Source organism: Gobio gobio (genome assembly GCF_949357685.1).
Source record: "Gobio gobio genome assembly, chromosome: 3".
Lineage (NCBI taxonomy): Eukaryota > Metazoa > Chordata > Actinopteri > Cypriniformes > Gobionidae > Gobio > Gobio gobio.
This window is the reverse complement of record NC_137099.1, coordinates 44,967,834-45,039,156: the sequence shown is the minus strand read 5'-3', so window position 1 is coordinate 45,039,156 and position 71,323 is coordinate 44,967,834. Positions and strand designations below refer to the sequence as shown.

Genomic DNA, 71,323 nt, shown 5'->3' with positions numbered 1-71,323 from the left:
CACTGGGCACTCTGGGAGGTTTAGGCTGAAACTGCTGTGGCACATGTTGGGCTTGTACCAGTACCTCAGACCCAGACGAGGAGGACTGGATCACCGAGGTTCCTTGTGCTGGCATATCTCCCATTGGGACTGATTCAATCAAATCAGTATTTGGGGAGATCTGTGAAAAGGTTAATTCATGAGAAACAATTAGAAATGAACAATATAATCAAGTAAACAAACAACAATACATTATGCTATAACAGTGAGCAGGGCATAACTTAACATAGGGCTAGTTGTAACACACTTGTTTTAAATACTTCCATACTTGAAACTTAGTTTATTTACTAGTTGTCATATGAACACTAGAGAAAAAAAGTGAATGCAAAGTAAAGCTGCAAGTTAATTTTTCATCTCTGTTTTTGTGTTTATTTAAAATCTGATGTTATTTTAATCTTATATCTGTTATTTAGCAGTTTAAATAGTTATTTAATGCTTATCTAGCACTAACCAGGTTTAAATCACAGTTGCGCAGATGGGGGACGTTCTAACACTGCATTAAAACGTGCCCCGCTATTAGAACTATTCTATTCCAGACAGTTACCGATGCAATTGGCATAATTAACTTCTATAAATTTTATTCAGAAATTATTATTTTAAGAAATGTACAGCATTCGTACTGGCTCGTCTATTTGTCTCCTGTTCTGGGATGCTTTGTGTTGAGGGAGGGGAGTGTTGTGTTTTTCTTAATGTCTGAATGCGTTTATTCATCTATTTGCCTGCATTGTTTTGTTATATATAATTGTCTTTTATTGACAAAATATTTAAGTTTGTCTTGGATAATTTTTTGATTAGATCAGATAACATTTTAAGCTCTCATGTTGGCTCCAACACACTCAACATGTCACACCTATGATGATAGTATACACTGTATTAATGAACCAAGACAACATATTTGAACCAGACATGTGTGAAATTAATTTGGAAAAAAATAAATACTCTAAACCCTAAGTAGGTTTACACAAACTGAGAAAATAGCTCTCCCCAGTCACCATTAACTGCACCTCAGATTATTAATGCAGTAGTGAAGTAAAGAACATTCATGAGCATTCTTGTGATGTTTGATTTCTATAACCATAAAATCTCTAAAGAAAGTAAGTGTTCCCCTTTCTTGCATTCTGGTAACAATAAGTAACATTGCACCTATGTCAATAACTCACAGTATTAGTAGACTGTCTGCTTAATATCTGCTAACTCTTTATTGTGATGATCCTTCAACAGACATTCTACTGACTATAAGTAACTTTGCAAGTATATATGTCAACTTATTCTATACTTACTTAAACCCTAACCTAATAGTCTACTAATACTAGTACTCTAATGAGAGTAAATTGACATGTATGTAAAACATTAGTTGAAGGAATGTGTAAATGGGACCATCAAAATAAAGTGTAACCAAAGTGGTATGAACAGAGATGACTGTAATGACTCACCGGAACTCCAGACGTTCCAGCTAGAAAACACGTGAGCAACGCTATAAGCCTCATTTGTGTCATACCTAAAGATACACACACAGTAAATACATGTGCACTATACAACTTGAAAACCGTGAACTTAATAGCTAATATTGCATGACAGAAAAAAAGCCAAATACTCACTTTAAAATCCTTTGATCACAACGAAAAAATGTAAGTGGAGTAGGGTGTACTTAAACAGTGTCCATTCCTCAAGCAACCAATCAGCTCTGGAGAAAACATGAGAAATGGGCTCTGACCTCAGACAATATCAAACCTCAGACCATAATGTAATTGTACAATCTAGAGAATGCTCAGTGTCTGAATGAATCATCAAATCAGCCCATTTAAAACGTTAGACGAATCCAGACGAGTATTGGTTCAGTTTTACAGTACTAAAAGTCAAGGAATAATGGATAATAAATATGATCATAAAAACTAGGTGTGTTTGTGGTAGTCTGTAAGTGAATGCCATCATGTATTCTCACAGCAAGCACATTTTAGAGTAGAAACAGGATACCGTGTCAGAATAATGAAGAAATCTGGTTTATTTCAATAAATCAAGAGGTTGTGTTCCCCCACACCAGAACCGTTTGTCTCATCTGAGGTTGCTTCTAACTGATTTCGTCTTTCCAATGTTGATTAAAGCTAAACCACAGCTAGCTCCTGAAAAGCCACTTTGGTTCAGTTAATAACAGTATAATTCTGTCATTCCCACAGTAAGAACTATACTAATTTCACATTGTGGTGAGATAACTGTTATTATTAAGTTGGGTTCAGACCAAATAGAAATGCAGACACAGACAGCAGTTTTAACGATACAATCAGGAATTCCCTAAACGTGACTGGATATGCAAACAACAAGACTTTTAAAAAATTAAACTGAGCTAATTTTTGAGTAAAATTTTTCAGCAAGGCAGTGCATAGACCATACATGCTGTGACTGTCTCACAGATAAGATGCATTTGAAGAATTTTCCTCTTAAGATAGACTGTGTTTAATAAGTGTGTAGTGTCTCAGGAGTCATACTGTCCCACCCAAAACAATCTCAAAATCTCAAAATTACATATCCACGTCTTGCTCTGTTGACACTTGCACCACACCTACTGTAGTGCATAATGCCTCAGAGTTGCATGCATTGACCATTACATTAAACAAAACTAAGTTATAATCTGAAATGACATTCAGAAATTATTTTCACTTCACAATTTTGAGTGCCTACGCATGCTTAATATTGGCATTTGGTCACAGCTTGGGCAGCAAGTTGTTGGATATTTAAAATTTGGTTGACTACAATGATCTTAACTATGAGTAGACCATGTCATAAGTGTATTCTTTATAGTAGTACTTCATGAGTTTAATATTAATAGAGTACATTGTATTTGCTGTCTGCCATGGATGGGAGGATTTTCTACTCAAGCTCTGTTTGATAATAAATTCACATAGAACAAATAAGCAGAACCAACCAAGGATACACGTATAATTAACATAGGCCGTAAAAAAATATGGACGACGCGACTTCATTGACTTCCGCTGACCATAGTTGAAGCTTTCGGCCCACTCACGGCGCTGACATCTTGAGTCTGCGCAGTAGCGATCTCGGGACCGGAGTTGCGCAGTAGAGAACAGGAAGTAGAGGCGCGATTATCAAAAGCCCGCCCACACTCTCGCAGATGCAGAATAATTCATTGTGTTGGTGTGAAATAAACAGTTATGGAAATGTAGAAATTAAAGCTAAAGCTCCAATCTCCTCCCAAAAATCCCGAAAAAAGTCCATTAGTGCCTCAGTGACAACTTCACTCAGAGAAGCCGTCAATCTCAGCTGTCAATCATGACGTCACACACCCCGTTTTTATAGCATCAAATAACTCACTAAAATTAAACTTATTTAAAAAACGAACACTTGAAATGAAATTATTGTAATAAAAACTGCCTAAAATAACAGAAACCATCTTTAGGAAACAATAGTCCTGTCAATCAATTAAAAAAGAAAAAGTAACTACTTTTCTCTAATTAATCACGATTAATCAACGTTAATAACATTGTAATAATTTCACAGTTACTCTACAAATTAGAAACAACTTAAAGATCGTATTTTAAATATCTGTTGTACTGCTATAATACTGCTACTGATGTCTCTATGAAATTGATTTTTTTTAAACATTAATGATAGACATTCAACATTACAGTATATTTGAAAGCTATCAATTTCAACATTTATTAGGCTTATAAAAAATTACTTTTAATTTAGGTGAACTTAAAACAATCTTTACATAAACCCATTAGAATAATTGTCATATTTACATGTGGACTCCTTTAGACATATACAGAAATTGAATAAAGTTATCAAACACCTTTCTTAACTGCATAAAATATAAATTAAATATAGATGAATCCTTATTAAAGCTTCAATTTTCTTTGTTGTTCTTTGATTAACATTAATGACAGAATCACAGCAACTGGTTTATTAGGCTGCTGTCACTTTAAGATCTGCCACTGCCGCACATGACACGCGCGTCTCATTTTATCACAACTCTTCACGTTCATTTAAGATGTTATTTAACTCATTACAATAATACTCGACAAGTTGGGCATTGTGGCATAATTCTGTGTGTTATTGTTTGTTCAACAGTGAAAGAGGTTGTGTGTGTGTCACACAGACAGGACATTCACAGACAGCACATTGTCTTTTTTCTTGTCACGCTTGAATGGTTTAAAAGCATTTGCATGAACAAGAGCGTGATCATATAATGTAACACTAGCCAAAGAATGATAGAAAAACGTATATTTTTAACACGTTAAACTGAAACGTATGCATGCATCATGCATGCATTAATATAGTTCAGACAGAACTAATAATTAAATAAATGTGGAAAAAATGCAAAAAGTTGTTTTATTTTATAGTTGTATTATTTCTACATAACAACCAAATAACATGTTAAACAGATTCACTATATTTATTGAAAACATTACTGAAATGTCAAGGTTACTTTAAGTAAATCATTTTGGTCATTGTGGTGCAAAACAACCCCTGCTCTACTTTCCACCATCTCCACGGACGGTGGTGGTGGTGACTGGGGGACTGGGTGTGGGTGCTGGTGCTGGTGCTGGTGCTGGTGCAGGGGCTGGAGCCGGAGCAGGGCCAGGCGCTGGGGAAGGGACTGGACAAGGCAGCAGCAGGGGCCACTGAAATGGCCACAGTGGGAACAGAGGTCCAGCTGGAACCGGCCTCCCATGATAATAATGACCTCCAGGATAACGGGTCCAATAGATCCTCTAGATCAAAGACATTATAAGCAGTCACAGAACATATGCATATTATGCATTTTGTGCAGCTTCAGGAGAAAATTACATGTTTGTTATAACTGGGAGCATTGGGAGTTTACCTCATCACTGCTAGAGGAGCTCCAAGGCTTATAACGTTGGCAAAGCTAGGAGGAATTTTTAAATGACATGAGTTCATGCTATTATAATAATTATTATTTCATAAAGTATCATGAATGTTGTTTGATTCGGGCTGCTCAGTTACATCACACCAGTACAATAAGATGATGTAAACTAATATTAGAGTAAAAGTATCATTCAAAAACAAAGTTTACTCACAGCTCCAGAGGAAATGAGCCACAGCATGGTCAATATTATGAGACTCTTCATTTTGGGATGGCACGTTTTTTAACCTTATTTAGAAAAGAAAATCCTAACAGATCTGAAATCGTAGTGATCTCAGTAATAATGGCAATTCAGTACAAATGATATATTAAATAGAGAAAGCATTTTAACTAGGACTTCTACAAGTACCATAGTTAACCACATAGAGTCACTCATGAGCAGAAGAGAGGACTTGAGGAGGTTTAAAGGGATAGTTCACCCTAAAATGAAAAGTCTGTCATCATATTCTCTCCCTCAACTTGTTCAAAACCTGTATAAGTTTCTTTCTTCTGCTGAACACAGAAGATGATATGGTAACACTTTACATTAAGGTTGTATTAGTTAACATTAGTTAACATTAACTAACCAACAACACCTCTGTTGAGCATTAGTTAACCTTTGTCAACGTTAGTTCATAAAAATACAGCTGTTCGTGGTTTGTTCATGTTAGTTCACAGTGCATTAACTAATGTTAACAAGATTTTAATAATGCATTAGTAAATGTTGAAATTAACATTAACAAACATAAAGAAATGCTTTAAAAGTGCAGTTCATTATTAGTTCATGTTAACTAATGTAGTTAACTAATGTTAACTAATGAACCTAATTGTAAAGTGTTACCGAAAATATTTTAAAAAATTTCTATGGAAGTCAATGGGAACCATCAACTGTCTTTTTAGGGTGAACTATTCCTTTAAAGGTTCAGAGTTCTTCTTTTCTTTTCTTTTTTCACAAAAAACTTTGATGTTTAAAATGTATTATACATTGAGATGTTTTTTTTTATTTTAAAATATTTCAATCTCCAAATTCCAACATCATATTTTCCTAAAAGCTGTAGTGTAAACAACACTTTAAAATCACACTAGTATTAGTACATTCGAACAAAAGAAAACTATATAATGAAAACAAGTATTATTCAAGGTCAGGGTAAGTTGTCACATGCCTTATTATAAGACTTGTAAAAATACAAACAATTTTGTATTTTTTGTTTTAATTGTTTAATTTAGCCCCAAAAAAGCCTGGTTAATGATGGGATCCATTGTTGTCATTGAAAATAGCTGTCCAATAGCTGTAGAAAATGTTTTGTACAGATTTTCTCAAATAAACCAACCCTAAAAATATTCAGTGGAGTAAAAAGTGTGACAACTTCCCCCGGTCTTCCCTACTGCAGTAAAGTGTTCCATAACTCAATTAAATAAAAATAAATAAAAAAAAACAGTCTAGACTATGTTCAAATGTATCTGCTGTACTTACTGTCATGCAATTTATTGTCTTCTTGATGTCCTGAAAAAAGAAATTGAATACACAGAGATATATCCCAGTCTAGCTAATGCACTCATATGGAATTTTAGCACACATGCATTTACTTTTTTTTACTCATTGTGGACACAAACCTTAATCTATAAGGGCATTACCATATTTAGTCATGTCGTAATCCTTAAAATCCCACAAATTCCCAAAAGCTCACTGTCAGATTATACAATTGTGACATTTTAGGAACATCTTAAAAACTTCCTTACATTGCTTCAGAGGATTTGCTAATCTCTTTTAATAGTGGTTATACTGCCAGACAAGAAATTATATCTCTCTGTAAGACATTTTCTTTTAGCATGAAGAAAATATGTCACTGCTAAATAGTCAAGTGTTTAAGATTTGATTATTGGTACTAAGTAAAAAATTATACTGAATGATAGCTATATAATATTGATTTAGTTTGATTTAGTAACGTTGAGCTCCAATACAGCGTCGCCTAACCCCAGGTAGCTATTTACTGTAATAACTTTAACTGAAGTGAATAACTGAAGTTTAATAAATAAATATGTCAAATGTAAGTTTGAAGCCAAATGTAAAGATTAATTTGGATAAAAGCATCCGCAAAATAACTACTTATTACTTATAAAACAGCTTTTTGCTTTAAAAGAGCTCATTCAAAGTTGAACTGTTGGATTCATACATGTGCAACGAATTAATAAATCATAAAATGATTTCATTTCAGAGATGAGAAACATCACAATTTGCTGTTGTTGTGCGGAACCTACAATCATATAATCATCAAAATTGAAATCGTATCATATGTAAAATGTAGCACAAACTATGTTGTAAGTTGAACTGCTTTTATAATGGTGTCTGTTCTTATGTCTCTTAATTTTCAGATTGGAAGTTTTTTTTCCCTTCCTGCCTCAACTGACCTTAAACCAGCTGTTTGCTGATGGACTCAATGAAAAAGTACTACTAATTCCACTTGCAAAAACCTTGACAGATATAGTAATGACAGTTATTGATTAATAAAGAATTCCAGTCACATCCAGCCCTAGGGTGTGCCTTAATCTTTTGTTTTGTTTATGTGTTGCATAAATTCAGTGTATTTATGTTTACAATTATATACCATAAGAGAAGAGACAACCATGTGAATCATTTTCCGATTTCCCAATTGTTGAGTAAAGTCCAACTTGCAAAATACTGAGTGTTTCATTTTTCAAATATGTCACTATATGTTACTTCTGCTGATTGGCCAGATGCATGTCGATAATGTATATAAATATAGCATTTATAACTGCTGTTTGAATGTCACACCTGAAACAGAGACGTCTCTCGTTCATTTGCCATAAAGGTAAGAAGCAATCTTTTAATCAACAGCATTTACATTAATCTTTGGTCATCTAGAACAGTGGTTCCCAACCACGTTCCTGGAGGACCCCCAACAGTGCACATTTTGCATGTCTCCTCAATCAAACACACCTGATTCAGGTTATCAGCTCATTAGTAGCTACTCCAAGACCTGATGTGGGTGTGTCAGACAAAGGACACATCCAAAATGTGCACTGTTGGGGGTCCTCCAGGAACGTGGTTGGGAACCACTGATCTAGAAGATGTTTTTAATCTCTCTCTCTCTCTATTAGATCTGAGCAACTCTCCTTGAGAACCATGAAATCATTCCTCCTTGTTGCGTGTGTCTTTGGACTCTGCTGTGCCGTCCTAGTGAGTATCATTCTCTTGTTGATCAAATGCATATGTGATGATGTGTATTAAATTTATGTTTCAACCCCCACAAAACTGTTTTATAACTTATTCCATAACACTGGAAATTACCAATTAATTTCTTTTCAGGCAGAGGATGAAGAACATCGAGAGAAACGCTCATCAAGCCACTCCTCAGAGGTCAGTTTGAAATTGAAAACTCAACGAGTTTTAATGTTTGAGATTGAATAAAAACATTTTAATTAATTTATCATATTCATTTCATATTTTCTCAAGTGCAAAAATGATCCTGAGACATGCAAAAACATCTAGAAATCATAGAAATACCCTGTGATTATGTCGATGTCTTTCTTCATTTTGAAAATCTGTTGTATGTAGACTCTTTTTCAATGGAAATCTTACTCTGTTCTTCAACTGATATTCCTACAGAGACGACCTGGAGGCTTCTTTAACCCATACCAATTTCAGCGTCCTTATCCTTACCCATACTTTCCCCCTAACCTGCCTCAGCCTCAGCCTCAGCCTCAGCCTCAGCCTCAGCTTCCCAACAACAATGCCCTCCTCAGCCTCTTGCCATTCATCTTAGCACAGCTGGCATCCGCTGCCCCTGATCCTGCTCCGGCCCCAGCTCCTGCCCCGGCCCCGGCCCCTGCACCAGCCCCTGCCCCAGCTCCAGCTCCAGCTCCAGCTCCTGCTCCAGCTCCTGGTGGGAGATAAATTACCAATTAAATTAAACTAAGAAATGTGTCTGAATGCACATTATAATACCTGCCTTGCTCTTGCTATGTTAAAAAATAAATACATTTTGCATAGAGTCATATATTTGTGTTTGTGTTATTCTTCCTATTTAGTGTGTTCATGAGTGTTATCATGGCAGCAGCCAAACGTATAAAAAAAATTTACAATTATACAACAGTTAATCCTCGAATCTTATTCAAGCAGCGTTCAAAGCACTGACTGAGACATTTCTGGGTCTTTGTTCATTCCTCACAGACAGTCATTAAATTATGAATTCAACTGAATTGTTTACAAAGGCTGATTCATTCAGAAACAAAAGATGTTTTGAGCGAATCATTGAGTCATGCACAAAACGGATTTGTTCAAAGCGCTGAATCATTTAAGAACGAAATGCCGCTGTTGCTGTGTGTGTAACAACGGGTTTGGTGTTGCTTTATTTGAAGATATTTTCGTTGGAGGAGCGAAAAGAGACAATGTGACTGGCAATATTAAAATTGTTTAAAGTTCTCAAATTCTTGTTTATTGAACTGTTGTATAAAAGCAATAGCATGTTGCCTGTCACTCCAGTAACTTCACAGAGATGACCCAAGCCATTGTTGCTTGTTCTAATGTGACGTTTTCAAAGTCTTGGACACATTTCCTCATTTATTTATATACTTGTCAGTTGAAATGTTGTACAAAAGCAATGCAAAGCTGAGCCTAGACCTTTTCTGAGAATTTGACAAGTGACAAGACAGCACAGTTGTATTTATATTAAATAAAGGTAATCCTATGTACTTTTTTGAGATGGAACCACTTTTGCAGGGGGGTATGCAAGTTTTGGGACATAGACAAGATTTGGTACATATTAGGCAACATCACTTCATAAAATTGCTTCTTGAAAACCACAGATCGCATTTTCGTATATTTATGTGTGACCTGTAAATCAGCCCATCAATCTTTTCATTAACATCCTCATATACATCCTCCACATGGCATTTAATGTATTCTATTTAACAATTATTCCGGTTTTTCATGCAGAGAGTTAATAGTTAATGTCCAAATAGCCTGTTTTGCTGTAAAATTACAATATCATTGAAGGTGACATATAACATGGGTAACATTAAATCTTTCTGATCAGGTTAGACTCACACCCTGATGAAGGCTTGACGCCATAACGCATAAGTGTATTTGTCACCAGTTTTTTAAATGAATACTGCCATGATATATTAAAGGATTTTTAATTATTTCTACATTACCGAGTGCCTTGGAGATTCTTTTATTTTTTTAGATTATTAAACCCTTTTCAATTCCTGGTCGTTCATTACCATTAAATTAACATAACTTGTAAGAAAAATATACAGTGCATCCGGAAATTCACAGCGCTTCACTTTTTCCACATTTTGTTATGTTACAGCCCTATTCCAAAATTGATTAAATTCATTATTTTCCTTAAAATTCTACAAACAATACCCCATAATGACCAGTGTTGGGCACGTTACTTTAAAAAAGTAATTAGTTATAGTTACTAGTTACTTCTTACAAATAGTAACTGAGTTAGTAACTGAGTTACATCATTATAAAAGTAACTAATTACCAGGGAAAGTAACTAATGTGTTACTTTTTTTTTCTTCAAATGTTCAAATATATCAAATAACTTGGATTCCCCCAATATTAAATATGTTAAATGAATGAATTGGACACTAAATAGAATAAATTATTATTATAAAACATTGTACATTAATGTACACTATTGTAATGTTGCTGTGGGACAATGTGAGACACCTATCAAATTCAATATATTATTGTAAATATTATCAGTAGACCTACTATAGTGTACATATTGTGTAAATATTATCAGTAGACCTACTATAGTGTAAATATTGTGTAAATGGTATCAGTACTTCTTTACTACTCCTCTAGTAGTGGAGCTCACGTTATCACCTGGGTTTTTAGCCACTAATGTTGTGGCTGTGATGACGTGAGGCTTCATTAGATTAGAAATAGAATTACTTGCCACCGACGTGGATAGACACTTTCTTCCTGGGCATAAGCTGCACGTTACATAAAATTTTTTACCTTTCACCTCAACGAGGGAAAAGTAGTGTTTAAACTTTCAGTTTGCGAAAGCTACCATTGAAGTCGTTGGACTGCCATCGCTGACTGTGCATAGGCGTGTGCGTCATAGGTGTGTGTGTGTGTGTGTGTGTGTGTGTGTGTGTGTGTGTGTGTGTGTGTGTGTGTGTGTGTGTGTGTGTGTGTGTGTGTGTGTGTGTGTGTGTGTGTGTGTGTGTGTGTGTGTGTGTGTGTGTGTGTGTGTGTGTGTGAACTCAACCTATCAACCTCAACGTTGTGTCCCACCCACCAATCATCATCAGTTATGTGTACCACCCAACCCAACCCCCAACACGCATGGCTGGCGCGCGCACACACACACACACACACACACACACGCGTTGCAGGTCCGACTGACAGAGAGCCTAGCCTGTTCGGATGAAAACCGCTTCAATGATCTCAATTATAGTAACGCCGCATTTTTTTTCCTCAGTAACGCTAACGGCGTTGTAACGGAAGAAACAGTAATTCGTTTGATTACTCGTTACTGAAAAAAGTAATTCCGTTAGTAACGCCGTTTATCTATAACGCCGTTATTCCCAACACTGATAATGACAACGTGAAAGAAGTTTGAAATCTTTTCAAATTAAAAATAAAATATGATCACGAATCACATAAGTATTGACAGCCTTTGCTCAATACTTTGTTGAAGCACCTTTGTCACCAATTACAGCCTTACAGTCTTTTTGAGTGATGCTACAAACTTGGCACACCTATTTTTGGACAGTTTCTCCCATTCTTCTTTGCAAAATCTCTCAAGCTCCATCAGGTTGGATGGGGAGCGTTGGTGCACAGCCATTTTCAGATCTCTCCAGAGATGTTCAATCGGGTTCAAGTCCGTGCTCTGGCTGGGCCACTCGAGGACATTCACAGAGTTATCCCGTAGCCACTCCTTTGTTATCTTGGCTGTGTGCTTAGGGTCATTTCCCTGTTGGAAGATGAAAAACATCCCCACAGCATGATGCTGCCACCACCATTCTTCACTGTAGGGATGGTGTTGGCCAGGTGATGAGCGGTGCCTGGATTCCTCCAGGCATGGCGCTTGCCATTCAGGCCAAAGAGTTCAATCTGTGTTTCATCAGACCAGAGATTTTTGTTTCTCATAGTCTGATTGTCCTTCAGGTGCCTGACGCCCACTGTCATGTGCCTTTTACTGAGGAGTGGCTTCCGTCTGGCCACTCTACCATACAGGCCTGATTGGTGGGGTGCTGCAGAGATGGTTGTTCTTCTGGAAGGTTCTCCTCTCTCCAGAAACGTTGGAGCTCTGTCAGAGTGACCATCAGGTTCTTGGTCACCTCCCTGACTAAGGCCCTTCTCCCCCAATCGCTCAGTTTGGACGGGTGGTCAGCTCTGGGAAGAGTCCTGGTGGTTCCAAACTTCTCCCATTTATGGATGATGGAGGACACGGTTGCTCATTGGGACCTTCAATGCTGCAGAATTTTTTCTGTACCCTTCCCCAGATACAATCCTGTTTCGGAGGTCTACAGACAATTTCTTGGACTTCATGGCTTGGTTTGGGCTCTGACATGCACTGTTAACTGTGGGACCTTATATAGACTGGTGTGTGCCTTTCCAAATCATGTCCAATCAACCGAATTTACCACAGGTGGACTCCAATCAAGTTGTAGAAACATCTCAAGGATGATCAGTAGAAACAGGATGCACCTGAGCTCAATTTTGAGTGTCATGGCAAAGGCTGTGAATAGTTATGTACATTTTTAATACATTTCCAAAGATTTCAAACAAACTTCTTTCACATTGTCGTTATGGGGTATTGTTTGTAGAATTTTGAGGGAAATAATGAATTTAATCCATGTTTGATTAAGGCTGAACTTAACATAACGAAATGTGGAAAAAGTAAAACGCTGTGAATACTTTCCGGATGCACTGGATATATTCCTGTATAGTTCACAATATTACAAATCCTCCTCCACAGCGCAAGAGACATAATACATGGCTGCACATGATATTTCATACTTCCCTATTAGGTGAAAAACAATATACAGTATATGTTCGAGTTCACAGTATTCATAAAACAGTAGTTGTAAAGTGATGACCTACTACTTCTGGTTAGATTCTGAAGTGTACATCCAATGGACACTTTACTATCCCATGAGGCCATGGGAGAGGATTTGTGAATGGCTGTGAAGTGACACATCTGATGCTGGTAGGTCACATGACAATGACAGCATGTCTAATGCAGTGTAATGTCCACATTACATTCATACACACATTCATACTGTATAGAACATACCTTTTTAACAAAGTAATTACTTATTTCAAAGATGTACCTACTCAGAGAGTATTCAATTTTAAATGTAGTCAGTGACTTGTTTCATTTGCAAGAGAATCAGTGTTTTTGAACGAATCGGTTCAAAGAATTGTCTCCATCTTCAAAAATAGTTACTGACACCTACTAAATGTTTTATAACCTGAATTAACCATGAATTACAGTAGGAATACATGTTAATAAAGCATTCATTAACACACTGAGTTATTACTATATGTCTAAATAATAAGATGTATAAATGAACATTTAAATAGATTATTAATCATTTACTTACACTTTCTAAATGATATTATGAACCACTGACAACTCCTTAATAACTGGTTTGTAAATAATGTAATACTTCATTTAGAAATTATACATTTGATCATTAATAAAGTATGTAAATACAATTATTAAACACATTGTAGATATGCTTATAAATCAAGATTACAGCATTTACAGTATTTATAAACTGCTTATTAATGTCTATTTACTAATGCTTAACAAATGATTCATAACATGCAGTTATTATAAAGTGTTATGTTTTCTTTTTTATGATATCAAGAGCAAAAATACTCAGCATTAACTTATATCCTAACACAGGCACACTTCTATGTACTTCATATACATTTACCTTTTAAAAAAAAATAGAAAGCATAACACAAACACAAATATATTTAATGATGTAAAGTTTATTTATTTATTTATTTATTTTAACATAGCAAGAGCAAGAGGCAGGTATTATAATGTGCATTCAGACACATTTCTTAGTTTAATTTAATTGGTAATTTATCTCCCACCAGGAGCTGGAGCAGGAGCTGGAGCTGGAGCTGGAGCTGGGGCAGGGGCTGGTGCAGGGGCCGGGGCCGGGGCAGGAGCTGGGGCCGGAGCAGGGGCAGGGGCAGCGGATGCCAGCTGTGCTAAGATGAATGGCAAGAGGCTGAGGAGGGCATTGTTGTTGGGAAGCTGAGGCTGAGGCTGAGGCTGAGGCAGGTTAGGGGGAAAGTATGGGTAAGGATAAGGACGCTGAAATTGGTATGGGTTAAAGAAGCCTCCAGGTCGTCTCTGTAGGAATATCAGTAGAAGAACAGAGTAAGATTTCCATTGAAAAAGAGTCTACATGCAACAGATTTTCAAAATGAAGACAAACATGTACTGACATATTCAGAATGTATTTATATGATTTATGTACATTATATGTTTTTACATAAATTAAGTTAAAATGATCAATTAATTCAAATAATTTTATGCAATGGCAAAAAAAAAAGAAGAAAATTCTAACTGACCTCTGAGGAGTGGCTTGATGAGCGCTTATCTCGATGTTCTTCATCCTGTGCCTGAAAAGAAATGAATTGGTCATTTTGCATCTTCATCACATTTCCAGCATTATAAATGATGTCACAAAACAGTGATGTGGTTAAAAAAGGAATAGAATATCACATGCACATCAGTAAATAGAGTTTATTATAAAGCAAGAGAATGATACTCACTAGCACGGCACAGCAGAGTCCAAAGACACACGCAACGAGGAGGAAAGATTTCATGGTTCTCAAGGAGAGCTGCTTGGATCTAGAGAAAGATTCCTTTTGTGTAAATGACATTGGATAAAAATATCTCCTAAATAACCAAATATAAATGACCAAATGCCGTTGATTCAAAGATTGCTTCTTACCTTTATGGCAAATGAACGAGAGACGTCTCTGTTTCAGGTGTGACATTCAAACAGCAGTTATAAATGCTATATTTATATACATTATCGACATGCATCTGGCCAATCAGCAGAAGTAACATATACTGACATGTTTGAAAAATGAAACACTCAGTATTTTGCAAGTTGGACTTTACTCAACAATTGGGAAATAGGAAAATGATTCACATGGTTGTCTCTTCGCTTATGGTATATAATTGTAAACATACATACACTGAATTTATGCAACACATAAACAAAACAAAAGATTAAGGCACACCCTATAGGGCTGGATGTGACTGGGATTTTTTATTATAAATAATAACATTCATTAAGATTTATGTATCATTCTAAATATCTTCACAAATCTAGAATGTAATTTGGAATCGGTACATTTCTACAGAAATCAAAGGGGGGGATCTTTACTATGATGGAGTTGACATATCATGATTGTGATAAATATAAGGATGATTATGCTATTTTAAAAAAAGAAAATCCTGTGTGTACTTTTTGCAGTCATGTCAGGTGAAATATGGGAAGAATATCTTCAGGATGACGAAAGTCTTAAAAAGAAACCATTGTTGATTTCTGCCAGGGCATATTACAGTAGTAATGTAGCAATATTTTAAAATAGTTTTATGGGTAGTGAGTGATGATGTAGAAAATATGATAATTACGATTTATTTGTGTCAAGACGTGTTAACATCATATGTTCATTCATTTCAGCACATTCCAACATGAGCTTTGTTAATGTCACAATCACCAGTGAGAGTGCCCCTGATTACCACAAGAGGGCACTCCTCCCCGGACTGTCATTCCATCAAAGACAACATTACCCATAATCCTTTGTCCGGACTCATCAGCACTCATTGTTTACACCTGTGTCTCATTTACCTCATTACCTCTGCCTATATCTAGCCTGTCCACCCTGTCATTCACTGCAACGTTTTGTGTGTTACACTATATCTCTGAGCGTTTCCCTGGTTCTTGTCGCTTGGTTTTTGGATTTCTTGCCTGTCTTTAGATAACCCTTTTGCCTCTGTCCCCTGCCTTGTTTGCTTGTTTGGATTGCCTGCCTGAATATTTATTTTGGATTACGTGTCTGGATTGTCCCTCTAATAAAATCTGCATTTGGATCTCCAACCCAAAGTCTTGGAGCAGTCACGTAACAGTTAATCATAATGAACCGCAAATAAAATCTCTGCTGGTTTTGTCATCAATAAACAAATATGACGTTTCCGGTTGTTGCCAGATTATTTCAGTAATTAAAATCAAGTAAATAATAATAAATGGAATGCCAGAATACCTTCAGTTATCTTTGGTAATGTTTTTGAACAAAAATATGGCATGCAAAATTTGCATTTGTCTTACTACTTAATATGAATTATTACTTATGTTTTAGATTAGATTATTGTTGTTCATCTGAATTTTCTATTATATCCTAATAGGAAATCATTCCTATTACAGGCACACACATCTCTTGCAAAAGCAAACACTTCATTCAGAACTATTTGAACTCTTCTAAAAAATTCTGTATTGTATAAAGCGCTATAGAAATAAAGGTGACTGGACTTGCATATATGCATATGTATATATAAATATTCAGTATTGAATGGCAGTGTTTTCCAAAAGAAACATAAGAGCTTTTGAACGACGTATATATTAGTTTAAATATTAAGTGTGTTTAGCATTTTGTAAAAAGTTTGTTTTTTATTTGCAAACTTTGTGTAAAGCAGATAATGTGCTTGCAGCTGCAGCAGAATTAGTCTGAAGAGTGAATAATTTCATTGAGTGGGCCTCAAGTACCACTTTTGTTAACACTTTAGTATGGGGAACACATATTCACTATTAACTATGACGTTTGCCTCAATAAACTCCTAATTTACTGCTTATTAAGTTCTGGGTCCATTTTTGGGATTTCCACCTGGATTTGGCCTACAAATTGAAAAGCTTCCCATACACACACAGCTGGTCTAAATACACAATTTTGGTGTCGTTTTAAAGGAAACCCTTTGAAGTTTCATAAACCACTGCTAAAAGTGATAAACATGTAAGTATATGTTGTCTGGGCTGTAATAAGCACCCCAAAAAAAGAGACACTTTTTGATTTTTTTGGTTATAAATTCAGTTATATAAACTCAGGCCCTGTGTGCTCTAGCACCCTGCAGAGTTTTTGTGCGCAAAAAAACCCTAAATAACGACTAACATGAATCAGCGAGTCGAATCAGCGGTTTGAATCGCCAAATTTCAGCAGTTTGGCGGTTTGACACGCGATCCGAATCATGATTCGGCTCACTGATTCATAACGCTTCGAAGCTTCATGATGCCTTGTTTTGAAATCGTCATCACTATGTAAGTCGTTATTTAGGGTTTTTTTGCGCACAAAAACTATTCTCGCCGATTTATAAAGTTATTTTAGAACCACTGTAGTGAGATGGACTTTGTAACGACGTCTTTAGTACCTTTTAAGGGTCTTGAGAGTGAACCGTGCCATTGTGCCAATGGAGGCCTTTCAGAGCCATCAGATTTCAACTAAAATATCTTCATTTCTGTTCCGAAGATGAACGGAGGTCTTACGGGTGTCGAACGACATGAGGGTAAGTAATTAATGACATAATTTTAATTTTTGGGTGAACTAACCCTTTAAGTTTCGGTGTTGGGTAGGATTGAGGGATGTAGAATATGGTCATGCAGAATAAGGCATTATGTGCTTTTAATGAACAGCCAATATCCTGGTAATATGCATGCTAATAAGCAACTACTTAATAGCAAGAACTGAACCCTAAAATAAAGTATACCCACTTTTAGTATGTAAGCAATTTTTAAAGAAAACTAATACACATTGATATTAATATTCCTTCTTTGCGATGTTAGCACTTTGCATTGTGTTATTTCTACAGGTGCTGTATGAAGTCTGGTATGTGAAATGTATTAGTTATGTTTTTAAAAATGTCTAAATGAAAGTAACATCCTGAATCCTGAATCACACACAGGCAGCAAAAGATATAAAATCAAAACTGGTTTATTGGTAACAAACTGCAGAAATACACTGAGGACAACAACAAATACAGAAGACCCTATATGGACAATTTATTTAACTTGTACTTGTACTTGTCAAGAAATTATTCTAATGTTCAAGAGTGTAAAGAGAGGGTTTTTCTACTATTTTAATTATTTGTTGTTTCTAGGCTAATATCACTATATCTAAAGAGCTTTTCTAATCACTACTTTGACAGTCTCATATAAACTTAAAATTGCAACTGCTCTCAACAAAGGAGATCTTAACGTGCTGAGATAGGTGCAAGGGTTGGCACCGGGGTTGGGGCAGGGTTTGGCGCTGGCCCTGAGGTAGGGGCTTGAGCCGGGACATTTCCAGAGGAAAGGGCCATCAGCAGCTGAAGAAACTGTTCGAAGGTCATTTGAGACAGAAAGGGGCGAAAGGCTTCAATCTGATAAGATAAATGATGAGAGATACAATCATACAAACATGCTGATAGTTTTCATTGAATTTTACTTTTTTTTTTTTTTTTTGACAAACCTCGTCGGAATCCGAGCTGGATAATGAGCGAGCCAAGCGCTGTTGAACTTCAGCCTAATAACGGTAATAATAATCATTATTATAATTGTCACAGTATTTACACATGCAACTGGAAGAGTATAGCTTTTGAAACATACCTGGAAAGCCAAAGTCAGACCAAGAAAGCATGCAAATAGGATTACTGTCTTCATGTTTCTGTCAAAGATGATTCTCCAAAGCAACAGCAATAATATTTTAGGAAGAATAATATTTTGCTCTGAAGCCTGAGGATTTAAATACAGTGATTGAACACACCCCTCTGTTTTGTTGCTTCCTAACAAACACCTCACCCTCACTGCTCTTGCTAAATGCACTAGACAGGTCAATCCTAAAACATTAGGTGGGCTTAAGGCAACAAATTAGTTTAGCAATCAGTAAAATCCCTCCTACAGACTTGTAAGAGACTCGAGAATTGTGCAATGGTTATGAAATCAAATGCTTAGACTAACATAATTATGCCTATACTGTTGTATTTTGACCACCTTAAATGACTTCAGTTTTGCATTAGTATTTTTTTTGTTGTAACTAACAATTTCTCTAACAATTGATAAGTCCTTGGTCAAAACAAATAAGCCACAACAACAGTGACAATTGCTCAACCACTGGCCTTTATAAAGAGAGAAGCAAGACCAATGCGACAGAGCTGGAATCGGGGACAAACATTGAAAAGGAAACCTTTTTAGTGAGACATTAAGATCAGTTACTATTAAAGTACATCAAATTATATTTAATTCAGAAAATAATTATTATTTTACAGAAGCAATGTGGTTTCTGGTGGTATTGTCGTGTGTTGTGGTGGCAGCTCAGGTGAGTAGCAACATTCGTGTTTTTTTTCATTGACATTTATCTTGGGTATTCACCTATTTTTAACGTGAGAGTGGGCATGGCCATTTATAAATTGAATGTGTCTGGCTTCTAGTTATTTTTAACTGTAGCTTACAAAACGGCTCATTATGCTGCTTGATATATCATCTGGGTTTGCTGGTATTTCTCTCACTCATTTCTCACAGCACTCAAAAGGGCGGTATCTAGCATCACTTGCTTGCTTGATCCTATTCTCATAAGCTTATTTAAATATTGCTTCAATGTTTTGTGCCCTACTATAAATGATTCATTGCAGACTGGGGTTGTTGCAACGGTATTAAAGATTGCTGCTGTAACTCCTGTGCCAAAAAGAGAAAAATCTTTCGTCCCATCTCAAATCTTCTGGGGGGAGGGTTTTCCTAAAAAAATACTTGAGCACGTTGTTGCCTCTCATTTGTGTAACCATCTTACAATTAATAACCTTTTTGAATCCCTTCAGTCAGGTTTTCGTAAATGTCACAGTACTGAAACGGCTTTGGTCGAGGTTACCAATAACTTGTTGATGGCTTCTAATTCTGGTGCAATTCTCATCCTTCTTGATCTTACAGCCACTTCCGGAACTGTTGATCATAGCCTTTTACTTACCCACCTTGAAAGATTTTTTGGTGTATCGGGGACAGCTTTAAATTGTTATAAATCCTATTTACTGACCATTCCCATTTCATTTTTATGGGTGGTTACGGCTCTGTACTTATTGGTGTTCCTCAGGGCTCAGTTTTAGGCCCTTTACACTTCAATAATTATTTGTCAGCACTTGGGCATCTGTTGCGATCGCTTGGCCTCTATTATCACTTCAATGCTGAAGATATCCAGGTCTATATACACTGACATACAAAGCATTACCTGACATGGCTCCACATTATTTATCCACATTGTTAATTCCTTATACCACAAATTGCAGATTACGTTCCTCACAATCTAATTTGCTGGATAGAGTGACAGGGCCTTTTTTTTATTTATGCTCCTTCCATTTGGAACTCTCTCCCTCTTAAACTTAGGGAAGCCATTGACATTTTTAAATCTTTTTTTAAACTAGCTTGTTAACATTTACTTGTATCGTTTTATTTATTGTGCTGTGTATTGCTTATCTTGTACAGTGCTTTGAGAAGCTGGGTGCTTTATAAAATAAAGTTTATTATTATTATATTGCAAACTGGTAACACTTTATTTTACAGTCCGGTTCCCCATGTACATACTACTTCTTATAGCAATAACAATAACTGGGTAATAACTGAAACCTAACCTAACCTTAATGGGTTCAGGTTATATCACCAGAAAGTACACGTAAGTGCACATACTGTAAAATAAAGTGCAATCTGCAAACTGGTATTTCTTTCTATATTTTAATGTATTGTCTTAGTTATAAACACGTTTGTAGCTACAAAAAGTTTTACTGTTTACATTTTTAGCTTTATAGCGGCTAATGAAAAGTAGGCTACATAACATTGGATATATTGTTATTATGGTTTAATATTGTCTTGTTTGTAGCCCAGTGACAGAGACCAGTGGGATCAAGTTAACTCAGTGAATGGAGAGAGATATTTCCCAGGGCCAGTAAATGGAGGAGGAAAAGTGCCTCAGCCAGCGGGCAGAACTCCAATCAGACCGAGAGGAGAGCAGAATTTTGGACGTCCAGCTTTTGTAAGTTTTGTAGTATTTTAGATTCAAATTGTGCATGACTCAAGGTTTAACTTCAAAATGTCAACTGACGCTATAATTATAGCCAGATTCGGTGGGCCCATTGTATCCAAATGGACCAGAGCAACAAGCACAAGATCCATCTAATGGATCTCCATTTGGACAAGATCCAGCATTCCCTGGTCAAAATGGAGGAGGCAGGGTGGGCAACATTTTCAATATTGTTTGCATTTTTTGATGTCATTATGCAGTACAATAAACATTAGTTGTATCTTCTGCTGTACCAGGGAACACAGATGAGCGGACAATGGCATAGATGGGAAGGAACTGGAAAACCACAGAGGAATGGAAGAGCTGGTAGACCATCTTACAAAGTAAGTTAGACTGCAGATTTAGTAATTTTGTCATTTTATATTAAAATAATTATATTATTTTTCAGAAAACTGTCTTTAAGACCGGGCAAACAGGATTGAATTCAATATTATTATTAATGTGGAATAATAGAACTTTAAAAGTTAGAAGTTTGCTGAAATATGAAAATGAATTATTGTTAAAACCCTTTAGCCAACTCAAGCTCCAGTAGATGGAGGCAGAGAGACTCACATGAATCCACTCTTTGGAAGACCCCTTAGTCCCAACATGATGGTAGGCTCATACTACTTATATTAATGTACTCTTAACAAATTGTTAATTAAACAGATTCATTATTGGATTGAACCGTTTTATGTTCAATTGTTATTTGGATTTATGAGATCACTTTTATAAATGTTCTAGGACAACAGACAGTTCATTCCAATCTTCAAGGTAAGATGATGATAATTTACCCAAAGACATTGAATGCCATTAACGGAATGCATTTGAAGTCTCTAATCTGTGTTTAATCTTTGTTTGTTGTTTTTTTATCCACTTGGATGAACATATAGGCTGACAATGTCACTGTGCAGGTGAGTGAAACTCTTTGTGTTGCTGTTTTGTACTTAGAAATAGTTGACCAAAATTACAATGTTATGACTAAATAAATAAATATGTTGTCCCCTTCAACAGAATGTTAGCGCTTTCCATCTAAAGGAGGTAATGCCACAAAATTGAGGAAATTGTAGTTTTCAGTTATAACCTTATATATTTTAAGATATGGAAACACAATAAAATAGATAGAATCCGAATAAATTTTTGCTTTTGCTTCCAGGGAGAGAATGTCTTTGTCTTACCAAAAGTGAGTGAACTGTACATGTAAAGATAATACACTTTCCATTCACAACATTTTACAATATGTTTTTATCTCATACATTGTTGAATTTGAGGTATTGAACAGATAATGAGATATATCATTTAAATGGGCAAAAAGTAATGAGAAAGCATAAGTTAAGATTAATGATATTCATTAATACGTTCTTCTTTCCAGGGTAGAGGACAGATGCAGCCACCAAAAAAGGTAATACAGATTAGTTTTATTTTGATAAGTCACTGTTTTAGAAATGTTTCATGTTGAAATAATGCATACCATTTGTGACTAAATTACAGGGTGGAGTGAATAGGCCTCAGGAACTGGGGGTAAAGTTGTTTTGATTAGCCTATAAATCTTTATTATTATTATTTATTATTATTATTATTGCAAAATAAGTTTCATATGATTTCTTTGTTGTGTAACTACTTTATTTCATTTAATTATTTTTTTTCTCACTTTTAGTATGGTCACGGTTTCTCCTCATATGGCCCTCAGGTAACAGGCACTATAATAAACATTCATTATACTTTATGAAAATATATCAAATAAATATAAATATAACATATATAAAAGGATTAAAAGTATCTCTATCTAACAGCCTTATGTGAAGCTCATCTACAACCCAACTGCAACGGTCAGTCAAATACAATAAACTACCTTGTCTGTAGTCTATTAATCACATTCCATATCTGGGACTAAATCTTGTTGCTGTTATTGTTGTTTTTAACTATAACAGTCTATTGCAAATTTGTTCCCCACAGCAAAGAATCTCATTTGAATATGGAATTACACAGCTTGTAAGTAATCCGAAACATATGAATACCTGTCAGAATATTTTATTCAGCTAACAGCATTCTCTTTCTTGATCTTTTGAATGTCCTGGTTGTCTTTGCAGCTCCCTGCATTCATGAAGGTCAGTATTTTGGTCCTCAAGAGAATGATCGCTGATTTTGAATTATTTGAGTAGGCATTTTATATTCACTTGTTTTATTGATTTATCCAACATTGCATTTGACTCTGATTCTCCAGGCGGAGTCTGAAAGTGATCAAGGGACAAACTAGGAATAAACCATATGCAATAATCACACAGGTAGGGCAGATTGCTGCGCCTACAATAAATCAAATATAAATTTTGACTTTAAATAACTTATTTTTTCTTTTTCTACAGGTGGACATCCAACTATTATATAATTCAGCATAGAATTGAAATATAGACTTTTAATTATTATTATTGTATTACTCATTAATGCCTCTTGGTGATTGTTTACTCTTAGTTTGCTGGATTTACTTCTTTATTAATTTTGAGAATCTGCTCATTAAAACACTGTGTGTTCTGTTTTCCCTGTTTGTTTGCCTGTCTGCCTGCCTGTGTTCTCTAATTTGTTTCCCTGGATGTTTTAGTTCTCACACCTGTTCCATTTAACATTGATTATGCTATTAAAGCCCCGTGTTTCCATAGTTCCTTTGTCTGGTGTCATCTTTATTTACCGTAGTTGTATTAATGTGTCCTCCTGTGATCTCCTGAGTTTTTCTGTGTGGATTTAATAAAAACTGCAATAAATTTGTCACCGAAGTGTATCACTTATTTTATTCTTGATTGTTAATACATACAAGCATAGAGTACAAAGAGTGTTTTGAACAGGAATAAATCATTACAGACAAAATTAATTGAACACCATTTATTTGTTTGGTAACATATGATATTTCCAAATTGAACAAAAATGTCTCCTGTGAGGGATCTCCGTGGTGGGATATCTGGAAAACCAACAACAAATTTACATTCTGATAAACTAATGGGTATGATATTCCATTATAATAAACTTTTTAGAAAACTTTCTAATACCTGTTTAATAGTGAAGTCTTCTGAGCCTATGGCTCAAACAATGGGAAGCCAGGATGCCCCTGTCAGAGACAGGATTGGTTAATAAACAAACTAACATGTCTAGAAATTCGACAGCAATTATTCTGTCCAGCCATGTTTTTGTCATGTTTAAACCAAAGAAAACTTGAATAAATTGAATGATGATGCAAGATTACGTTTGCATTACCTCTACAGTTCCAGGACCGGGCCGATCACCTCGATATTCAGGAGCAGACGTTACCTTCGGGTCTACTGCCTTCCCCCTGTTCTGAAACATGTGAAACATTGTCTTTAAGATTGTCTGAGAAGAAAACATAAATGCAAGTCCCTTGATATTACATTAGAGTAATGAAACATTTAACATTAAATGTTAATGCAAAAAATAATAACAAATATTTATTTAAGCAATTATTTATAAATGATTTAATATTTTTGAGATGTGTCAAACAAAAATGCATGTTCTGTGATTTCTTTGCAAAAGAACTTCACTTTTCATTTATTCATTTTTATTTGTGAGATTTATTATTTTCATTTTTTTGCTTAAATTATCAATTAAAAAGGAGGAGAAAATGTTAAGTTTTTACAATACCTGTAGTGGTTGTATTGGTTGCATTGGTTGCATTGGTTGCATTGGTTGCATTGGTTGAATTGGTTGCATGGGTTGCATTGGTTGAATTGGTTGCATGGGTTGCATTGGTTGCATTGTACCCTGGCCTTGAACATTTGGGCCAGCATTCTGGTTGGGGATCAGCCTTACAGGAGTGTTCCTCAGAGGATATAGATTTGTCAGGAAAAATGGAAAACCCTAGAAACAAAATTTGACTTACTCTCCAAAGAATCAGTGATAATAAGTTAAATCAACGTCTATGCCCAATAAAACTTAGTGTGTGTGATGTTCTTCTGAAGTTTGTCTGTACCGGAGGAGGGTTCTGTGCTGGTACGCCGTTATTGGGACCGAAGCCAGGGATAGGCTGTTCCTGCTGCAATGGGGGCAACTGTGCTGGGTTCAGCTGGTTTATTTGAGGGGGAAAGAAGGGTCCCTGCATCGCAGGGTTAAAGTTCAGCACTTGTGGGAGCTGCTGCTGGAACAGGTAGGGGGAAAAAAATGGAGTACCCTAAGGAGAAAGAAAGCAAAGAGCTACAAGATTCAAATAAGCTCATTATAATAAGAGCACCATCATTTAGAATAAATGTACATGTGTTTCCAAAAAGCAAATCTACAGGTTAAAACATTATTATTTTTTTTAATCACCTGTGCTTGACCCAAACCCAAACCTGACAGAGTGAGTCCATTGAAACGCAAAACCTACAAGGAAGGAACAATTAACATTTGTGAGCATTTAACAGAAAACAAAAGATAAAACTTTTTTTTAAGGTATCAGGCATGTTACATGTACTTACTATACCAATAATAACAGTAAATTAAGCATAATTACAAGCAACTAACCCTAATCCAAACCCTACCCAAACCTTAACCCTATAGTAAGTACATGTAGTTAAATAATGTTATGTAGAACTTATTTGTGTAATTACACTGTAACAACGTCACCTTAAAATAAAGTGTAACCACACAAAAGTTTGGGATCAGTCAGATTTATTTTATTTTATTTTAAAATTATAATTTTTTTTGAAATTTTAGTTTTATTCAGCAAGTATTAAATTAAGTTGACAGTAAAAACATTATAGGACATTACAAATAAATGCTGTTCTTTTGAAGTTTCTTATCATTAATAAGTCCTGGGGGGAAAATGATCACAGTTTCCACAAAAATACTAAGCAGCCACAACTGTTTCAACATTGATAATAATGAGAAATGTTTTTTGAGCACAAAATCAGCATATCAGAATGATTTCCAAAGAATCTTAGCTTTGCCATCACAGGAATACATTAAAATATATTCAAATAGAAAACAGTTATCTTAAATTGTAACAATATTTTACAATATTACTGTTTTTATGTGTTTTGATCAAATAAATGCAGCCTTGGCGAGCATAAGAGGCTTTAAAAAAATATTACTGACTCTTGAAAGGTATAGTGTAATTTAATCTTTAACATTTACAGTAATACATCATTTATGATTAATACATACCTCATTACTGTTACTTGCAATAATTCCAATTTGTGGCTGGTAGATCTGCGAAATACAAACTGGTTTGTTATTATAGGTTCAAACTGAAACCATTATTATTAATTTGAATAAATGTACACTTACAGGAACACAAGTGCAAATGCTGAGAAGACCAGCCATGGAAAAGATGGCCTGAAACTTCATCTTGGTAAGCTGTGGATGAAAAATCAAATAAACAAATACCGAAGTCGACTTTTAAAACAGAAATATAACTAGTACTGTCTATATATACTATATATATTAGTACTACTAATAATACAGTCAATAAATGCACAATATTAGAGAGAATAAAAGTACATTCACTGCAGAGCAGAAGTGCAAACTATTATCGTCTTTTCCCCTTTGCTTTTAAACTGGTGCTTGCCCTCTTATAATATCAGGTTGCTTACATTTGTGACACATGCAGTGTGTCATGTTTCTCAATTTGTCCATAACGTGTCATATATGCACATATATCATTATGGTCAAACACCTTAAAACTTGAGTTGCTAATTGTTTTCATCAATTTATTGTCTGGGTTTGAGTATGTCTGTAAGTATAGTGTGCGTTGATGAAATAAGAAGTCTATCATTATGATATTATAGTAAGTCATTAAAAACATTTAATGCTTAACAGATGAAAGAGATGGCTGAGATCAGGACAGAGCGTTATCACAGATTCACAGACTAATAAGCAGGCTGAATGAGGAGCTGTTTGCTCTGTGAGGTAAGGAGACAAATTATTGTCTGGCTGAGAAAGAAAAAAACAAGACGAACAGATTGAATCATTCTCTTCAAAACAAAAATTATAGCAATTAGTGTGGTCATCTCCACTCCATAATTACATGTTTTAGGGGCTGAGTATTCCAGACAGAAGAACCAGACTGAAATGGTTTGTATTTACACCGCTGTAGTGACCGCTTTTCTAAAATGAGCAACCTTAAGAGTCCAGTAGATGGCATTATAATACAATCAGCAAATATCTTAAAACACTATTTAGTATCTATTTTAGACTACATTCTATTTTAGAATCTAGTCAACATTTTTGATTGTGTAATTTTTTTCCCAGTCTTTTTGCTGTAGATGTAATTTTCATCTAGCAGAATATATATTTATTTGAGGTTCTGTCTGTACCTGGCGAGATATGGATGGATGGATGGATGGGTGTATGGATATATGGGGGGCAAGAAAGGTCCTTGCATCTGAAAGTTGAAGCTCACCTCTTGTCTTAGTTACAACCCTAAACATTTTATGTTCTGATCTTGATATGCACAATAGTTTTAAATAAAACATATTGCACTCTACTGAAAATAGTGTTGGTGAAATTTACTTTTAAAAGTAATGTGCTACAATATTGCAATATAATATATATGTAATATTGCAATATAATAGATATAGCCTACTCCCTATAAGTAACTAATTGCATTACTTAGTTACTTTTCATGGAAAGTAATGCATCATGTTACTTTTGTGGTACTTTTTCTCACCTGCTGGAATTGCTTGTTTGTTTGTTTTGAATCAAACAAAAGTTTTATTTTGGCAAATGTAAAGGCCCTTCCACACTAAAAGTGAAATGAAAAAGCTTTGGGCAGAAGGAAATGCAAATTCACGTCTGTACAGTAGAGGGCACAGCTCAAACAAACAAAACACAAATGTGATATTTATCACAAGTCATTTTGCTTAAAGGTGCACTATGTAACTTTTCCGTCTACTAGAGGTCGCCTGTTCAAAACAAAGGCGTAGTTTGATGACGCCACGTTTGAGCGCAGAATCTTGGGACATGTGGTCTTCACCTCACAGCCGGTGGAAAAGAATCAGGGTAGGACTCAGGCAGAAATCATGTTCATGGATGTGATTATTAACATTACTGTAGTATGAAGCTGAGCAAGGCCGCTGGAGCGATTGTTAATAAGAAGATCGGCGGGCCTTTTATTATGACTCTGGCTGCGTCGGAAAACCTAGGGAGCTGACTCGTTGCCTCACTGCCTTATCAGACAATGGCTTGTGAGGCAGCGTTTGTGTATGAAGGCACCTAACAAAACTAATTTCAGACAGACTTCTTAGGCAGTGTAACATTTTAATGATCTACATCAAAATAGAGAGAGCTTTGGTGAGAACTAAACAAATATTGAATTACTACATTAGTAATTTCTCGCTAGAAATGACATCGGAAGTGGAAAATGTTGGTGACCAACAAACGCAACTTTTGGACGCCATCTTTTTTTCCCCAGCTCAACTGTCACAGAATGGAAAGCACAGGATTGTGGGATATCAAAGGCAGCGAAGGATACAAATCCGCTGCCTTCAAAAATCGATCAGATGAAGGTATCTCAGGAGACAGGAAGTGAAACTAACATTAGATTCGGACGTGCCTCCGTGTCTTGAAATGTGTCCTCCGAAGGCAGCGTTTTGCAGGTTTCGAACGCAGCCAGTCTCCGGCGGGACTTTTATTATGACACAGTCCCCGGCGCCACTTCCGGTTTTCCGGTCATGAATATGAGGTAACACAGCTCTGTTTATTATGTTAGATACATCTGAGTGTGTTGAAAATGATGTTATGACGTTACTCTGTGTTCACACTGCAGTGAGAGTAAAGCGTTTCTGCAAAATAAAACCGGAATACGAGGGTAACGCAGATATGACGCAATCGGCAGGCGACTCCCTGACACGTCCGGTTCCTTGGTTAAAAGAGCAATTTCTCACGATGTACAAATAGTTGGAAACATTTGGGATATTGTAAGTAGGCTACTCAACTGAACAAAATATATAACACTGGCCTAGTGGCTTTTGGATATTTTACTCAAAATTTTTTACATAGAGCACCTTTAATGTGTCGACTGTCAGCATCAAATATATTGGTTAATAAAGTGAGATTGAATACATAAAGTATATTTTATTTAACATATTTAATTGTTGCAGGTTTGCGTAATTTCTGAGTTTTCATTCATTTTGAGGAATACTGAATCTGTTTTGTGCAAGTGGATGAGTAAATCATGTTTACACACAGAGCACACAACGCCTCTGCACTTGATTTCTCTCAACATGGGCACTGAGAGTTGTCAGTCAATAAAACACACAAAGAAAAACAAAGAAACTTGCATTACTTATTTGAAAAAGGAACTCAGATATTTTGTCAATTTAAAAGTTTTGTGTTGCTTTAGCCTACTAGTTACTTGAGAAAAAAATTATCTGACTACAACTTGCGTTCCTTGTAATGCGTTATTCCTAACACTGCATACATTCTTATTATTAATGTTGAAAACAGTTGTGTCAATATTTTGTGGAAACCAGATGTGTTTTTTAGGATTCTTTGATGAATAGAAATGTAAGTCTTTTATTTAGATCAGATTTATTTTAAAAGTTTCAATTTCATGCATCCCCAAATCAAAGTATTATCTTTCAAAACAAAATCCTACTGACCCATTTGTGTATTGTTTATGATTTATGTTTTTCTTCTTCTATGTTTTAATCTCTGTCTAAATAAAATAAAATAAAAAGACTGTACATGTGAAGTGTTTTCAGTGGAATGTGGATATGTGATTGTGTACTTGTAAAGTTGTAGAATTGTTGCATAAATAATTCTTACAGACCCAAAAATGTAGTATTATGCTCAAATACCAACAAATCTAAGCAGTTTACTGTCTTTATTTTCTGTCAATGTCTGTATAACATTTGAAGAGTTGCGTCTTTTTCTGTCCTGATGCTATTTTGTGGTAATACAATCTTTTCTGAAACAACCACAGTTTCAACATGCTTTTAGTCTGAACCATAATAATTGTTATGGTTTTCTTTAGTCTATTTGGACCAGTGCCCACATCAGAAATGAGTTTGTCAGAGACTAAAGGTTTTTGCTGTGTGAGTACTGAGACAAATTAGTGACTGAAAATGCAAAAACAAAGACAATTGGATATAATCATTCTTTTTTAAAAACAGTGATGATATGATCATAATCATTGTGATAGTATTTACTGATTTCCCTTTAAAAAATGTTCACAATAGCTTCACTGTTGCCAGTGGATGGCAATATAACACAATAAATAAACTCAGCGTGGTCATTATTTTATCATAATTTATTAGGAGAGAAAAAAATCAAAAGAGAAAATATTCAGTTGCAACAAACTAGTGGTTTTTATTAAGTATTCAATATAAACATTTAGACATGCTGATAATGTGTCAGTATAAAGCAAAGGGTTAGACAATTAGAATGGTTTAGCTGCATAAAGAACACTACTATACATTTTACTTATCAGCAATGATTCTGTAATATTGTAAATAGAAAATGACATGTATTGTAGAAAAGAGGAGATATCTTGAACGGATCTGTGAAAAGAAACAAATTTAATCAGCTTCTCAGCAAAAGTATTGATTATTGTGCATTGAAATCTATGTAACAACACATGTAAAACACACCTCAGCGATTCAAACACGTCTTTCATTCAAATGTCCAGACACAGTAGGGCTGACCTGAGCTGGCATCTGTATGCAGATGATAAAGTCAGAATCATATAATAATGTACCATGCATTAGATTTCAGATACAAAACTTACCTGGGTGATTGAGACAGGTGGTCTTGCAGTGGTCCTTCTGAGGAAGGAGCGCTGAGAAAAAAATGAAAAATTATTTAATAGTTAGAACGGTGGATGACAGGAATTCTGCCTTTTGAATAATGCATAAACACTGCTAACAATGAAGTTTACCAAGAACTTGCAGATCAGAAATTATTTGACTTGAAAATATGATCTGGATAAATCTTTAACTAATCAACTTCTACCCAGTTGATTAATCACAGTACATTATGACAATTGTTTTGAATTTCAATTTTTCTGAAATGTTGTTAAAATATGCAAATGAGGCATCATCTAATTAAATATGCATCCATTTGCATAAATACATGGCACAGAAATCTGAATACTGGATAAAGCCAGGTTGTTTCATTATTCTCACATATTAGAGTTAAAGATTTAGATATTTTGGATATATTCGCTTTTATCGCTCCATAAATCAGAAACTAGCCTACTGCCAACAAATAAAAAATTGCCTACTGCCAACAAATGTTTTTAGGAATAAAATGTCTATATCAGGTAAATTACATATCAACTTTAAAAACCTACACATCCTATCCTATGCAAATAGGAATAAAACTGTAACATTTTATGTAAGTGCTCCTGAGGTGGAAAAAAAAGATCACAGCCTTTAAAGATATGTACTGTAAGTGAAATCTACACATACAAATAGATAAAGTGTAATAAAATAAACAATGAAATAGCATTGTGGGTGTTTTCTTTCCACTAGTCTAAAAGAAAGTCTCAAAATTGACCACCAGTGACTGAAAAAACAAGGGTTATGCCTTAATGAAATTCTCTCATGATATTTTTTTCTCCCATGTTTCATTGATTTTTTTTTATAATTCAACCAATCTGTGTAAAATCTTGATGAAGTACCTGAAATTCATCAAATTTACCTTAAATCTAGTCAGTGAGCCTAGTGGTACAGCTTGATTGTTTCCAGTCGGGCCTTGTCCAGCCTAAAAACATTAGTTTCAGAAACATATTTTGTAGTCCATGCTTTGAATTTTTTATCATTAGCATAGTACAAGAAACTAGAAGATTTGTTTTGTACCGCAACTTGTTGCTGAGGAAGGATTAGGCCTGGTTGATTCTGGGGCCCACCAATGTAATACGGCAGCCCCTGTTTAACAGAACAGTCAAAACCACAAATTAGATTAATAAAATAGATGTATATCGTTACACTCAAACGGTGTGAATGAACATGAACAAATACCCCATTAGAGGGAGCGAAAGGGTAAGCCAACTGAGGTCCGATGTTGGGTGGAGCGTAAGGTATTGCGGCCACAGGTGGCTGCTGAAGCACATATGGATATGGAGGAAGAGCGGCTGCAGGCAGAAACTGTCAAGACACAAGAGGGTTTGTAATCATCTGTGTTGGGCATTATCCCAGTGGGATATACAAAGTGCTAAATCATCAGTTCCTATCCTACCTGTGTTAACGGAGGCTGCCCTATAACACCAGCACCACCAGAAAGCACAGGTGGGTTCAGACCACCCACCAGTAGAGGGTTACCTCCATTTACACCAGTGACCAGACCACCATTCAGAGCGTCTATCAGACGCAACTTCTAAAAATAAGAGCTTAAAGCGTCAATATTAACAAACTTAACACAGATAATCAGGATGATATAATGGCCTTACCTTGGCTGAGGTGATCTATAAGTGAAGAAAGTATCAAAGTGATTAAAGCATGTGTGGATTAATTGAATATAACATGATCAAATGGATTAAGTGAATCAATGTACTCACATCAGCAATTGTGGTCAGAACCATACAGATGATAACAAAGTTCTTCATCTTACAATCTGAAAAGTATCTTCAAACAGCAAATTTTAAAAATTCCACAGTCTGAATTTGACCTATTATCTTTTAGTAGCAAAAATGTTACTGGCACCCACCTGTTTGTCACCCCAGTGATTTGCTCTGTCATGTAGGCCTACCGTACATCTCCAGTCTTTTATTGAGCTGGTTGATTTAGTTCAGCCAATTAGAGTGCAACACTAATCCAGCTGTGTTTATCAGTAGGGTATTAGGAAGAATTAGTTATGGTTTTGTTATTCATATATTTTTTTAAAGTTTACCACAGGGATACATTCTGGCAGAATTTGTGGTCATTTGAGTTTTTAAGGATTTTAGGTTCTTAGAGTGACTAAACATACACAGATGTACATACGTCACATGACATCACATTCACTGTAACCTGCACAGACACATGAAAACAAAAATGTGGTCTCAGCTGTAGTTTTGCTCTTGACCTATATGAAAAGACTGTTTGTGTTAATCACATTGCTCTTGGTCTGAATGCCTTAGGTCTTAGATCATTCGCATTGTCATGTAGTCAACAAATGCAAGCCCTTATAGGCCATTATACCACAAAAGCAGTCCTAACTGAAATCCTGTAATGTGACCTGATGGCTGGACTATGTTTTAAACAATATTGAAAATATATCTAAATATTGAAAGAAGAAAACTTGAGTATTTCTGGGAATCGATAGGTAAGATCCACAGGTTAGATTACATTAGAGTTATCTATATATTTTTGTCTATATCTCTATACTTTGAAGAATCTAAAATCGTTTGATATCCGTAATTTTATTTATTTATATTTTATCATGACGAAACACATGGATTTCACATACATATTTCATAGATTTGAACTTAACTATCATTCTAAAATGTGGGAAACAGTAGTAATAATAAATATAAATGAATAAAAAAAAAGTAGCTGCCTTACATTTTTAAGTACAATCAACTTGGATGTTTAAGTCATTTCAACTTAAATTACATTAAACTGACTTTAAAGTTGATTCTTGTATAACTTATAATAAGTTGAAAATTGCTCAACTTATTTTGATATCATAACTTATTGATCATATAATTTTTAGACTATTCAAGTCCTATACCTTTATTGTGAATTTTATGTCCAAATATGTATGTTTGTGTACATGTGTATGTTTGTTGGGTAATTAAATCACAAGAGATCATAAATTAAAAATATCAGATTGTTCTTTTTATTTTCTTAAATTTTAGAGAAAAAAACCCCATCATTATTAAATGCTGTGCACAACAACATTAATCAAAGTCTGGTAAAATGACTCTAACAGTAAAGACATTTTGTATAAAAAAGTTTAATACTTTTTCATCTTTTGTAAACAGAATACTTTGAAATTGTTTGGTAGATTTGATCTGATTGGTCATTTAATCTGAAATTGGACCACAAAAGTTAATTAAATACAAAGACATTTAACAAAAAAATATTATAGAACCCAAACGATTACATAAATAAAAAAGACTAAAGCTTTTAAATATATTAGAAAAAGTGCAATGTAGCAAAGCGCAACAAGAAAATGTGCAGAGTAATGCCTAAGAAACAGCAGCACAGTATAACAGCTGGGTTTCCAGTGTGCGCACATCTGACATCTGGGAGATCCATTATCGTAAGAATAATAGTTGTGCAGTTCCACCATGTCTGGTTCAAACCTAATGACTTAAGATGTCTGTCAGCCACGTAAACGTATCAAGAAAAGTGATTTGTATGTTATGTTGAGTACATTCTGTGGCTAAAAAAAACGAAAACCGAAACCCACTGTAAAAACATAAAAACTGATGTGCTTTTCTGTTTGCATAGTTTCTTTGCTGTTAATTAGATTTTCCATGGATCTAGTAACATTCACCTTTTAAAAAAATTACACAAATGTGTAGAGAACACTTCAAATTAATCACAGTCGTATTCAGAAGCCTGAGATAAAATTCCGGTTGTTTCAGTGGTCTAACAAATGTCTTGAGGGAGGCAGTTTATGTTTTCATTGAATTAGGCATTCCTGAGCTAAGAAAAAAAAACATACAATTCCCTTCTCTTTCACATATTATTCATTGGCACAGTTATAGTTAACCCAAGAGTACCCTAAAAGTAATGCTATCTTTCTCACAGCACACAGTATAGCAGCAGCAGAAGAAGAAGCAAACTAAAGCAGTTTATCAGTTTCCTCAAAGTATCCTACATAGTTTCTCCCAGTCTTATTCCAGAGATAATATAGATTCCTCCTCCTCATTCTTGTCTGGCTTCTCATTGGTCTCCATCATAGGCGTGGTCTCCTCTACAGGTGTGCGTGCATAAACTTCAGACTCCCCGGAAATATTTGGGCTGGTTTCTTGTTGTGACAATCCGATGAAGGCAGGCTCTCTTGATGGCTCTATATCCACAGTAGCCTCTTCTGCATTATAATAGAATGAGGTTTCTGGTGCTTGTGACTTTCTATGACACCAAATGTACAGACAAATGCAAATGAGAACAAAACCAATCAGCACAAACAGAGGTATGTATAAATATCTCTGAGCCACACCTGTGGACGACACAGAAAAAGAGAATGCAAAAGCTTAGCAAATTTTACATTGAAAAACAGATATTTTTTTAAGGGGACGTATTACCGCACGTTATATTTTGTGAATGTGCTTGTTAGCACACTGGGCCTCATTTATGAAACTTTCGTAAATATATGAGTAATTTGCAAGTAAAATGGACCTTCACGAAAACTCTCCTCCGGATTCACAAACGCTTTTTATACCACAGATTCAGTAGTTAAACGTGTTTATAATAATGAATTCCAAACATTCGTAAATAGGGCATGAATATTGTGTTGCTAGTATCTCATTTTGAATAATATTATTGAATATAAAAATGCAGTAGGGCCTAACCAGCAATATTAACTTCTCCATTGTTGTTCAGTTGTTGTACAAATAGGATGATTGGTCGATGTTGTATTTATCCCGCCCCTCCTCCACTGTGATTGGACGGCTGGGTAAAAAGTGACAGTGTTGAGCACTGCCTGTTACCCAAAGTTGAACAGTTAAAACATTTTTTTAAAAAGACAGGGCAAATCAACTTGTGAAATATTATCACCAAAATGCAATGTCATCAGTTTGCCTAAATTAGAACACAAAACTTTCAAATGTTTTACGCACCATTTTCACGTGGTAGGGAGCAGGTGTAAATTTCCTTTGTACAAACTAACATTTTGAAAATACAAAACATTTTGTGAATCCGAAAATTTACGCCAGAACGGCTTTACAAACGATTTACACAAAAAATCGTTCTGCTCGTGTTTCATGAATGAGGCCCACTGTGTACACGCATTAATGTTCAAACGCTATGTAAAAGTGAATTTTGCATAATAGGTCCCCTTTTAAACAATACAAATCTAAATTAGTTTGAATTTACCCTCCACAGTGACAGTGTTGATACCAATGACTTCACCCATTTTGTCTTTCACAGTGAACGTCCCTCTATCAGACGATGTCAACCCGCCCAGCACAAGGGAGGAATTCATGACAGACACTCTGTTAGTGTATTCAGGTGAACACGCGAGGTCGTTTCCCATCACACTGCAAACCAGGGTCTCAGTTGAACCGGTGAAAGTTACCTTCACAGAATCTGAACCGAACAGGTCAAGGGTGAGATTGTCGCCAAACTTCTTTGCACAGAAGTTTTCTTGAGCTGAAGAAAAAAAAAGGAATTTTGTAGTTAAATAAGCCTTTCTTTTTCTGTAGAAAAAAAAAACTATAAAAAAAAAGATATATTGTTACATTCAACAACCTTTAACATTAAGAGTGACAGCACCAGGATGCCCATGTTCCTCTTCTGTATTGTGATAGCACCGGTATAATCCCTTATCGGATGTGGTGACCCATAATAGGGTAAGGGAAAGATCTCCGTCCTTATAATGATGTAGTGAAACTGATGCCCTGCCCGTGAAACCTAAACCATAATTTGTAACTCCATTTTGAAATTGTAACACTGTTTGGTCATCTTTTTTCCATAAGATGTTCACAGCATCATCAGCAATCTTTTTCTCTGTGCGTGCGTAGCAGGGGAGTGTGACGTTGCCTCTGATTGTGGCGTTCACAGTAGTGGGTACTAAACACAAAACAAAGCATAAGATCACATCGAACAAAGGCAAGCAAACTAGCATGGTAAACTTTACAATTAAATGATCTTATACCATGCATGCTTAATTAATGAAGTCGAAACTTACCAAAAACTTCCAAGTGAAAACGACAAAGAGATGCTGAATCGCACAAAGCATTGTACCAGCCTTCATCATTGTACAGAACAGGATACAGTTTTAGAGACAGGTCTCCAGCCTGGATCTTTGAGAGGCTTGCTCGGATCTTAAAACCGTCTCCTTCTGTGCAAGTCCCTCCTTGAACACATCGCAAGACATCCAGCTCTTCATTTTTAGTTCTTAACTTCCATAAAAGATTCCCATTGCATGTCCCATTGCAAGGGATAATCGCAGTATCCCTCACTTTCACTGCATCAGGGACTAACATTCCATCCAGACAGGCAGCTATAGTTATCAGGGACGAGAGAATTACACATTTTAGATTGACATGTTTAAAATAAAATAGTTGAAATGGTAACTAATTAAAACAGTATAGTGTGAAGGGAAGTGACAGGCTTTTGCAGTGACAAAGTGATTAGCGATGGTAACCATTGATGATGCAATAAGCAGCTAAATCTGTGGACATTCCACATTGCTCATTGAAAGTTATCAGCAAGAAAAGAAACCATATATATATATATACATACATTTTTTTTTTTTTTTCAGAAAAGAATAGAAATTTACATCTTACCAAAGATTAATATAAGGTAACTAATGTGGATCCCTGATGGGTTCCTGGCTGGTTCATGACAAAATGGCATCATAGTTTGTCTCTTGAACTGGAGCATTTATGAGGGAAAACAATAAAAATACTTAATTTTTACAAAAGAATGCAATTTATTTACTTACAAAAAGGGTGATAGACTGAGAGAAGCACTTCCAGTCATTAATTTGTGTCTTACACTGTTAAAACATCATGCTGATTAGTATTAACAGAGAGATTAAGGATTACTTAAAGCAAATATGAATACAATTGAATTACCTTAATAACTAATACATAAATATATTATTAATAAAGTAATAATATAATTTTAAGTAATACATTTTAATACAATAAAAGTTAGAAACCGTTAAACAATAAGTATTCAATAGACATATAGTGATTAAAACAAGTGGTTATGCAGAATATGTTTAGATGAGAAATACAGGCTTAAACATTTTCTAATAATAGCATCTAATAATTTTTTTTATTTTTTATTATGAATCTTAACAATACAAACAATACATACACAAAACTAGAGTCATTAATACAATGTTAACAGTTACAACACAAAAAGAAAAAAATAAATAAACCAGGGGGAGGGGTTCAAACAAAGATATTAAATAAGGAGTCAAGAATGGAATTGATGTACTGTTCCGTCTCCTTACCAAAAGCAATAAAAGAGGGTTTAGAATTACTGAATTTAGCTTTGTGAATGTGATACTTCCCTAAAATGATCAATAGATTGATTAGGAAGCACCCCCATCTTTACACACCTGTCCGGTTATGGGTTCTTGCTCCGAGTTTTACAGGCTCTAGGAATTTCCGGATGGAGTTCTGTTAACAAACTTTCCGTCAAAAATGAGCAACAGTGTGTTAAACTGTAGCTCCCTAGCTAACATATCCGATAGCGTCCTTCGAATGTACAATATAATCTATTACTCGATCAGATTCAGAAGGGGCCATTTAATTTCATAGACTGCGGTCAGGCAAAGCCTCTTGCGCATGTGTAAATAATACTCCTTTCAAAACGAAAGCGATCTTCCGCATTCTTTTTTTCAGCCTGTTTGTCTGTATGTAAACTAAAAAACGTGAATAAATAGAAATTAGTGCAAATATAAAAGAATAATCCCTAATAACGTGAACACCACCCCAGTGTGTAAATCACTCAATGTCAGGAACGGCCAATGTTGCATTACAAAATAAAAGCCCTCCTAAAACTCATATCCTGTTTTTCCTATTCATATAGCTCTAAAAAGAAAACTCCGTTTCCACAGACCACTTTGACTTCAGGGGCCCGTTTCAGAAAGGAGGTTAAGTGAAAACTCTGAGTATGTTAACCCTGAAATAAGGGAAACTCTGGGTTTTCTGTTTCAGAAAGGGAGGTAAGTCAAACCTGAGAAAGCAGGGTAAGTCAAGCCCGTTTCTGAAAGAGAGGTAACTTATACTCAGAGTCAGTTACCAGGGTAACTTACTCTGTGAACCTAACCTGGTCAGTAGCAGGTTTTCTTTGGTAAACCCAGAATTTCTTTCAGTCTCCTCCCCTTTTTTAAAGCGCCAGCTGTGTTTAAATAGTTTATTCATTAATTCAAACTGCACAAATGCTTTTTTTAATGAGTATTTTGGTTGTATTTCAAGTACAAATATCAACAAATTATAAATTTAATCTAAATCTAAAGTAAGCGAAGTTTACTTAAAACAAATTAAATTATCTGCCACTTGACAAAAATACATAGTGAGAAAAGCATTCTTTGCAGTGGAGGTACATTCATTCATTGCTTATATTTTCATCATGGGGACCAGTGTTGCCACAGTTACTTTGAAAAAGTAACTTAGTTACTTTACAGATTACTTGATTTTTAAGTTAGATTACAAGTTACTTTATTAGTTACATTCATCAGTTGCCAACAACACCTCTGCAGCCTCAACATAAAAATGACAACCGTTTTTGCCAACACTTTATTGGAAGTGCATTTTTAACAGTAACGTCAACAATGTATCTCCTGAAATTGTATCTCCAAAAAAAATATTTTGACTAATTTTATAAAATCTAAACATGTTAATGAAAAGGTACAAATTACTTTGTGTTCTTATTAAATAAATTTATGAAAACAATTCATATTTAATTTTTTAATTTATATTTATATATGAATGTAAATAATTTTATGGGCCTACACAAATATAAAATTACAAGATTTATAGTTTATTGTAAACCTGATGTGCAGCTCTGTAAAGGGACAACAATTATATGATCGATACGTGAGAACAATATATTTTTTAATAATCTTTAAGTGCACAAAACTATGAAAATATATGGAACGCTTCAAAACAGAGCGGCAACAAAGCGCTTATGCGCATCCCGGGTGCAGAATGATGCGCTTAAAGCAACATGGAGTCAGAGTGTGCAGTGCAGCGCGAGTGCACATTGAAAAGTTCACGGCATAAAGAGAAGATGAGCGTTGAGCCCACAAATCCTAGTCTACTATGTAGCCTATATCGGTCCAAACATTCACTGATTATTTGTTTCTTCACGGTTTTAAATTCCGGTTATTGTGCGTGTGATGCTAATTAATAGTCCTTGTGTTGTCACCTGGGTAGCTCGAGCACAACATCTTTCAGAAACCGCTAGATAAACTCCAGCAAGATAAATTATTTTATCAACATATCAAGTATTATAACGGGAATATATCATATGGAGTGAGCTTTAGGCTAACGTTACCGTGCTGCTGACTGTAACCGAACGTGACGTGGATGTTAATATTCTTCCTCCATCTCCTTTTCATCTGTCAGTGGTGCTGGTGTTCAATAATTACCCTAATTAATAAATGTAACAGGTGGGATTAGAGAACATTTCATTATGTGAAAAGAACGTAGACCCTTTCACATTTCTGGGTTTCTCAAAGCGGAAGTCGTCATAGGCTTAACTTTTATAGCGGTGAATGAAAGAATAAATTAAATATATATTTTTTGTGTCCCCATTTGCTCAAATAGCAAAAGAAAAACTCCACAATAGTGATTTAACAACTTTCAAAAAGAGGGGAAAAAATAGAGTGAGTTTGATAACGGAAGTGGAAAGAGAGAAAGATGTTAATTTTCACCATCACTCCCATAGACACTGTATTAGAAACACTCTCACAGCAGCGGTAACTTGTTTTTTGTAATATGATGCAAAAGTAATATAATACAAAGTATTTAGTGTTATAAATGTACATACATTTAAAAAATACAAAAAACGTTGCAGGATTTACGATATTGATGACCATTAAAACACGTCATCACTGTGAAAAGGGTCTATGTGGGAAAAGCTGCTGCACTTTGGACACTGAATGATATTTATTTAATATGTCAAATGTTTGTAAAGTCATTAAACCAACACCCATGAACATTTTATGCTTAAAGCTTTTCCTGATTTAATTATGTTTTTATTTTTCATTTTCAGCTGCTGCCGCAATCTTTTTTTGCCTTTTGGATACCATGAAAATTAAACTTAATTAAAATAATTAAGAATTAAACTTACATATTGACCCGGAAGTATGCAAACATCTTTTTGTTGGGTGCTGTTGCCATGGTGAATCGTAATTTCGTAGCTCCATTGATCGTGGCTTTTCATAGTTGGAGTGCATGTCCTTAACTCAGAGTCAGTCTACTCAGAGTAGATTGAACCAACTCAATTCAGCTGTTCTGAAACCCAAAACTCAAGAGTTTCCCATCTCAGAGTAAGTCAACTCAGAGTTCAGTTTTAAACTCAGAGTTGGTTGAACCTCCTTACTGGAACGGGCCCCAGATTGACCTTCTCAGTAGACCTTCTCAGAGAGTCACTCATTCAATGCCAAGGCTGTCTGATGTTGAATTACAAAATAAAAATAACATGAATAAAAATAAATCAATACAAATATAAAAATAAGGCCTGATGGCGTGAAAATTACTTTAAATGTTGAATAGTATTAAATGTAGAATTTCAAAATATCAAAACCGATGTCCGAAGTGAAATACCAAAATAAAGTTCATATAACCTGTTATATCTGCAAATTCATATAGTTATAAAAATGAAACTTACATTAAACTATCATTTAATTAAAATTACTTAAAACACCACATGCAATATATTGTTATAAAGAAGACATGAAGACAAAAATGCATCAAACTTTTTTGCTTTATTAAGAATAGAGGCCATCCTGGACCCGATGGGTTCAGTCTTAATTTCTATCATTTTACACGGACTCGGGCCGGGCTCGGGTTTGCGCGGTAAAATGAGCAGTCAGGTGATGCGTTTTTTTTAATCGCGAAAATGGATGCTGAGGAGGTGAAACAGAGGCTGGCCTCTGGCGATTAAATTTTGGTTGCACCGGCAAAGAAAGCAAAGTCTGAGGTGTGGAAAACGTTTGACCATGTGCATAATGAGAATAATGAGCCAGTGGGTTATGTAAAATGCAAAAGATGCGGCATTCTGTTAAAGTACAGCAGCAAAACGACAGGGAATTCGTCACTGATAAGGCATGCTGATCGAAGCTGTTCAACACCTGCCAGTTCCCAGGTTCAACCAACAATCACATCGTTTCGTTACAGCATCAAAACCCATCCCTGCAAAGGTGAAACAAACGGTGACGGAGAAGTGTGTCAGCTTTTGCTGTAAAGACATTAGGCCTTTTAATATTGTAAATGGCGAGGGGTTTGAAGAGCTGGCACAAGAACTAATCAATGTCGGGGCTGCGTATGGGAGGGTTGCCGTAAACTCTGTTATTCCCCGCCATGTGACAATTGCGAAAAGGTGCACTGAGATGGCAGAAGAAAAGAGGGAAGCTTTAGTACAGAAACTTAAGACTTTATTTATTTCTTTGTTCCAACTTCCAAGTGGCCTATAGCTACGTTAGTCATGAATAAATGATGTTAAAACAATGTATAAATTACTCATTCTTGACAAAAGGCAAAAGAGCTGTGTGCATGCACATTTGAATAATGTCGGGCTGTAAACGGGTTCGGGCTTTTAAAAACCTGTCAATCAAAATGTACTTGTTGGGCTCGGGCCGAATTCTGTCGGGCTCGGTCCTTGTCAGGCCTAACTTTTAAGGCCCGATTACAGCTCTATCCTGGACATCAAGATTGCAAGTGAAAGCAGACAAAGATAATTATAATACAGTTCTAGAGGTGTAGAGGTGTAAACTGTATAATACAGTTCTAGAGTTTCAAAATTACTAGATTACATTTTTTAAAGAAACAAAAAGTAAACTGATATGTACTCCCCATGATATTATCTTCACCTTTATCTTCTTTACCAACCAAACTAATAATAAAAAAACAAACTGTTCTCAAGTGACCCCTACCATAACATGACAGGGCAATAATAATTTTATGAAAATAAACAATAAAAACAAAAAGCTATATGGGGAGGTTTACCTGGGCAGTTCAAATCAGTAAGGAATAGTAAAAAGGCTTTGAAATCATTTTTCAATGTTGTAGATTTTGTTTTCTTCTGGTCTTCATATGCACCACAGAAACAGCCAGGAACATTCCCAGTAGGCCAAAACACAACACTGCTGCAAATACTTGGTAATGCAGAGAGAGCCCATCAAGACCTCCAGACAAACCTGTTTTTTTTTAGTAAATAAAGTGAATAAGTAATAAACAAGAGTTCATCTTGAGGGTTGGAAAAGAATTTCTCTCACAAAAGCAATGTTATGCTATATTTAATTCATGCAAAATACTACAAATGTGTGTTTCTAAATTTATAGAAAAACTGCATTTTTACTCTTACCTTTTACATGATCATTGGGTTCTTCTTTGCTTTGTTGGCTTGCTAAAACACCAAATGAAAAGTGAATCACTAATAATTATAATGCTCATATTTCTCAAGAAATGCAATGCCCTCACTTACTGTATAGTTGCACTCCTTTGTCAAAATCCAAGTGTTTTTGATATAATGATGCACAGTAGTATGTACCAAGATCGCTGGTGGAGACATGGACAATTCTCAGTCCAGTCATCTGCTTCTCCATAAAACCCTCCAAACGACTTTCATTATAGTTCCAGACAACAGACAGTTCTCCATTATGTTTTAGACTTGTGACCATCAGAGCCATTGGCCGCCCCTCACTTATCTTCAGCCAGTGGATTTCATTGAAAGAGATGTTACACTTTAATACCACCGTCTCCCCAAGCTTAACTTCTTTCAACTGCACTGCTTCCAAATGGTTCAGGGGCAAAATTATGAGAACTGACAGAGAGAAAATATGATCACGATTCAACACAATTGCTATACATTTTGTCCCAACTTAATTTCATTGTGTTTAATCCACTCAATGTCAAATTGAAGATTACTTAATCCATTCGTGTTGGGACTACATTAATGTTTTTTTGTTGCATTAACTGAAACTGGGCGGTGGATTGTTAGTTCCCAGCATGCTTTGCACAAAGCGGAGAGTACATTTGGAAATTGTGTTATTTTATGTGCTTTTTAGTGAAGGGGAAAGCCTGTTAATGTTTAATGTTCAGTTATGTTTGACATTTAAAATAGTTGCTGTTATGTTGAAGTTTTTGGGGTTGCCACAGTGCTGGAGTAACATGTAGCCACCCAAAACCAAACCATAAACTATACTCTTCAGCACGGTTAACCCCAAAAACTTAAACATAACAGAAACTGTTCTAAGTATCCATTTAAAACAAGACCATACTATACGTAGCTTCACTGCCAGTGTAGAAACACGTTACTCGCTATTTGCAGTGCTAACGGAGTATCAAGCACTAACAGGACTTTTCCATTTACTCAAAATCACATGCTTGAATATATCGGAATCTACTTAATATAACGGAGCGGTTTTAACTAAAAACCATATGCTTCAAATTAATTGTGTAACCACATGCCTTAAAGTATAATCAATATGCCTTTCCACTGATACAGATACACTGAAATTATTATTTAATGGCATGATTGCACTTATTTTAACCCAAGATATTTAATTTGAAATCTTACCTGTCATTAAGCATGATAACACCATTGTGGATATGTAGTCAGTCCAGTGTTTGCTTGTTTACTGAAAGACTGCAAGATTTCCAGTCAAGGGAAGTAAAACCATTCTCTGCCCACTCCCAGTGTATGTGGGGTTTTTTTTATATTTCCATCAGTTTTGTTATTGGCATAGTCTCTTTAATACAGGTAGAGCCAAATACTTGATAATTTCTCACTAAAACATATTTAGCTTGTAAAGGCAACTGAAGAATTTTTTTTTGTTAAGCAGAAAGCAGTCATTTACTTCTTTCGTCAGAGCTAGATTCTCTTGTACTTACGTTTCAGGTGAAGCGAGACATTTTGTTCTCCTCCTCGCTTTCAGAAAGTTCACTGCTATAGCTGCTGAACTGGGATCAGTTTTGCCTGTCATTGAAGGTTATTTCAGACAATTCAGACACCAATGTCTGTTCTGAAACCAGAGTACATAAGCATTACAACGCTCTCTTTTGCAGCAGGAAGTTGTTTGGCCAAAGGAAATAGGTTCTCGCACAAACATTTAAGAGTGTGAAAGCCACAATCTACCTACATATTTATTCTGAAATACGGTAAAAAAAACCCCACCAATCAACATTTTCCCCTTCACATTGATCAAAAGATTTAAGATTTTGACATCCAATTTTAGAATTGCTTTTTGAAGACTCAAAAGTAGACTTTGTGTTTAGCAGGACAGTTTATGCATTTACAATGCTTTTCCTGTTTATGCATCTTAGTTTTTAACTGTTTTTACTATTGTTACTGTAAACATATCTTGTTTTCTATGATGTTTTTTTTTTTTTTTCAGAGCACAGTAACATGCAGACAGAGAAATCTGACAGAAAATAGTGGCATGTCATGGATGGGGTTGAAGTTTCAGAGCCTTGCAGGTTTAAAATGGTTTATTCAATTTAGTGGGTGTTTCAATACATCTAACAATTTATTATTTAACCAGCATGCAACAACTGTTGCAACAACCGAACGAATGGCCACATTATAATTCTTTAGTATACTAATAGAAGTCCAAGGCAGGCAGAGGCAACCTCAATAACTGGATAGGACTAAAAAAATGATATTTAGTGTTTAGAACAACAATCCACAACTATTTTAGTCAATTAATAGCATTATAAAATCAGACTGTTGGGTATAAAAAGAATCCATCAATATAAGGCAAACATCTAAAACACTGCGCAAGACCTAACTAAAGCAACCAATCTTAACCACGGATTGCACGGAGGTAAATATAAACATTCAACACTCAAATACATCTGAAATCATAAACTGAATTATAACACAATATGAGATTTTGATCACAGGCACTTAATACCATGTATGAAATGTAATGTTTCCTACTTAACTTCACTACTTATCTATCTAGGGTAACTGTATGGAACTGGTTACAAACACAGTAGATTACAGGGAAAAATGGCATGGCGAGAAAGCACTCATTAAATTAACTGCATTGAAAAGCATACATTCTTATAGTGTAAACAGAGAACTTCATAAAAGCATACTGGACATTATATAAAATTTCACATCCTTCTAGTTTTTCTTTGGCTCTTCATTCTTGTCATCCAAATAGCCTGGAAAGCTTTCTGCTGGTTCCCACGTGTTCTGAAACTTTGCCCCACTGAGAAATGTAAAAAAATATAAATAGGAAATTAAAATGTCAGGGATATTTTTTGAAAGGTTTAAACCTGTCTGCCATCCAAATTTATTTTAACCCTCTGGTACTGTTTGTGTGTCTGTCAAAAATGACAGATTAATTTTTTACAATGAAATGATAGCACTATATTTTAGCTCGATAATGTTTTTTATTTAATATTTTGTATTTTTAAGGGATTTTATGGTACTAAATTCTATTTATGCAGTAGTTATAATTCATTTATTCACTTTTTGAGCATGGACCTTGAAATGCCATTTCCAGCCTACACTGTCTTAAATATTGAATGCTTTGGAGCACAGACTTAAAGGGATAGTTCACCCAAAAATAAAAATTCTGTTATTAATTACTCACTGTTCCAAACCCGTAGGACCTTTGTTCATCTTCGGAACACAAATGAACATATTTTTGATGGAATCCAGAGGTTTCTATGTCAGACGCCGGCTCATTATTGGCCAGCTCCTGCGTCAGCATCACACACATGCGTCATTGTGCTTACGTGAACTGCGTCGGCCAATAATGAGCCGGTGTTCTGACGTAGAACCTGGAAGCGCTGCACTGTGTTTACTACATGAACAGCATAGGAGACTGACGTTGAAGAGAAGAGACTGTTGAATAAAGTTGTTAGTTTTGTTTGTTTTTGCACACAAAAAGTATTCTCATCGCTTCATAACATTAAGGTTGAACCACTGGAGTCACATGGACTATTTTACCGATGTCTTTACTACCTTTCTGGGTAGTCTTTATTTTGCAAGAACTTGACGTTGCTGCATATGGATGGTTCGGAAACCTCTCGGATTTCATCAAAAATATCTTCATTTGTGTTCCGAAGATGAACGAAGGTCTTACGGGTTTGGAAAAACATGAGGGCGAGTAATTAATGACAGAATTTTCATTTTTGGGTGAACTAACCCTTTAAGGCCAGTCTCTATTTAAAGGAGACACTTTGCAGATTATTGTTGAAGTGAAAAAAAGTAGAAAAGAAAAGAAAAGAAGAAAAGTTGAAGAAAAAAGTTATACAATTATTTTTCCAAAACACGTTTCACTCTAAAACTGTGAGAAAAGCAAAGCCATAAATCTAAAAACGAAGTGTTCCAAATCTGAGGTTGAGATCTCAAAAAATTAGCTTTCAGTAAAAATTTGTTTGTGTGTAGTACCAAACGTTTCCAAAAGATGAAATTCGTCTCCCAATCATTTCCAATGCGGCCTTTTTTGAACGCGAAAAATATGTGTTAAAAAAAATTTTCAGAACCATTTAACCTTTTCGAATCATGTCCATGATTTTGTGTGTGTCCACACAGTAAGTGCCAAAACCTTTAGCCAAGTTTCACACCATTCCGATGAAGTAAAGAAAATTCTATAAAAAACCAGAAGGCTAAAATAATTAAGTTTAGCTTTGGGAGCTGCCACCATAGCAAAGTGTCTAAATTAAAGGGGTCATTATAAAAGAAAAGCAAATGAGTCTTGACTAGGGATTCTCAAAACGGTTAATTTTCCCGACCGACAACCGCCGCTCATTATCCGATTATTAACCGTTAACTGATAAGATTATAATATTGAATTGGCATTAAATAAATATACAATTGAAGAGTGTCTGTGACCCGTTAAAAAGACACTTTTTTTCCACGGGTTTATTTTACTGTGCAAACCGCAGCATACAGAACAGATCAACAACAACATCAGAACCTGGATTCACATTATCAAATGTTCACACACCTGCAGCGTTTCTGACTAGGGATGGCAAAAACTAAACATTTTCTTGACCGACCACCGAGCCTCATTAGCCGGTTGAAACCGGTTAACCGATTAGTTTAAAATATGCTGCGCTATTTGAAATAACAGCCGCGAGCCGCGCCTGCAATTTCGCAACTCTGTCGCATCTCTCTGCCGCTCTGCCTCCCGCTCTCACACACACACTGTCCCGGCGCCGCCTCCTGCCTTCCACTCACGTCACTTTTTTAAAATCCCCTACAGCGCGAAACATGAGTCCTGCAAACGTGGCGCCGAGGAACTTGTTTGTAATCGGAGGACAAATGGCTCCTTAGTTTCGAAATGGTTTGGGTACAAGGTGATCGCGTTGAAAATAAAGGCATTTGTCTAGCGTTAGAAGCTAATTTGAAACATTGCCGCGGCTCATTTAAGAAAATTACAGCTCCGAAGAGACGCCGCTTTAGTTCGAGGTAGTGCTAACAATAATAAAGAAAGATGATGATCAACACCTTATGTGTTACCACTGAAATGTAGATGTAATACATTTCAAAATGTAAGCCCATCTTATGCGGAATGTTGTCTAATAGACTGCAACACGATAAAACCAATGGATAAAACAGGCACCTTCAGAATGCGTAAAAGACGCACCGGCCAAGGCAGGTCTAACTCACTGTGTGCCTTCTAATTAAGCACTGTATCACACAAGTTGCAACTTACATCTTCTTTTTGGTGAAATGGTCCCACACACTACTTTTCTTTGCACGCTTCATACTGTCGTCTGCCCTGGCTCTAACCGCAAGCCTTGTGAGCGCACAAACCCAAACGCTGTGACCTCGCGCCAAATGTTTTTATTGGTTTATTAAGTACAAACAGTCAAGTTATGAAAAATTGAGTGTGAGGATTTGTTCACTTCACACAAAAAGATTTTGGAATGAGATGGCTAACTGTAGTAGCGTTTAGTCCACTGTCTATAATAGCCTAATTTAGAGATCACTTTTTTTTTTTAAACGACAACTTTGAACGGTTAACGTTGATACGGTCAACCATCGGTCAAACGGTCATCGGTTAACATCCCTATTTCTGACAACAAAGAAAAACTGAATAAAATATTTTTAAAAAGAATAAAATAAATAGGCCTACACTAAATATTTTTCACTTAAATAATTAACAAATTAAGATGACAAAACGAAAACACTGAATCCGTTTTTTCTCATCATATATCAAAAATAGCAGGCCTACCTCAATCCACACCTTGACTGGTTTTATTTTTTTTTTAAAGTAGCATGTCTAAGTGGTGCAGGGGCGTGGGAAGTGGGGGTGCTGCAAAGGATTGCAAATGCAATGCAAATTTTTGTTCATTTTTAAAATTTAATAATTTATTTGTAATAAACATTTTAAGTGGCCCATTAAAAAGGATTATTTATTTGTTGAATTATGTTTTTAAAACGATTCCGTTCATTTCTGAAGCTCATTTCGCTCAGCACCGCACGCTCAACCCAGAACTAAATTTTTGACATGCTGGATAAAATATAACAAATAATAAATAAATAAAATGTCAGTGGGGTGTCAGTAAAATGACAAATTGGCCATAATGACCAACTGAAAACATTGATTTAACCAAAACTATCTGAATTAAATAGTAAGGGCTGCCCCTGACTAAAGTTTTTTTTCTTTTCTAGTTGTTCATTTAAGCCGTTGTTCACGCTGCGCCGCCGCCTCCATGTCATTGTCTGTTATAGGCTATACTATTTGCTTATTATTTATTAAATACGGGCAATTTGGTTGATTAAACATAGATTAAAATTAAGATACAATTTATACAAAATGAAATTCACTTTAAAGAAAAGTTTTGTTTTGTTGAAAGCCTATTGAATGGTTATTGAACTTATTGAAGACCTGACATTATGCATCTTATGTGTCCTGTTCACTTATCAACGTAAATGAAATAAAAAAATAACATTATAATATTTAAACTGAAACTAATTACGTGTTTTAATGGCTACAAGCATAGTAGGCAACAGTATTGAGAAATGTCATGTCGGAGCGGGATTTGAGCGCACGTCATTTTACCGGTGAGCAGTTCATGAGTGAAGCTCCGTTTTGCTTTGCTGACATGCTCTGGTAAGGTAGGCAGGTAGGTTTTTTTGCGTTAATTTTTATTTCCTGTCGCTGTGCAAGCTCGTTTATTGTATTTGACTGTGTAAACCTTTTATTTAAAGGTTTAATGTAGGCCACAGTCAATTGCATTACGATTGCAAGAAGAATCAACACTGGGAAAATTGTGATATGCAAATGCAGTCCCGGTGTATGTAGGCTGTTAAAACGAGTGTTCTCATCGATAAATTTGTTTAATAGACTCGATATTGTTTCTTATAAAAATGTGGTGACGATGCAGCAAAAAACTTTTAAACCGTTTAACTGATAGTATTAATCAAAATTCATACTATCGGTTAACGGTTAAACGGTCAATATGAGCATCCCTAGTCTTGACTAATATGCATCTCATTATTATCAACTCCAGTGACAAACCACTGGTTTACACTATTAAGAACAGAACTAGGTTAAGCTGAATGCTACTGGTGGTGTGATATCAGACGAGGAAGACTTACCACAATGTGCAAGGCATCCACTTGACCCGAACTTCATTTCGTCCCTTTAAAAAATGAAATGAAATGTCAGAGTAAAGCATTATGACATTTTTCTCATAAGAGATGAGGCATAAAATCACTTTATTCCTACCTTATTGTTTCTCCATCTCAGAATATTTTCAACAGGAAACACTCCATTGTATGCGTCATGAGAACAATCTACAGGAAAAAACAAAACAAATGAATCTGCACAAGAATACTAATAAAAATATTGAATCCAGTCAAAATTTTCTATTTTTGTAATATTACCAGCCATTTTCCGCTTTCTCGTCGGAGTGCAGAGTCCAGACTCATCACTTGCACTAGGATGTTTTCCATCCTCTGTTACTTTTTCAGTTCCATGCGCAGTTGGTGACTCATTTGCATCTTCACTAATCTGAATTTGGCAAGAGGAAGTTGACATGACGGCATATACTTTCCTTACACTTGACGGTCCAACACTGGAATCCGACATGTTTCCTGTTCTTGAGTCTGGGCTTTCTGCCACACTTTGGGGTATTAGTTGCTTCTTGCTGGTCTCAGGTACGTTCACCGCTGTGGATTCTGCACCACGTTCGCATGCAGATGCAGGTGTTGTGTCTGCTGAAGCCAGATTCGGTTCACTCGAAAGATTTTGTCTTGAGGAGTAATTTCGAAAGGGTGAGCTATTTGAGGACAAAGCAGCCTCCAGCTGGGAGTCAGAGATTCTCTCGAGACGAACCTCGAACCTCTTAGCCTTAATTTCTTTGGGAACAATAAGGTTGGTGTGGATCCTCTTGTGTACGGTCCAAGCACACTGAGTGGCAAACATTAGCTCACACTGGTTGCAGCTGAACTGAGGATGAATATCCTGACTGTGTGCGGTCAGCCCCTGAAGAGTAGTGAACATCTGCCCACACCTGTTGCAATTCTGAGGCATTGAGCACTTGTGACTCTTGAACAGGAGGTCCGTTTTAAATCTTCTCTCACATTTACGACAGATATATACACTGGGGACCTGGAGCTGGGCTTTGGAGGGGTTATCGCACTCATCCGATGAACAACACAGACATTGCCTCTGCATACTGAGGTGCTGTCGGTCTCGAAGACCACGAACAACACTAATGTCATTTGCGTGGTTCTGCTTTTTGATGAATTTTCTTTTTTTCATTTTTTCAGATGTGGGCTGTGATGTGGTCTTGCTTGATGATGCTTTCTGCCCTTTCACCTGTGACACCTTGGAGGGACAAACTATTTTCGGTTTTACCACAAACTGTTTGCATTGCGTCTCTTGGTACTTTTCAGCAGTTGCACAGCTTTTCTGAAACTTATGTCGTGATGATGCTACAACAACAAAAAAGCACAAATTAGGATTGCTAAAATTCAATAAGAGCAGGTTGCAAAACATGCATTATATAATAGTGTTATTTTAGTATTATTTTTATAGTATTTATATACTATTATAGTATATATCTTTTATATTTTCAGTTTATGTTTTGGTAATTTTGTTATGTGATTTTGTTTCGATTAGTTTTTGTTTATACATTTCTATTTAGCTTTAGTTTATTTTTATTTAATTTTCAACTTAAAATGGTTTTATTTCAGTTAGTTGCCAAAGCAACATTTGTAATTCGATCTCAATTCTGATTTAATTCGATTCATATTAGGTACAGTACATTGCAAATTTTCTCAAGAAAAACAACTAATGCTGTTAACTATACAGGGAGTCAGTTGGTACATTAATATTTCAGATTAAAATTAACTGATTTGTATACAATTAAATGTTTCTAATCTACATTTTTTTTTATACAAGCGTTTAAATGGTGGCGGTCAAAAAAACTTGATGAAAAACTGCATTACAGATTTATTAAAATATACAATAAATACTGAAGAACAGTAAAAAAATATATATATATAATGAATATGTAATACAGTGCATTTAGCAAAATGCTCCTCTCAAGAGTTCATTTTTCTAGCTGTCTATAACAAGCTCATGGCAACTGAATGGCTTTTCCTAGGTAAATGTAACATTACATTACTTCTGGGAGAGGTGGGATGTCTGCTTTACGTGACATTGTTTACAAGCTATTTTAATGACATCTTTCCGCAGTTGAAACACCGATTGAGCGATTACATGAGACATGATATGGATTTCGGTAAGTTGTACTGTATCTTTCAACATGCCTTCTGATTTTCCTTCATGTTTATTTCATGCTGTAACTAGTAGTAAAGCGGAAGAGATGATCGGTTCAAGCGCCACTTGAATTGAGGAGACGCTACACCGATCGCTCAGGCCATGTAAAAGGGTAACTTCAGTGATTTAGCATTAAGCTTTGTGTTTAAACTGGGTCATTTATGCAGAAGAAATGTGAAATTATTTTTGAATTTGGTGCCTTCTAGACTGAGAAAAGATAGAAAATGTATTTTTGTCTCATGTGGATGAAAGACAACAACTCCCAGAATGCACTTGCTTCGCTGCCCTACAAGGCCACTCCGTACACCGTCGTTTTGATCTTCATAGTAATACAGTCATTTCGTTCAGTTAGAGAATAAACACTACAATTAAAAACTGAAAGTGTCTTTTCAATAAAGTGTGAGTGAGCCGAACGAAAGTCACGTCACAGACGCAGCAGTGTCAGATTTCATTCGAGCTGAGCAGAGCTGAGGAGAGCTGAGGTAAGCTCCAGTCTGGCACGTTTTCAGATCGCATATGGAAGCTAAACTATCACAGGAATTCATTGAAAAGTTGAAACACTCACTATACTCTACACCGCGCTCCGTTATTGTCCTTGTGGCCGCCTGTGTCTTACATTCTGTGCGTGAGCTCTCTCCCCTATGGGCGGGTTGATAACATGCGGAACAGCTCCATCTAGTGGCTGTAGTTTTTGCCTCTGGCCAAAAAATCCTCCGATGACGCAAAATGACAATATTTTTCCAGAAATAAAATGCATAATTATCTCGTCTCAGGGGGATATGAGGGGGGAAAGTACCATAATTTGAATATACTACCGGGTTTCTACTGATACAAAGCCTAATGCTAAACCACTGAAGTGACCCTTTAAAGAGCGCCAAAGCGGTATTCATTTCTTGAATTTCATAATAAAATGGATAGAATTTGTAATCTGAGACTTTGTTCAATATCAAAAGTACAAAATCTTATTGCTATTTGTTGGATGGGAGATGCTACAAAGTTCTGACGGCACAGACTGAAAATCAATTCTTGGGATTTAAGAATTTGTATCGGTTCATAAAAATGAGAATCGATTAAAATCGAGAAATCAATATTTTTTTTTACCAGCCCTGGTAATAATTAAATAATTTTAATCGATTCTCATTTTTACAAACCGATATCAATTCTTAAATCCCAAGACTCGATTAGTCATCCTATCCAATAAATCGCAATAATCTTTGTGCGTTGTTACTATTGATATGAAACAGTATCAGACTTCAAAATTACGTACATTTATTACGAAATTCAAAAACATTGTTTTGGCGCTGTGGCGTGAGATCACTCTGGCGCAGCTCAGCTCAAGAGAAGCGGTTACAGCACAAAATAAACATGAATGAGCATCTGAAAGTGTGTTAAAAAATAGAGAACAACTTACCGAAATCCGTATCATGTCACAGAATTGCTCAGTTTCAACCGTGAAAAGACGTCAATAAAAGAGCTTGTAAACAATGTCATGTAACGTCACATTTACCTCAGAAAAAACTTAATCAGTGACCATAAACTCGTTAGTCAGCTAGAAAAATTTACTCTAGAGAGGAGCATTTTGCTAAATATATGCAACATTACATAGGCTATTCATTATCATTTTTAATGCACTCATTATCATCTATTCAGCCACCATTTAAATGTTTATTTTTAAAAAATAATAATTGGAATAGAAATATGATTATGTAATTGTAAAGTTAATATTATAACTTTGTTATTAAAAAAACATCATTTAAATTTGTAAATTGTGAATGTAAGTGTTTGTATACAAATCAGTACATTTTTACCTTCAATATTATAGTAGGCTAATGTAGCCTAGTACGCTGCAACTGAAACTGACTCCCATAGTTTACAGCATTAGGTAAGATGTGTTTTCCTTGAGAAAATTTGCCATGTATTGTATCTGACATATATATAAAATAATCGATATCGAATAGAAATCGAATCAAATTGGAATCGAATTGTGAAATTTGTTAGCCTAGAAATCTAGACGCACCCTAGCGGCAGAAAATGTATTTTGCTGCGAGTGTAGTCTAGCAACTCTCGGTAGAGCTGAGAGATGCAAAAACCAAACTCTGGTCAGGCCAATCACAGCGTGTGTAGAGTCGGTGGGCGGGCTTAACATAATGACGGCACCTCACGGCAGAGTTGCGGAGATTCTGCGTGCTACTCGTAAACAAAGCTGACGAACAGCGGTCTTTTGAATCGGTAGACTTGGAGTTAAGACTTGGAGTTAAGCTTCTCTTTGAGAAAAGAACAAACAACGGCACTGAAGTCATTCTTATGAAAGGAAGATATGTTCGAAGTTTTGCCTACCGGATACGGCGAAAGTCTATCAACTAACGTTAGCTCGGCTTCACCTTTTTCTTCGCTCTGATTGGTTGTGGCGGTCATGGCGCTATCCAATTGCGTGCAGAGGGAATTTGAAAGACAGCCGTTTATCCCACCCCTCGGATTGAACCCCGTCAATGGTGAGTTTCCAGACCCAACATCTTGATGTGGGTCTGGCTTGTCAGGCTAGAAATTTGTGTCAATAACCAGCCCTCTAAAATACTATTTAAGATCACCACAAAATGTTGTCATTTTAACTCTACCATCTTAGTGTGACAGTGATATTTTTAAGAACAAACATGAAAAAAAAAACTCAGTTCATTATCTTAAAAATTAGTACTTGGTTTGAATGGCCGTGCCGTCCCTGGTCCACTGGCTTTAGTATTGCCCAGACATCTGTTCCCAACTGAGACTTTATCTGTTCTTTCTTCAGGTCCCTGTAACAGAAAAAAACAGTGATTTTTACTATAAAAAGAGCATAAGTGATTCTACAGAATAATCTACGAACAAACAAATAATAAATAAATAAAATGTCAGTGGGGTGTCAGTAAAATGACAAATTGGCCATAATGACCAACTGGAAACATTGATTTAACCAAAACTGTACCGATTTTAGCCAAAGAAATACAATCCTTTTTATTATCCGTTGTTTTTCGAAACCTTGTTTGAATAAATATAGACTTGTACTGCGCCAAAAACAAGTGGAAACAATGACAGCACAACACATGACCACTCACCACATCCCTTGGCCTGACAGGGTTTGAGCTCTGTGCACCAAGCTGAGAATTCCCACGTGACACTTCCATCTCGTCGTCTTCTCTTTTGAAGTCACCCCTCTGAGCCCTGAAGATGGCCTCTGTCTTTTGCTGCTCAGATTCCTCCAAATGCTGCTTCAACAAGTCGATCTCCCTCCAGCTCCGGGTGATCTCCACTCTGGTCTCCAGCAGCACTTTGCTAAATATTTTGACTATCTCTGAGGTTGTCGTCACCATGAGTCCTTCAATCAGAGCCCTGAACTTAGCCGATAAGGGATCTTCCACTTCCATTGTGTGTGGCCGGTGGTGGATTTCTTACTATTGTGCAACTATAAAGAATAAAGCTGAGAAACAGCCATCCAGGTTCAGGTTACCTTTCAACAGAGGAGATATATTAAGATGTAGAAGGTGATCATGCAGTAATTTAATTTATTTATGTATGTATTTAGATTTTTTCACCTGTGACCTCTGCTAATTTTAGTGTTTTTTGCCAAAATATGGCATTTTATACATGTCAAAGTGTGTATGAAATCAGAGCTTTCACAACATACCATTATAAATACCAGCTCTCATTTAAAATATTCCATTATAAGTCGTGTTTCAGGTAAACTTAAAGGGATAGTTCACCCAAAAATGAAAATTCTGTCATCATTTAGTCACGCTCAAGTTGTTCCAAACCTGTATACATTTATTAATTCTGCTGAACACAGGAAGATATTTGGAAGAATGTTAGTATAACAGTATAATAGTATTTTCTTTGTTCTGCTGAACACAAAAGAATATAGAGTGAAGAATGTTTGTAACCAAGCAGATAGAGCAACTATTGACTACCATAGTAGGAAAAAAAATACTATGGTAGTCAATAGTTGCTCTATCTACTTTGTTACAAACATTCTTCACTCTATATTCTTTTGTGTTCAGAAGAACAAAGAAACTCATACAGGTTTCGAACAACTTGAGGGTGAGTAAATGATGACACAATTTTCATTTTTGGGTGAACTATCCCTTTAAGGACAAAGCTTTTTTTCTCTGTAAATGTTTTATGAACTTTTTAATAGATCTAATGAAATTTAACAAAATGTTATTTCAATGAGAACCTCATGAAAGATAGATATCATATCAGTGTGTTACATAAATTAGGTGTTAACTCACGAACATTTTTTATTGTTTTTAAAGGGAAATGTTTTCAACCAAAACATGTGAACGTTTACTCACCCTAATGTCATTCCAAACCTCAATGAATTTCTGTCTGTGTAACATAAAAGAAAATCATTTGAGTCTTTTTTTTGTCCATACAATAGGCTATTTAATGGTATAGCCTATGGTTTGGTTGCCAACATTCTTCAAAATATCTTCTTTTATGTTTCACGGAAGAGAGAAAGTCATACAGGTTTGGAATGACATGAGAGTGAGTAAATGATGACAGATTTTAAAAGCAGTAAATTCACTTTAATGTATCCTAGCTCAAAATCAGTGGTTTACTTTCAAGTGCATTTCTGTGTGACAAAAGTGCAATATTACGTTTGTTATCTGCATTTGCAGTAAATTCGATAATATCCATCATGTCCCTGTCCTAGATTTATTTATTTACTCCAATTTAAGGCCCTAACCCCAGTTAAAACATTCAAGAGGAACTCATGGGCTGGATGGGCTGGGTTTGCCAGGGCCAAATTTTGGCCCCAGTCCAGCCCTGGTTACAAATAACAGAATCTTCATTTTTGGGTGAACTATCCTTTTAATGTTAAAGGGATAATCCACTCGAAACTCTTTGGTTACCCAAAATTCTTCAAAATATCTTATTTTGTGTTATGCAGAAGCAAGCAAGCCCTACAGGTTTAGAATGACATGAGGGTGTGCAAATGATGATAGACCTTTCCTTTTTGGTGTAGACTATCCATTTTTTAAAAAAAGTATATATTTAATAAGTCACATATACAGTTTAAATTGTGTTTACAGAGAGATTTAGCTACAACACCGACAAAATAAAAGTTTTTATATCATGTTTAGATGCTTGTTTCTTGCATTCTCACATAATATATTATTCTTGCCAAATAGAAAAATATTAAATATATAAAATATTGACAAATCTAGCATTTATGTCAATAAATAAATGACTTGTAGGCTACGGTTTCTATGTTTATCTGAACTGTCTATAGTTACTACCAACAAGAAAAAAGAAGAAAAAAAAACGAAATTCTTTAAAAAAAAAACAAATTGCACGTTTTGTGAAATATCTCAGTAATTAGTCTGTTTTTATTAAACACTTTTTGTTTTTTAAGTTTACTTTTGCATTGTAGACTGCCCTGGTTTCAGCTGGATATGCCCTGTAATGCCTGTGGGGAAAAAACGTGGACGGGGACATTTCTCGGGTTTAAAGGGACATGTCTGCTAAACCAAGAAAGCTAATGACGAGAACTGATTTCTCCCCAAAAAGGGTTCACAGAAAAAGATTTGTTCGAGTCTAATATTTCACGCTTTCTGTAAGCTAACAAAGATAAAAGTGTCGACGCTGTTTTCATTAATAACTTTCACCGTTACAAGAAAAGCTGCAAGTTCTCCTCACCTCATCAATAGTCTGAGGCGGGAATCATATAACGATGGCGCATGTACAAATTCTGGAAACGAAAACCACTAGTAAAACCTGTTTATACTCAAAGGTAAAGAAACGCTTCATATGAGAGGAACTTACCTTTGATAAAAATCTAAGATTTGTCCCGTTGGACACAGACGCTCTGACTCCCACTGACGCTGTGTGGAATGCGAAGCGTAACCACATAACGGGCCGACGGGAAACAAACAGCGATTGGATCTGATTCCACAAAATTGCAGACAAACTATGTATTTTTAGCTTTAGAATCGTTGTCATGTGTCGAAACAAACCTTTTTGTTAATATAAACAAAAATAGAACAAAACTAAATATATTTCTTTGAATTTAGTCGAGTGTTTCATACTTGAATGGAATGATATTTTAACTAACTTATACATCAAATATTCAACTTTTTAACCATTTTCCTCAATCATTGTTCTTCAATCCTGTCTCGTGTCCTGTGGTAGTTCTTTCCCACACAAAAGTTCCATGAACGTTAATCAAAATCTGTCTGACTATAAACATTTGTTAAATAAAACATATCAAACTGCACACAAAAAAAACAGAGCACAATGTCACACATAACTATATTTTATTCAAAAGGTTACATTTTGAACATCACCTCTTTGAAGTTGTACAAGATATCTCTGACCCATAGGTAAAAGATTTCTCTCCACAGAAGTTTCCTGCAGCAAAAAAAGAAAAAGAAAAGAAAGAGAACATCTTAAAATACTACATTTTATTCTCAAATTTAACATTTGCAAATGGGGATTGTGAAGCTTCAGAATCATGGATTTGTACTACACAAACAGCTGTGATTATAAAACCGAAAATACACAAAAGTGATTGAGAATCGCTTCGCTCCGTTTTGTCTGCAGACTTTACAGTAATGTGAGAAGAGTTTGGTCAACAGGCAAAACTAGTTTCACTCCAGCAGATTTCGTATGCTTCATTTACATATGCAAGAATAAGAGCAAGTCAGGCTGCATTTCACAGTGGGAGGGCGTTAAAAGACCCAGTGACTTAATGGCCCTGCAGACTTTCTATCAAAGTTTAGCATGGCGATAGTGTACTCAAGCACCATTTGCCTATTTAAATGACTAATGAAATAAAGGAACTGTCTGTCTTTATTGAATGTACAATAATGTTCAAAAGTTTGGGGTTGGTAATACTTTTTTATGTTTTTGAAAGCCTCTTATGCTCACCAAGGCTGCCTTTTTTCAGTAATACTGTGAAATATTAACATTTGAAATAACTTATTTCTATTTTAATAAAATGTCATGCATTTTCAGCATCATTACTCCAGTCTTCAGTGTCACATGATCCTTCAGAAATCATTCTAATATGCTCATTTGGTGCTTATTATTATCAATGTTGAAAACATTTTGCTGCTTAATATTTCTGTGGAAACAGAGATAATTTTTTTCAAGACTCTTTGATGAACAGAAAGCTCAAAATAACATTTATTTGAAACATAATTCTTTAATGATTATAACTGTCTTTACTGTCACTTTAGATCAATTTAATGCATCCAAGCTAGATAAAAGCATTCCTTAATTCAAATAAAAATCTTACCGACCCCAAACTTTTGAACTGACCCAGTTTTCTGAGCAGAATAACTAAACTCTTCTTGCTGCAGACTGTAGCATGACGACGTAGTTACTAGTGGATATAATCCACTACATTGTGGCTTTTAATATGCATACACATAGATTTTGTATTTGAACATTTAGTAAATCTGTTACACAAAATAATGTCAAGTTATAAGTCATACAAGATATTTTTTTAATTCATCCAGATGTTTTTGAGTACTGAAAGTTTGACAGAACCATGTGCTTGGTTTTTATTTAAAATGTTTAATATGTGATGTTGTAGTATTTTATGTTGTAGTATTTTATCTTGTATTACTTATATGGACAGGGAAAAATGTGGGTAAGGTTATTGAAGAAATCCATGGACATAACCATTTCAAAAGCTAAGCTTTATTAACATTATGTAGTGTCCCAATAGTGGTGAAATTAAAAAAATAAGATTAGTAAACATATATTTCAGATCTTACACAGCACTTCAGTTACAAAAGAACACGCAGATACATTTTTTTATAAATCTTTATTCATATAATAAAGCTTCATCCATTCTGGGTAACACTTTATTTTAAAGTGTCCTTGTTACATATACAGTAAATTATGCATAATTACATGCAACTAACCCTAAACCTAATCCTACCCTAACCCTAAGTACATGTACTTAATTAATATTACTCAGTACTTAAATATATACTTACACTGTAACAATGACACCTTAAAATAAGGTGTAACTCAAATCTGAATAACCTGTAAAATACAGGGAATCAATAACTTGTGACAATCTAAAAAAATCAAATAAAAAAACTACTCATGTTTAGGACTTCCATCAAGTGAGCAGATTTCTTCCAATTCCCCCTCAGCGGTTAACTTCTGGATGCAGTTTGAAAGATGAATATGAAGTTGTGCTTTCCGCAGAACGGTAGCAGAGCAGTAGCAACAATGAAAATGTCCAATTTCCCTGCATTTTAAGTTACACTTGATAATAGTGAAATCTGAAAAAAAAAAAGTAAAACAAGTGTGAACTTATATACCCTGACAAAATAATTGTAATGGATGTGGAAGCACTATACACACCATGAAGGTGGACCGCCAACTTTAGATGATTCTGGACGTGGTTAATAACGCTCCCTGCCTCTCTTGGCATGTAGACCCAGGTCTCACAATACGGGCAGTGATACTTGTCACAACACTGGGTGCACTTAGAGATGCAGGGCGTTTCTCCTTTTTTAAGGATAGTAATATGCACCTAGAAATGGAAATGTACAATTAAATAATAGTTAACTTCACTCAACAACTTTTTTTTGAATATTAACATTTGTTTTATTTTGATAACAATTTGTTCTAATTATAATAACAGCTTGATCTTGACACTTGACTTTGTCACTATAAAGTTGCCCTTGACAACCTTTTAAAATATATTATTCTTACATGCGCAGTATAGGGGTCAAGAGGACACCGCGTGAGGTTAGAAAACAATGAGTACGTTTCAAAAGGGCGAATGTAAAATGCAAGTGTCATCAAAATATATTGACAATATAATAACAACATAAATTATGTTCATTCACTTACTGTCTCACTTCTTGGTGTTGAGTCCATCCATGTCATGGAGTATAGTGACAAATAATGCGCATTAAAGATATCCGGTGCATCATCGAAATCCTCTATGGCGCATTTGCTTTAAAAACATTTACTGTGTCAACCAAATTCACTATGTAGCGCATTATATGAACTACGTCACTGTGCTAGTCTGCCGAGAAAACCCTCTCTGAAGGTGATGATACACAGGACAACTTTTTGAGCAATGTTGCTGGGCAATGTTGCCGTCAACAGGCAACCAGGTGAGACACAGGGCCCACAACGGATCTAAAGTATCCAGAGAGAAATGTTCTGCCTATTCTCAATGGGGAAGAAACATTGCATGGCAACATTGCTCAAAAAGTTGCCCCGTGTATCATCCCCTTAACAATCAGGCAGTGATAATAATGTTGACAATAGAGTGCCGAAGTTATGACGTCACTTTGTAGGCCAACCCGGAAGTTAGCGGCACATGGGTTCCCTCGATCGAAAAGCCATGCATTTTCCCCATAGACTTTTGGAAAATGGCAAAAAATAAGATCTGTGTTCAACAAAGAGTTATGACCCTTACACGTTTTGTCTATCAAGATAATCTTTACAAATTAATCCAAAATGTATACATTTTGAAGCCTAAATAAGGCCGTCAGATATAAAATGCTAACGGTAGGCTATAAACGGACTACAGCACACCATGGTCGCGGATCAACGTCATCATCAAGCTTCCTCAAACTTTATTTAAAAAACACGCTCGCTCATTATGATCTGCACTGTGTATGAACACTTATCCACTTTTTCATGAGAAATATTGCCCATTTGTTTTTTCCAAAAATGTTAGAAACTAATTTTGTTTATGCGTGCCTCTCTGAGATTTATCTTTTGTTAATGTTTTTTCAGACAATATGATTATCACTGTGATAACATTAAATGACATGAAACACAACCCAGTCTCTTTTTGTTAAATGCAAGTTTATGTATGATCAATAATACAAATGTATAAGTAAATGGTATAATAAGCTATACATTAAATAAAGCAAACAATTCAGTCAAACATTCAAAGTCAGTGCTAGTCGGCTACAACGGTAACGTACAGTTAAATAGCCTAAAAATAAACAAGTAATGAAACTTCTCTTTGCCCTCAGCCTAAACGATTTGCCAGGGAACAAATTATAGATCCATGAGAGCAAATATGGGCCGTTAAATCTCCACAAGACGAATTATAGCTGACATCTGGCAGAGACATCAGAGACAGCAGCAGACGTCAGAAGGACTAGCCGAAGAAAGTCTACTCTCGCCGGGCAAACAAGCGCGGAGTGCCGCTGACCCACTGGAGCTCACAACTCCGAAAACACCAGATAAAATGTTAAAATAGGCACTCTTCTTATAAATAAACCACAGATTTGAGCTTTAAACAACTACATTATCGACTGAAAAAGTCTTAAAACTACGTTTTGTCACACATTAACAGTAGATTTTAACACAAAAAGACGTGTAAACACAGCCCATGTCAGTAATTTCTCAATGAGACGAGCCGCTGGCAGAAGCTCCTCCTATGAGGCGAATTCGTGTCTGTTTTGCAGTGAATGTCACACGCGAATGAAGCGAGTAAACTCAAAATGTTCAAGCATCCAACTTCGCACGAATAGCGCGATTTATTCACGCCACATAAGTTCTTCATAAGTTAGGCTGAAACGCGGGCTAGTGAGAGATTTCCTGTTTGTCACGATGACGTCTAAAGTCCCCGCCAAAGGATGTAATCCCTTTTAGCAACCACCGTTTTTAAGACACAATAAAGTTTTTAAAAAATCACAAGCAGGTTTTAACTAATGTGTTTTATGTCATAGATCAAAACGTCAAAATATTTAGAGGCTTTGTTAACCACAGACCTTATTTCAGGCGATTTAGCAAAAACCCATTCAAAAAACCCATAGACTTTAGGGCGAGGGAACCAGAAGTGCTAAAATGCTAACTCACTTCCGCGTTTTGGCCTACAAAGTGACGTCATAACTTCGGCACTCTATATGTAAAGGTACATAATATTGACAGCTATTGGTTGAAATGGGTACTGCAGTCCAAATTTAAATATTGGAGAAAGTTGTTTGCCCCGCCCCTTGAGGACACGCAACAGGATCAAGCGCAATTTACAATGAAAGGCTGTGCCTTACTGTGCGTTCACATCGCTGGTGGCGAGAGCGTCAAAGTGGCCGGAAGTCATTCATTTTCAATGGGAGTCGGCGGCAAGCTCCGGTGAGAGCAGGACGATTTGGGCATCGAGGAGAGTTGAAATCAGGTCAACTTTATGGTAATGAGCTATGACGCGGTTCGGCGGCAACCAGACGGCAACCAATTGGAATGTAGAAGTGCTCCGTTTGAGAGGATTCCAGAGAACGCAGTGCTGTAAACTTTGGTTCCGACCACATTAGTTCCCAAGCAAAAAGTTGATCATTGCTGTTGCAGGTTTGATAAGAAGGCGCGCAACACTATTTATAGGCAACATTTTTGCTATAGAATGCTTGTTTTTCAGCGGGAATGCAATTAATTTGCTCAAAACAACACCGATTTGACCAATTGCATTAATGCTGCACTTCAACCAGGACAGTTATTGTAATGTAGGCTGCACACAAATCAATGTTAATGTAAATGTAAAGACCACGGCTAGCAAACGTCTCCTATAAACGGCATGTTGAAATTAGACTAGCACTTAACCATGAACACAAAAGCCACACAAATGGCTTTTAATTGGTTTATTTCGTTAGCAAACATGTAACTATAATTGTTAAGTTCTTTCAATCAATCAGTTTTTTTTTTTTACTTTCACATTTAAATTATTTCATAAGGTTAACTTAGGGCGTTTTCACACCTGAAAGTCCGCACCAAGGTCCGAACCAAAGTTCATGTTTTGATACTTTTTATATATTCGGTTAGTTTTGGTTTGGTTTCACATTGCAATTATGTGAGCGGACTAAAGAACTTTACATGACGCACTTGCGTCCACTCGTCATCATCTATGTGGGCGGCATCTGGACATTGATTGGTTTGTAAACGGACGTGCGTCTGACGTCAGCGTCTTTGACAAGTTGAATGAACGGACGCATATCATCGTTGCCACTATTGAACAGTGCGCATTGCTTGACTATTTTTTTATTCGTTACGTTTAAAAGTGGACATTTTAAGCTTTATATACACATATTTCTCATGTTTGTGAGGCAAGTAACCTGCTGAGTTTCGGTTTATTTGAGACCCGCTCCAGTTCATGTGTAAAGCATGTGATCGCTCCCGTGATTATTGTCTGCTATAGACTATTTGCTTCTTATTTATTAAATCCAGGCAATTATCTGATTAAACGTTGATTACAATTAAGATACAATTTATACAAAACGAAATTCCCATTAAAGAAATGCTTTCTAAATATATATTTAATAAATTCAATATAAATTCATAGTGTTTTTTATAGCCTTCACTTTTAACATTGAATTATATATTGAAAAACGAACGATTAAATTAAATTTTGCACTGTCAGTGCAAACAAGCATAAAATATTGTATTAGTAGATCATCCTGCACTGGTAGATTTTCAAAACACCTAATATACAAATACATCTCTTTTAAATAATTATTCATATTTATTTACTAATCTAAATGTGTTATGTTAAATGTATAATGTCGAGAAAAAAAAATGTGATAATTTAATTTGCAATATGTTATGTTAATCATATAGCAGATCAAAACATGTAGCCCTAAGGAAAATGGCCTTCATTTACACAATTATGCATCATATATATGATGACTTAGTATGTATGATTCATCATCATGCAAGGAATAAGCTTATGAAATGATGAGATTAAATCTTCGAGTCTAACCTTTGCTCTCCTTCGAAGGTAATCCCGGCGGTTGTGTAGCATCTTAGTACATCTTACGATCACCTCTGCCTCTCGTCCATACAACTGCGGCAGTGCAGATATGATCTGTTCAAGTGTAAACAACAAATCCATGTAAAACCACTCTCTGAAAACACGCCCTTTTCTGCATACATTTAATTCATCGAAATCAAACAAACAACGAGGACGAACCTTCGCTGTAATCGGTCCCCACTCAATGTTCCTGCTATAGCAAGCCCTCTGCCACACCTGAAACTGAGTCAGGATCTCTCTGGCCACAATCTGTTGCAGACACAAGAAACAAATAAAACCGGTCAATTGATGATCATTCAAAAGCCTAAAAATAAATGTCGTATAATATATTTCTTACACTGAATGTTCTCTGCTTGCTTAGGTGTGAATTCCCTTGTTCTATGGAAGAGTGTTCTGCAAACCTTTGGCCAATCTAAAACATACACAAAAACAAATTAGTAAACCACAGTTCCGCGTTCACTGTTCATTTCACATCAATTTGGATGCATCTAGAAGCATTTCTATGTCTACAATATTCTGCTCATGAAAAATCAATTTTTGGTTGAGACTGCTTTGTATTAACACATAGCTAATTCTCAGTTTATGTATACTACCATGTGTATGTAGTGTGCTTTTTTATTATCATAATAGACATGAAGTGAAGTCTGCAAAGACACAAAGTTCCTATGAAATTATATTTCATATAATGTGCTGAAAGTCTGTCTGAAATATCTGCAGTGTTGCATTAGCTAGGAACAATAAATAAAGAATCAAATAACAAATATGAAATGAAATATTCTGAATTATTTAAACTCTTGCTAGAATAATTTACTGCTTTTGTTGGAAAAAGGTATTCAAATCCATCAGATAATGACCTGTATGAAGTTAATGGTTGTCCGATTACAATCACTCCAGGAGAGGCAGGCATCAAGACACAATGCTGCAGGAGATCACAGAACTCTTGTGGAAATGGCTAAGGAGCAGGAGGTCTTGCATTGTCCAACATCAGTGTTCATCAATCCACCACAGCAAATAAATACAAAAATAAAAAACACTGGAAAGACGACTTGAAGTCTGAATGGAAGACTAAAGTAGAGGAAATGGAGCATTTTTGGACTGACTGACTTGCTGAGGTGCTACCAGTGGCTACATCTGATGGTTCATTTACTTTTTCCCAACAAAATGCCATCAAAGTTGAAACAAAAGGAATATAGCACAATTTAAGTGAAATGATCAATTCTAAAGTTAAAAAGATCCACAAACATTCTCAGGAAAGATTATATGCTGCATACTGCATCTTTACTGTTGTCAGAGGGAATACATAAAAACATCAAATACATAATCTATACTAGCTATTACACATGAGTCGTACAACAGCAAAATTCCTGGAAGAGTAAATCTGTCATTTCAATTTGTTTAAGGAAAGCAAAGTTTCCTTGTCTTTCTGTAATGCAAAGGAAGTTTAAAATGATTCCATGCATAACAATTGGTCCAGGTCCTGTTCATTTGTTTAGTTGTCTTTTAAGGTGGCAATGACGGGACAGCGGCTTCTTTGGAGTCTTCTTGAGTTTTAACAGTGCAGACCATTTATAGTACGTAAACATGAATTGATCAAAAAATGGGTGACGATTAGATACATTTATTTCCCTCCTCTTCCATGGGCTTTCAATAAATGAGTCTTCATTTGCCTGGGATTCAGATAGCTCTTTCCACAATAAGGGCAATTGCAGGACTTCCCCGCGTGGCTGTGTCGTCTGATGTGAACACGCAGGTTGGTGGCCCGATTGAATCGCATCCCGCATTGAGTGCAGCTGAAGAGCTTCTCCCGCGTGTGGATGTTCTGATGCTGCCTGAAGTTGCTCATCCGAGCGAAGGCCTTGCCGCAGTGCGGACAGACGTGAGGTCGCTCTCCTGAATGGTTTCGCTGGTGAACCTTGAGCTCGAAGTTGTACGCGAACGTCTGATCACACTGCGAGCAGCTCAGAGGTTTCTTGCCCTTGTGGATCTGCGTATGAGCCTTGAGGTCACATGCTCTCGCAAACATTTTCCCACATTGGGTGCAATAGTGGGATCTTCCCGCGAGGATTTGCTCCGGCGTCCCATGTTTGTCCTGGGAGAAACGCTTTGGGCACTGCGCATGGCTGACTGTTTTCTCGCCTGGACAAACATCATTGTGGGAATAGCGGACAGAACTTTCTGAATCAGGATAACTTTGCTGGTTTTCTGGTTTGACAAATGAATGTGACCTCTCTGGTACGCTAGATAGCATCAGCTCTGTCGTGCATAAATGACTATATTGTGCCCTAATACCTTGATGTGCCAATGTGTTCACTGAATAAGGTGTGAAATATGAGGTGGCGTCTGGCATGTCGAGAGAGTTTAGACCTGGAAAGCTTTCTACCTGTATCTCATCCTGATCACAAGATCCTCCAAGCTCTCCCTGACTCGGATCAGCCATTTCTTCATGGCAACCGTCATCTCTGTTGACGCTATCCCACACTGGAACCATCTCTTCTTCTTCCTTGACAGGTAGGAGATCCAGCTGGGTCTCTGATTTTACTCTATCGTTTGGTGAAGACATTGGCAAATCCTCGTGCGCATCCTGAGCCGAAGGACTTTGTATCAGTCTTGAGTGGTTTGAGTCCATTTCCTTATCAAGCGTAAGGTCCTTTTCAGATTGGTCTACATCATTCACTTTGGGTTTGAAGTCACTAGTGGACCCGCTCTGGATTGCTGAATTCCCCAGGAGCCTCTGCAGAAAATCCTGAGGAATCGGTGCACTGGAGTTAGGTGTGATGATCTCTTTTGCACTATGCCTGTGTACATCGTTCTTCTCTTTAGAGTGCGAGTTTGTTGTTGTTTGTTTGTTAGACTCCAGGCGCTGTCTTGTACTCCACATTTCTTCAGTCAGTGTAGGCTGATTGGTAGACTGATCTCTCAGGCTTAGGCCTAAACAAAGGGCGTTTGGTCCTGCACCAGAAGAACGGATACAAAATTAAGAAACAGCACAAAATGTATTTGAAGATATGAATAACTGCACTAAAATCCATTAATGGAGGATAACAATCATGTAAAGAATACTGCGTTATTTATTTGCAAGGCAAAAATGTCATTCCGCAGGTAAAGAAAGTATTTTGTAACTCAGGAATAAAATCTTCTCTTAAACATCCTGTGATTAGGCCTGTCGCAATAATCAATATATTGATATATCGCACAATATTATGTACATGACCTCAATAATTTTTTGTGATGCAATATATCGCCCATTATGTTTACATGATAATGAATGTCACCAACATGTTACTCGATTGTGCTGTCATCTTGTATGTTTTCTGTGACGGAGGCGAAAGTGGTTCTCAGGCAGTTCCTTCATACACGGAGCGGTTATCGACAGGTGAAAAAAGGCGCCATTTGAGGCGTTATAGTGTTCCTATAGTATCCTGACAACAACTGACAGTTTGGAAGAATAAGCCCAAATGGACTCGATTTCAAAGCCGCAATCCCCTTTTCCGGTGCACATATAAATGTCAACGGAGAATGACGAGTGTTAAAGCCGTTTCACAAGGGAAAGTGTTTATTTACTATTTATTCAATTTCTTTTATATGTTTTACCCTTAATTTCCATGATCTAAAGAATTAAAAGGTTGTCATTTGAAAGTGTGTAGGTCTACTTGCATTATTATGCTGTTATATTAGGATTATATATTCAGTGGCATGAAATAGTCTTAAAATGACAATAATATAGTTTATCGCAATTATTTCTGGGACGATATATCGCGAAACAAAAAGTAGTTGTCGTGACAGGCCTACCTGTGATAATGTCTAAAATCACCCATTATCTCATGCTGTTGAAAATGGATAAAAAGAACTACACTCTTATGGCTTGCAAATATTAAATATTTATATGTACACATAATATGTGCAAGTGGGTATGTTAATAGTATATATATATATATATATATATATATATATATATATATATATATATATATATATATATATATATATATTGGGGAAAGTATGTTTTTTTCTTTCTTTTTTGAAAGAAATTAATACTTTTATTCAGCAAGGATGTGTTAATTTGATTAAAAAGTGATAGTAAACATTTCTATTTTGAATAAATGCTGTTCTTTTTAACTATTCATTCAATGAATCCTGAAAATAGTAGCACAGGTTGCACAAAAATGTTAACACGATCCAATACTGATAATAACTGATTATCAAATAAGCTTGATTAGAATGATTTCTGGAGGATCATGTGACACTGAAGACTGGAGTAATGATGCTGAAAATTCACCTGTCATCACAGGAATAAATTATGTTTTAAAGTATATTATAGGAAACTATTATTTTAAACTGTAATAATAGTTCACAATATTACGTATTTTGATCAAATAAACTTAGGCTTGATGAGCATAAGAGACATCTTTCAAAAACATTCCAAAACTGGTAGTGTGTGCGAACTCCGATCCAGTTTTAGATATGTTGTAACCAGTGTTATTTTCATATTATTTAACTATTATATTCATTATTCATATTTTGAATTTGCTTTTTTTATATATATATATATTAATTTTTATAGTTAAAGTTTTAGTAATTTTGTTACGTGCTTTTTTTTGTATTCTGCTTTAATCTATTATTAGGGCCCGAGCACCATCTGTGCTCTGTTTATTATTTTTAGCTTTTATAGTATTGAACTTTAGCCATTTAAATAGTAGTACTTCAATAGTAATTGTTTTGTTTTGCTTCCACCTAAACTTCTTTTAATTCTATTAATGAAAACTTTTTTAATTGTCTGCCTTCGGCCTGAGATGATAACAAGATGTCCCACGACCCTACCGAGGATAAACAGCAGTATGGCAAAATGGATGGATCTGTAATAGTTTTAGTTAACCATAACAACCCTGGTTGTAACTCACCCCGGACTGTCTCTAGAGGCTGGCTCTCATCTCTGTTGCTGGAATCTCCTGTTCGGCCGCAGTCAGAGCATCGTATCTTCCTCACCTGTTCCCATTCCCTCTCCCTCTCCCTCAGTTTACTCTCAGACAACTGCAGCCTTCGTTTCAAGGCTTCCACCTCTTGTTTACGATGACCCACTTCCTCAAGGAAGCTGTCTTCCACCAGCCTGGTTATTTCAAACATGGCTGATTTGAGGACGGTCTCCATGACAACGGAGAGCTGAGACTGGAATGTGAGGAAAAGAGCTTCCGACATCGTCCCGTCGCTTTGAGGACACCTTGATGCAATGTATGACTGATGAAAATAATCACCCTGAAAAGACATAAAGACAGAAAATTGCATTTTAACTGCCATCATGACCAACTAAAAACCATGTTAGCGTGTTCCAAAACAAAAACAGAATTTTTCAACAAGACAGTTTCTTTCACCAGGTGGGCCATTTGTTATTGTTGTTTGTGCAGCCACGTGCATGATACAACATACAATCAGATTATTACGGCAACACTACCACCACTATGTTATTATAAATGCGTGTATATATGTATATGATTATATTCACTTGGTTTTCTATAGAAAATAGGCTCGCTAGCCACCCTCTCTTCAGGCCTTTTGTTTAAAAAGTAAAATAAATGACCTGGACATTGGCAAATAACAACAGTCACACTATTCAGGAGGTAAATAACGTTACCTTATGAAAACGATCCTCGCGCAGAGGATTTCTCAGAGGAAACCCGCGAAATAATGTGAATAGAAACGTTATTACTGCAGTAATATGACCGTTTATGTTGACAGTCGTCCTAAGCGGATGCAAGAAATGTTTGAAGGTTTCGTGTTATTGCCCTCCAGTGGACTGGAAGATGCCAGTGCCACACATCGTATGCTTCATGTGAACCACGTTTATTTTTGTATAACATTTAATGGCCTGGTTTCACAGACAGGGCTTGGATAAAAATCAGGAGTAGGACATTTAAGTACGTGCATCTTACACGGTACACCAACACAACAATGGCACTGACATTTTTAAGACAATGGCACTCATTATTTTAAGATAGCCTATGTCAGTTATTTTTCTAATTCATAATTT

At 35.9% G+C, this 71,323-nt stretch overlaps 7 protein-coding genes across 14 annotated transcripts in view; all 7 read right to left on the bottom strand.

Annotated features, from left to right (window-relative positions):
• Positions 1-1,526, bottom strand: part of ambn (ameloblastin) — a gene marked incomplete at both ends in the record, with an annotated part of 3,832 nt that extends 2,306 nt beyond the window's left edge. The window contains 2 exons of the mRNA XM_079813222.1: positions 1-160; positions 1,473-1,526. The exon at positions 1-160 is cut by the window's left edge and continues 125 nt beyond it. Coding sequence (XP_079669348.1) covers positions 1-160; positions 1,473-1,526 — 214 coding nt within the window. The remainder of the gene's footprint in view (positions 161-1,472) is intronic.
• A 22,555-nt stretch (positions 1,527-24,081) lies between these two features.
• On the bottom strand, positions 24,082-26,345 carry LOC307124173 (uncharacterized protein; the record flags this gene model as incomplete). The annotated part of the gene is made up of 7 exons (XM_079813221.1): positions 24,082-24,114; positions 24,261-24,341; positions 24,663-24,878; positions 24,991-25,188; positions 25,326-25,379; positions 26,163-26,207; positions 26,286-26,345. 7 exons carry the CDS (start codon positions 26,343-26,345, stop codon positions 24,082-24,084), a joined length of 687 nt encoding a protein of 228 aa, XP_079669347.1.
• A 4,253-nt stretch (positions 26,346-30,598) lies between these two features.
• Positions 30,599-32,544, bottom strand: scpp9 (secretory calcium-binding phosphoprotein 9; the record flags this gene model as incomplete). The annotated part of the gene is made up of 8 exons (XM_079813218.1): positions 30,599-30,655; positions 30,727-30,777; positions 31,641-31,703; positions 31,799-31,867; positions 31,961-32,086; positions 32,178-32,315; positions 32,389-32,403; positions 32,497-32,544. 8 exons carry the CDS (start codon positions 32,542-32,544, stop codon positions 30,599-30,601), a joined length of 567 nt encoding a protein of 188 aa, XP_079669344.1.
• Positions 32,545-33,733: 1,189 nt separating this feature from the next.
• LOC307123731 (uncharacterized protein) lies at positions 33,734-40,303 on the bottom strand. 3 transcript variants are annotated; one of them, XM_079812402.1, is made up of 6 exons: positions 40,109-40,303; positions 37,381-37,468; positions 36,780-37,094; positions 36,341-36,661; positions 35,966-36,241; positions 33,734-35,090 (listed from the first exon to the last, which is right to left on the bottom strand). In XM_079812402.1, exons 2-6 carry the CDS (start codon positions 37,451-37,453, stop codon positions 34,765-34,767), a joined length of 1,311 nt encoding a protein of 436 aa, XP_079668528.1. In that variant the 5' UTR covers positions 37,454-37,468; positions 40,109-40,303; the 3' UTR covers positions 33,734-34,764. The 3 variants fall into 3 exon arrangements, with proteins under 3 accessions (XP_079668528.1, XP_079668529.1, XP_079668530.1); XM_079812404.1 differs by having other exon boundaries at positions 33,738-35,002; XM_079812403.1 differs by lacking the exon at positions 37,381-37,468.
• Positions 40,304-40,941: 638 nt separating this feature from the next.
• On the bottom strand, positions 40,942-44,836 carry LOC307123738 (uncharacterized protein). 3 transcript variants are annotated; one of them, XM_079812416.1, is made up of 5 exons: positions 44,671-44,729; positions 44,357-44,528; positions 43,262-43,600; positions 43,142-43,183; positions 40,942-42,974 (listed from the first exon to the last, which is right to left on the bottom strand). In XM_079812416.1, exons 2-5 carry the CDS (start codon positions 44,379-44,381, stop codon positions 42,835-42,837), a joined length of 546 nt encoding a protein of 181 aa, XP_079668542.1. In that variant the 5' UTR covers positions 44,382-44,528; positions 44,671-44,729; the 3' UTR covers positions 40,942-42,834. The 3 variants fall into 3 exon arrangements, with proteins under 3 accessions (XP_079668542.1, XP_079668543.1, XP_079668541.1); XM_079812417.1 differs by having other exon boundaries at positions 42,196-42,974; positions 44,357-44,425; positions 44,671-44,836; XM_079812415.1 differs by having other exon boundaries at positions 42,196-42,974; positions 44,357-44,714.
• Positions 44,837-45,170: 334 nt separating this feature from the next.
• On the bottom strand, positions 45,171-58,413 carry LOC307123727 (uncharacterized protein). Of its 2 annotated transcripts, none has more exons than XM_079812396.1 (7): positions 58,335-58,413; positions 55,628-56,019; positions 55,231-55,327; positions 50,636-51,688; positions 50,478-50,545; positions 50,348-50,391; positions 45,171-45,995 (listed from the first exon to the last, which is right to left on the bottom strand). In XM_079812396.1, the coding sequence occupies exons 2-7, from the start codon at positions 55,934-55,936 to the stop codon at positions 45,908-45,910; spliced, it is 1,659 nt and encodes a 552-aa protein (XP_079668522.1). In that variant the 5' UTR covers positions 55,937-56,019; positions 58,335-58,413; the 3' UTR covers positions 45,171-45,907. The 2 variants fall into 2 exon arrangements, with proteins under 2 accessions (XP_079668522.1, XP_079668523.1); XM_079812397.1 differs by having other exon boundaries at positions 55,628-55,989.
• A 394-nt stretch (positions 58,414-58,807) lies between these two features.
• Positions 58,808-71,086, bottom strand: LOC307123728 (uncharacterized protein). 3 transcript variants are annotated; one of them, XM_079812398.1, is made up of 8 exons: positions 70,928-71,067; positions 70,200-70,551; positions 67,682-68,250; positions 65,639-65,713; positions 65,461-65,550; positions 65,251-65,355; positions 60,894-61,065; positions 60,204-60,811 (listed from the first exon to the last, which is right to left on the bottom strand). In XM_079812398.1, the coding sequence occupies exons 2-8, from the start codon at positions 70,492-70,494 to the stop codon at positions 60,624-60,626; spliced, it is 1,494 nt and encodes a 497-aa protein (XP_079668524.1). In that variant the 5' UTR covers positions 70,495-70,551; positions 70,928-71,067; the 3' UTR covers positions 60,204-60,623. The 3 variants fall into 3 exon arrangements, 1 of the variants encoding a protein (XP_079668524.1); XR_013816201.1 differs by having other exon boundaries at positions 60,335-60,811; positions 66,156-68,250; positions 70,928-71,086; XR_013816200.1 differs by lacking the exons at positions 60,204-60,811; positions 60,894-61,065 and adding an exon at positions 58,808-58,919 and having other exon boundaries at positions 66,156-68,250; positions 70,928-71,086.
• Between the last annotated feature and the right edge of the window lie 237 nt (positions 71,087-71,323).

Excerpts from the sequence above, each read along its gene's own strand:
- LOC307123731 (XM_079812402.1), bottom strand. The coding sequence starts at position 37,453 with ATGATGCCATTTTGTCATGAACCAGCCAGGAACCCATCAGGGATCCAC. Across the intron at positions 36,242-36,340 it reads TGTCACTCTTAATGTTAAAG|CTCAAGAAAACTTCTGTGCA; the intron begins GTTGTTGAATGT and ends TTTTTTCTTCAG. Across the intron at positions 35,091-35,965 it reads CAACACTGTCACTGTGGAGG|GTGTGGCTCAGAGATATTTA; the intron begins GTAAATTCAAAC and ends TGTCGTCCACAG.
- LOC307123738 (XM_079812417.1), bottom strand. The coding sequence starts at position 44,381 with ATGGTGTTATCATGCTTAATGACAG. Across the intron at positions 43,601-44,356 it reads GTTATCATGCTTAATGACAG|TTCTCATAATTTTGCCCCTG; the intron begins GTAAGATTTCAA and ends TCTCTCTGTCAG. Across the intron at positions 42,975-43,141 it reads ACCCAATGATCATGTAAAAG|GTTTGTCTGGAGGTCTTGAT; the intron begins GTAAGAGTAAAA and ends AAAAAAAAACAG.
- LOC307123727 (XM_079812396.1), bottom strand. The coding sequence starts at position 55,936 with ATGGAAGTGGAAGATCCCTTATCGGCTAAGTTCAGGGCTCTGATTGAA. Across the intron at positions 55,328-55,627 it reads CTGTCAGGCCAAGGGATGTG|GGACCTGAAGAAAGAACAGA; the intron begins GTGAGTGGTCAT and ends TTTCTGTTACAG. Across the intron at positions 45,996-50,347 it reads TGGATGCCTTGCACATTGTG|TGGGGCAAAGTTTCAGAACA; the intron begins GTAAGTCTTCCT and ends TACATTTCTCAG.
- LOC307123728 (XM_079812398.1), bottom strand. The coding sequence starts at position 70,494 with ATGTCGGAAGCTCTTTTCCTCACATTCCAGTCTCAGCTCTCCGTTGTC. Across the intron at positions 65,551-65,638 it reads GCAAGCAGAGAACATTCAGT|ATTGTGGCCAGAGAGATCCT; the intron begins GTAAGAAATATA and ends TGTCTGCAACAG. Across the intron at positions 65,356-65,460 it reads GGGGACCGATTACAGCGAAG|ATCATATCTGCACTGCCGCA; the intron begins GTTCGTCCTCGT and ends ACACTTGAACAG.